This window comes from Lactuca saligna, chromosome 4, assembly GCF_052625555.1.
Source record: "Lactuca saligna cultivar CGN05327 chromosome 4, ASM5262555v1, whole genome shotgun sequence".
Lineage (NCBI taxonomy): Eukaryota > Viridiplantae > Streptophyta > Magnoliopsida > Asterales > Asteraceae > Lactuca > Lactuca saligna.
Window position 1 is genome coordinate 175,391,441 of NC_136420.1, and position 72,089 is coordinate 175,463,529.

At 35.5% G+C, this 72,089-nt stretch overlaps 3 protein-coding genes and 1 non-coding gene across 8 annotated transcripts; 2 read left to right on the plus strand and 2 right to left on the minus strand.

Moving 5' to 3' along the window:
- Positions 1 to 8,002: 8,002 nt before the first annotated feature.
- PQL3 (PsbQ-like 3) lies at positions 8,003 to 9,228 on the minus strand. 3 transcript variants are annotated; one of them, XM_078991676.1, is made up of 3 exons: positions 9,094 to 9,228; positions 8,697 to 8,807; positions 8,003 to 8,514 (listed from the first exon to the last, which is right to left on the minus strand). In XM_078991676.1, the coding sequence occupies exons 2-3, from the start codon at positions 8,746 to 8,748 to the stop codon at positions 8,012 to 8,014; spliced, it is 555 nt and encodes a 184-aa protein (XP_078847802.1). In that variant the 5' UTR covers positions 8,749 to 8,807; positions 9,094 to 9,228; the 3' UTR covers positions 8,003 to 8,011. The 3 variants fall into 3 exon arrangements, with proteins under 3 accessions (XP_078847802.1, XP_078847801.1, XP_078847803.1); XM_078991675.1 differs by having other exon boundaries at positions 9,059 to 9,202; XM_078991677.1 differs by lacking the exon at positions 9,094 to 9,228 and adding an exon at positions 8,937 to 9,002.
- Positions 9,229 to 26,103: 16,875 nt separating this feature from the next.
- LOC145043118 (protein SPIRAL1-like 2) lies at positions 26,104 to 27,226 on the plus strand. Its single transcript, XM_078991678.1, has 3 exons — positions 26,104 to 26,243; positions 26,617 to 26,897; positions 26,986 to 27,226. The coding sequence occupies exons 2-3, from the start codon at positions 26,622 to 26,624 to the stop codon at positions 27,070 to 27,072; spliced, it is 363 nt and encodes a 120-aa protein (XP_078847804.1). The 5' UTR covers positions 26,104 to 26,243; positions 26,617 to 26,621; the 3' UTR covers positions 27,073 to 27,226.
- Positions 27,227 to 29,844: 2,618 nt separating this feature from the next.
- On the plus strand, positions 29,845 to 29,947 carry LOC145044377 (U6 spliceosomal RNA). The gene has a single exon (XR_013681332.1). It is a non-coding gene; the product is annotated as a U6 spliceosomal RNA (small nuclear RNA).
- Positions 29,948 to 33,378: 3,431 nt separating this feature from the next.
- On the minus strand, positions 33,379 to 37,064 carry LOC145043119 (uncharacterized). Of its 3 annotated transcripts, none has more exons than XM_078991679.1 (12): positions 36,685 to 37,064; positions 36,164 to 36,313; positions 35,904 to 36,071; positions 35,657 to 35,809; positions 35,434 to 35,586; positions 35,185 to 35,349; positions 34,903 to 35,094; positions 34,644 to 34,824; positions 34,403 to 34,562; positions 34,215 to 34,317; positions 34,015 to 34,139; positions 33,379 to 33,761 (listed from the first exon to the last, which is right to left on the minus strand). In XM_078991679.1, the coding sequence occupies exons 1-11, from the start codon at positions 36,839 to 36,841 to the stop codon at positions 34,075 to 34,077; spliced, it is 1,647 nt and encodes a 548-aa protein (XP_078847805.1). In that variant the 5' UTR covers positions 36,842 to 37,064; the 3' UTR covers positions 33,379 to 33,761; positions 34,015 to 34,074. The 3 variants fall into 3 exon arrangements, with proteins under 3 accessions (XP_078847805.1, XP_078847806.1, XP_078847808.1); XM_078991680.1 differs by having other exon boundaries at positions 34,010 to 34,139; XM_078991682.1 differs by lacking the exon at positions 36,685 to 37,064 and adding an exon at positions 36,492 to 36,638.
- Between the last annotated feature and the right edge of the window lie 35,025 nt (positions 37,065 to 72,089).

Genomic DNA, 72,089 nt, shown 5'->3' on the forward strand with positions numbered 1-72,089 from the left:
AAGTTTGTCACTGTGTTTTTTTATGATTAAATTAAATGAGTGGTTGAGAATGATTCCCCATTCTCAACCTTTTTTATTTTCTCAATTGAACTCATATATATATATATATATATATATATATATATATATATATATATATATATATATATATATATATATATATATATATATATATATATATATATATTACCCAACTTCTTTTCTTCTTTCTTTTGTTAATTTTTAGTGTATAATTTTGATGTTAATCACAAAATATTTAACATAAAACAGAAATCGGAACAAAAACTCATAACCAAATAGAAAAAAAAAAAAAAAGAAAGAAAAAAAAAAGAAAGTCTGAATCCAAAAATTCGTGAACAAAGATTGTGAGGTCGGACAAAAAAACCATCTGAGACCATTTTTTATTAATTATTTAATTTGTTTAAGGAAATGGAAATTTTAAACGAATTATATATATATATATATATATATATATATATATATATATATATATATATATATATATATATATATATATATATATAATTTAGTAATTTTTAAATGTTTGGGATATTTCTGTAACAATAAGAATACCACATTGCTTATATAGTTAAAACAATAAAAAATATATTAATTTTTAAGGAAAAGCCAATCAATCATATGGACCATTTTTATAATACGGTCTATTGTTTATAGTTATTGCTTATAGTTATATTATAGGTATCATTATTTTATCTTTTCCTAAATGTGATGTTGATCCCATATGATGGGTGATATCATATAAAGAAAAGCACGGGGAAGGGATATAATTGAAAATTGAATTCTCTTTTTTTAATATTTATCATATTCTTATTTAATTTGTTAAATGTTATTTTGTAGTAATATTTAATTAATTCTTTTTCCACATGTCATTTTATGAGTTTTTATATTTTATTAAATTTCAGATAATATTTTAATTTAATAATTGCAATAAATATAGTAATAAATTGATATTAATTTCATTAATAAGTTTACTTTTTAATTTCAAAATTCCCAAAATTAAAGCTCATTAATTTATTTTATTTATTTAAATTATTTGTTTAAATTTATATGATAAAAAAACATTTCCATTATAATAATTCATTATTTTTCTTCATTTCTTATAAATTCACAGTTTTCAAATATTTTGATATTTGTATTTAACTTTTTTGTTAAATTAACTCATATAATATATGGGTCTCACAACTACTGTATTAATATAACAATCAGCTAAGCCAATCACATTCAAAACAAAAGACGAGGAGTCGATGTATTTGATTTCAGGAGAAACACAATCACAAATCAACCGTTAAAAAATCATTACACAAACAACAAACTACAAAACACAATCGTGATTGTCGATTGACGATTGAATAGCTCATATGCCCATAGATGCCTTCATTTGCGAAATCATAATACCAAATAACAAAACATAATCCAAAATGAGTATGTGGAAAACACGAATATACAATCACACTTGCTTTTATGGTAATTTCGCATTTCTGATTTTGTATATCTAGTTGGTTTTCTGATTTTTTATATCCTTTAATTTCTGATTCTGAAAAATAAAATATTTTGTTCATTTGTCTTTAAATCCTTTCAAATTGGAATGAAAGTTATGAGGAAAAGTTGTTCTTCCACTTATTTCCATTTCCTCTAATTAAAAAACTCAAGCACATCATTTTGTTACTTTCTCATTGCTTCTATCAATTTCCATTCTCCCCCATTGTTAAAATGAACTATGGCATAAATGGGAATAAAATACTTTGTATCTCTTGTCTCGGTTATTGCTAAATTATAAATCGATAGATCATTTCCCATATATAAGTGTTTGATTGTTTATTAGAATTAGAAAATTATGGGTAATTTGTGCAATCGATTTCTCTCATTTGTTCCATTTGTTGATGGGGTTGTTGAATACAAAAATAAATAAATAAATAAATAAATAAATGTGACATAATGAAGGATCATCATGTATGAATTAATTTTCTATGAATTTTAACATTCAAGATTCCCAAGTTCATATTACAGTCATTATTCATTTCAAATGCTTGAATATATAAGAAGGGAATTATAATCTTGCCAACTTGACCATCTTAAAGGACCTTTTCAGTTTCAACTTTCAAGGTTTATTAAATTCAAGGATTACTGTGTTAACTTTCATATAATTACTAATTGTAGTGAATGCTCTTTTATATCATGGATTTCTTTATTGATTTAAAATTTAATAATCTTTTTAATTGTTTGATTTGATATTATGATCCTATTTTGAGCAGTATTTGAATTTATATTAAGGTTTTACTTCTATCAAAACTTCATATCTAAATGTAAAACATTCAACTCTTTTTCACCCTTCTATGGACCGGTAAGAGTGGGAACCCCGTACAATACAAGGTGCTTAGGTAACACGTCAACCATTAGGTGGTGGTGTGGTGTCCACCACCATGCGACGTACCCTCAACGCATGCTTCCCTCTTTGTTTCTTCTAAACAACTTTTTAAATTAATTTTTTTAACAACCACTATAAATACCATACGATATATACTTCATTTCACACAATTAGTATATCTTCTACTACTCATTTCATACAAAACAGCACACTTTCTACTACCAAAATGAATCCAAACAACCCTTCCACTAATCTTCTCAAGATCCGACCGAAACAAATCACATGCAAGTGGTTCAAGAACACTGATTGCAAATGTTTTTCCTTTGGATCCATCGGTTTAACGACCAAAACTTGATGCCCTTATATTTTCACCCCCACTCTACCACCTACCCTAATCCCAAAAATTTCTCTACCAATAAATACCACAACACCTACCCAACAATTTTATTCTTGCAACACTTTAGCCCAACCTTATACCAAAATTTCCCCTCTTCCCGAATACGTTCCAGGAAGCCAACATATGATGGAGGTGGAAGTCAAATTTATTCAGAAAATGCAACTAGAACCATCCAAACCCTAAAAGACGAGGAAAGGGGAACGAAAAAGCATCGGTTAGTAGACAATAAAAGGTTTACCCCTTAGTATTAGACACCGAGAGAAGATAAAATATCAACAGAATCGTGGGTCGACATTTTAGAGGATCCCATAACTAGAAATGTGTAACCGATGATCATTTTTGGCAACACATTATGGAGCGGTTTCACAAAGACGAATATACGAGCAAGTTTCGCGAAATGAACAAAACAATCACAAAATTCAATGAGACATTCAAAAACTTGCTAAGTCAATGAAAAAGTGGGGAAAGCAATACAAACATCTTCGATGTGGTACTTGAAATTTTAAAAATCAACAACAATAGGAAGCCAATTGAAATTTGTCGATATTTGGGAGTTTTTATTTACTTCCTCAAAATGGCAAGAATATTTTGGCAAAGAAGAAGGTGGTTTGAAAAGAACTAAAAATTTCGAGACGAGTTACACAACTTCATCGGATGTTGTTAGGAGTTTGAGTTGAACGAAGAAGATGAATTTAAACATAATGAGAAAGTCCACCCGATGGGTTAAAATAAGGCACAAAAACATAGGGTCTTTGTCTAATGAGTAATGCATCGGGACCCGAAAGATGAGATTTTGTGCGCAAGGTGGTAAATAGTTTTGAAATATATAATTGTTTATAATTCCGAAAAGAGAAATTAGCCGAGAAAAAAAAGAGCGAGAACAAAAATTAAAAGTTTGCAATATGAAATTTTTAACGCGAGACATCGACCATATTTCTAGAGATGAGCTCGCAATGATTTTGAAAACAAGAGATAAATTCATAAAAAATTAAATTAGACTTATTTTGTATCTCAAATGCTTCCCCAACCTATCCCTTTCCCGCCAGCTGGTCGCTCACCACTTACCCTCTAATACACTTGCGTTGTTCTTTGAATTTGTGTCTAATCTACTTCAGTTAGGTTCATGCCTTTGTTCCAAAAGAAATCGACTACACCTCCACCTCTGCTTCCTCCCTTAGGAATCGATTCTTCAGGTGAAGTTGAAAAGATATTAAACATATTGAAGTTGAAATTTTTGTTGATGGTTATGATGCGGGATAAGCAATTACAAGAGAGAGGCTACCTTTTGAAGCTGAAGCTGCAATTGCAAATTTGGTTAAAGACCGGACAAAGTTGAGACTACATAGATTGAAGGAATGGGTGGATACAAATATCCAACATAAGGTGACTTCATTAAATAAATAGTAATGTACTTTACCAAGAATTCTGATTATAGCAACTTACTTTCGTTTTTAATCATAACAGAAATCGATTTTTAATTTCTTTATGATTACGACTAAAACCAAAATTATCACTAGATTGGAAATACGTTGCTATTATGAGTAAAAGTCAACCCATTGGATTAGATTTCATTTAGAAATACTTTGTCCCTCTTATGTCCATTAAATAACAAAAACACCACCCAATTTTTCAAAATAATAAAGGTATGTTGCTAAAATATGTATTTTTTTATTTATGATTTTGTCCATGGCATGCTCTTTTATCATTGTGTTTCTTTCTTAACTATATTGCTATAGTAAAATAGACAGTGCAAAAAAAAGACTTGTGGTTTACCACCATATAATCCACTAGTTATTAAATTATATTTTAACATATTTAATTACAAAAATAAGAGGTGGTTGTGGTGACATCTAACCATTAGAAAATAATTGATGTTTTGGTCTAGAAGGAATGCATGGATATTGTTTTAGGTGTTTATTTTTTGCAAATTTTGTTTGTATTAATATGAATTTTTTAAACAAAAAATTTCATTCCATTTTTATTTTATAAATTCATGTAGTATACGTGTTCTGTCACACCCCAAAACCAAGAACGGCGGAAACGTTCCGGGGTGGAGGACGTCATGTACAGTATCACAACAGTGTAAAGTAGTAAATAAGCAACAACATCATCCATTGCATTATAAGTAAAGTTTTAATACATGTGTGTTCTTTCATTGTAATAAGACACCAAAAATATACAATCCAAACAAAAGACGAGACTTGTCTGTGCTCCGTCTTCTCAAAACCTGGCCATCGTACCTTTCTACTGGTGACCTGAGAATACAAGTTATTTTGAAAGAGAGTATCAACTTTAAAGCTGGTGAATTAATAAGTAATTAAGTGTCATTATCTTGCTTTAAAAAGCTGTTATGAATGTCATGTAATACCTTTAAGTAAGATAGTTGATATAAGTATGAAAAACCCTAAGAAATCCCTTATTTCCTACTAGTATGAAATGTAGTCTTCTACCAAGACCCGAATGTTTTGTTATGACAATGTAGTCTTCTACTAAGACCCGAATATTTTGTTATGACAATGTAGTCTTCTACCAAGACCCGAATGTTTTGTTATGATAATGTAGTCTTCTACCAAGACCCGAATGTTTTGTTATGATAATGTAGTCTTCTACCAAGACCCGAATGTTTTGTAAGTAAAATGATAGTTGTTCGTTCTTTTTGACTACTACTAACAGTAATTAGTCTAACTCATCGTTTATGTGAATATATCACAAAATAAAGTAAATAGGAAAAATATAACCATGTAAGTGTTATCTCTGGATACCATGACTAACACGCCATTGCAGTAAGTGATATGTATAACCTAATGAACATCCGAAGATGGTCCAATTGTCCTCTATAGCAGCAGCAGGTTGGAGGAAGGGTTAGTCCCGTAGCCGACTCCTAATATAAGTGGTAATCTAATGATCATCTGAAGATTTTCATCTCATCCTCTATTGCAACAGCAGGATGGAGGAATGGTTAGTTCCGATATCAATCTATCTATTATAAGTGATAACCTTAGACATCCGTGGATGTTCATCACCCAGTGGTGCTAACAGTTGGGTTCCGGAATGGTTAGTCCCGTCTAGACATCCCGTCGAACGGGGATAGGTAGGAAAATTTACACAGAAGGTACGAATAAATCTTCCTCATAACTCTAGGTACAAGTATCCAGGTAAGTGATACAGGTTAATGTATATATGTAACAGTACTCATGTATGGTATTCATGTAAGCATATTCGGATAAATGTATCTATAAAAACGTACTTATGTATCATGTAATCCTAGATAAATGTACTCATGTATCATGTAATCCTAGATAAATATACTCATGTATCGTGTAATCCTAGATAAATGTACTCATTTATCGTGTAATGTACTGGTATAGACTCATGAATGAACTGATTCTTGTGTGATTCCTTGTAATAGGAATATTGTTTTGTATCTTCTAACTATCCCTATGATAATTAACTGAAAGGCAATTGTTTGTTCAAGAAGGTAAACGTAATGGTTTTGCAAGGTATCTAAGAGTTTTGAATAATAATTAAGAGTGACTTGATGTCATGTTAATAAATATTTCAAAACTAATACTTTTGTTATCAAGGTATTTTAAGATGGAAAACCATTTCATGCATCACATTTTGTAGTATGTGAAATCTACTGGATGAAAACACAGTTATAAAATACATATGAGTGATTTGATAACATGTTGTTTTCTACTTGTATTCCCCCCTCCATTAAAGCATTTAAAAACATTTAAAATATTCATTTAGGGGTATGAACTCACCTGTAGATGGTGGTTTGGATGAACTGAACGGTGTAGGATTGTTAGGCGTCAAGTAAGGACTTGTACACACACTACGATCCTAATGAGCATATAATCACACATATATGCACTCAATTAGTCTTAAATTACTAATTGATAATGTTAAGACATCCTAGAACATAATAAACACTTTATATAAGTGTTATAAGCCCTAAGGATTGCATCTAAGCTATTGTGGGACAAGGCACTTGGGTTTAGGGTTCCTAAGGACCCCATACTTGAGTTTACTCCCCATATACCCCCACACAAGGAGTTTACGGTCGTAAACTCTTGAGTTTACGGCCGTGAACTCCAAGGCTTAATGTCCTTTGTTGTTTTGAGGTGCTAAATGATTCCTAGAAGCATTCCAACCTGGTGGGTTAATTCTTGGAAGTGTTTAGGGCACTAATAACCTCCTTTGAGGAGTTTACGTCCCCAAGGCCAATTCCTTTGGAGTTTACTGCCGTAAACTCTCATGGAAGGGTTTTTTTGATGCTTTCAAGTCTCATACCCATGTAGGATAGGTTCTAGACTTTTACCCAAAGCAAATGAAGGCCTTAGGCACACTTTGGTACCTTAGTTTGATGTTCACAGCGCAAGAACCTTATTAGGGCTGTGAACTCACTTTGGGGAGTGTTTTTGATGTATTTAAGGTCCTTGATTTAAGTGGGAACAATTCTATGTAAATGTCCAAGGCTTTAGGTGACTTAAAAACACACTTTGGTCCAAGATTTTGGAGTTCACGGTCCAAGATCTTCTTGGGCCGTGAACACCCAAACATTTGTGTTTCTTTGATGTTTTCATGTCCCAAATACACTTATACATGAGTCTAAGGTAGTAGCATATCTCGGGGGAAGGGCTAGGCTTTGTTTCGGGAGTGTACCGCCCAAGAACACCTTGGGGAGTAAACTCCTAAATCTAGTTATTTAGCTATCTAATCCATGTTATGAATACATTATAAGCTATATAACACTACTAGAGAGAGGTACTCACGATTTGGGATAAAAACCCGAAGATCCGTGAGAGAGAAAATGGTTTTTCTCTAGTTGGAAATGTAAATAATGAATGAAATTGTTTCAGAATTCTATTTATAGTCCTGAGATTTTTGGCAGAAAATATTTTATTCCCGAAATGATCTCTAACATAATAGAGTGTTGGAATAACAGTGTTGCACAAAACCCTAGTGCATCCACTCTCCTGATATTTCCTGAAGTGTAAACCCCGAATTACTCAAACTTATACGGAAAAGTCTGAAAGTTTACTGTGACTGATATAACTTCTATTGAAGTGATATTTTTGTACAGAATGGAAATTTCAAGTTGTCACATATTCGGTCTATAGGGGTATCATTAACTTATCTGGTCTTCCACATGGAAAACTAATAGAATAATCCGACTCTAACATAATAATAAATATCCTTAAAATAATACGCTCTAATAGTAATTAAACTTTAGATAAAATATCATCAAGAGTGACAACAATATCCTTATACAATTTCCAGACACGTGGCACATCCTTATCCCTCGCTGCATAATCTAACCCTGTGACATCATTAAAAAGTTTGGAATAAAGATTCCGAAGTTGAGGTCTTTCCATTCCAGGCTTCCCTTGAATTATCGTATAAATGTCTTGTTTCAAATAAGAAGCACTCTTCCTCAATTCCTTTTGCGCCTCTTTCCACGATTCCAATTCCAACAGATCTTTCACTTGTACCAAACTCATCGCATGTTCTCTGATTCCATTCTCTGCTTCCTCCACTGTCTGGTCAGGAACAGTCATTCTAAACATGTCTAGAATCGAAGATTCAGCTGCATACGCTTGTTGGGATTGTAATGGAATTGAAGAAGAAAGGAATAGGAATAGTGATGTTGCGTTTCTTCTTGTGATGTGGGTGTGTTTACAATGCAATTTTGTTTCTTTCATGCGCTTTTTTTCATTGTGTTTTCCTGCACATGAACATGCGAACAGTCAAAATGGTATTTAATTCAATCGTATTAATAAGAAAATTTCACATTTCAATTTTATCGAATGGTTGTGTGAAGTTTTATCATGTTAAACAATTACTAACAGTTAAAAAGTTGTGATTTTAACAAAGCGTCTAAAATTGTGTAATGCGATTTATCTTTACCTGAAGGAGCAAGAACATTAAAAGTTGTCATGTGCCAAAGTAAAGCAACCATTCTTCTACAACATGGACATCTTGTTTAAAGACTTGAGAGTAAATACGTCGATTATTAATCTGCAAATAAGAATAACATTAGGGTTAATTTCATCCTTTTATACCATGACTCGTTAGGTATAATTTAATATTTTAGTATATTATAGATTTTAATAAGGAAAAAAAAAGTAATGCAACCATGTACATAACCTGTTTCGTACAACTTATAACACATTTTTATTTCAGATATCAAATTTCGATAAAGATAATCAACAAGAAATGAGCATATACAATTGTATATTAGCATCGGAATAGTACTATTAAGTATTAACCTCTCTTAATCATTGATAGGGACAGAAAACATTACGGAGCCACAGAGGAATCGGCAGTGAGGCTTGAATACTTTTGCTCTTCATGTTAATTCTCGCTCAAATTATCTTCGATTTTTCCAAATAACGTTCAATAATGAATGGCTGAAAATATGAGACACCAGCTTTTAGATATTTGCGATATTTTACAATTTTAGCCCTTCACTATCCATTATTTTCTCAGATAGCACCAAGGCCAAAAGCATGGTGCATAGCAGCTGCTTGACCTTATTATCGTTTTCTTCAATGGTGTGCCACTTGCCAAGTGTGTTGTAACCGGGTTTTCTAAACTTTTCATTTTTCAAATTTTGCGAGCTTGAAACTTTATCTCCATCACTTGAATTTAATTTAATTAGATTTTACAAAACAGTTATTTTTCACATTCTTTTGCCAAGTCAGATATTGTGCTGTTTTTTTCGGGTTTTATAGTCGAAACTGATTATTCCGGTATTTCCGATCCAATACTCGAACTAACCGGCCCGTATCCGGAACTGGAATCAAACCAATTGCATAATATCGGTCCGATAACATCCCTATGTTAAAGTATTGTTAATGTATGTGCTATATTTTTTTCATTTTAATATATAGGAGATAACTAATGTAAGATAAGATATGTGCAAAGTTCTTGAAGTTCTCTTAATAAAAACTCTTATGGAGAAAGATAACTCCAACATATATACACATAAGTGGTCATATCATACTCATATAAGGTACACTAACAACTAATTTTAATACTTGTTTAAGATATATAATTACAATCGCTTTAGGATGTATTACGGGTAGCCTTAATGCCATATCATATCGGTATAAGATACACTAACAACTAATTTTGATGTTTGTTTAAAATATATAATTACAATCGCTTTAAGATGTATTACGAGTAACCTCTTATGTGGCATTGAGGTGACATCATCTCGAGCTACAATCGCATCCAAATTATTGCATCATGATTTATGTCATTTTTAATTTTTTATATTCCTTAAATTATATAAACTAAAAATAATAATGTGGCATCAAAACATCCTATTTCGGTTTTGTTTGGGTCATGAGGAAACATATGCTTTCGTAAGAATCCATAATGAAGAAACATGATTCATATGTAACAGTGTAAGAAAACTTAACATTTACACTCTTCAAACATTTGATGTTCAAACATATCATACGCAAGAGTATGTTTTGAACTATAACATACTAACGTCACTATCGAATTTACGTAATCCCATAAGGTCCACAAAGTAGGAAGTGTAGTGGTATGATCATCGTCTAGTAATGAACAAGCATCCTATAAATGGCTAGACAGAGCACACAAGGAAAAGAAAGTAGGTTGCATCAGGATTGAATGAGGTGTATCAAGCCTTCATAGGTGTGAATGTCACACCCCCAAACCTAGGATAACGGAAACGTCTGGGGGTGGCGGACTTCATGTATACTATCACAACAATGAGTATAAAAGTGCTTAAAGTAAATACAACCAATCATAAATATAATCGGAAAAGAATTACATGGTTTCAAGTGTTACATATTTCAGTGATTGATTACAACATGATATAAAAATAGTTGTTCAACGTCGTAGCGTTCCATCATCAAAAGCTTGTGGTTACCTGGTTTCGTTGATTTCATGAGAATACAAGTAGTTTAGAAAAGGTGTCAATAATTAAGTTGGTGAGTTCATAAGCTTTTTAGATGAAGAGTTTGGAAACCAATCTTTGTAATGAGTTGGGTGTTACCAAGAAAAATCCAATATTTTCCTTACAAGGGTGATGTGTAGTCTTAAATACCAAGACCGTAATGTACAAGTAATATCCATACTTATTGATATAAAAAGTGATTTTAAATCGACATAAAACCCTTTTTGATTTGAGAAAATCCCCGTAAACTTTATGTGTTGTTAACTCTCTATGTGAGTCGCTATAACCATACTATGACTAATGAACCTGCCACGACGTTTCTCAGGCGTCAAAAAAGATAATGACACTTGTCACCCCAGACCTACCGGTCTAGCTGTTGCGTGCAGCTCGGGTGTGGGTTTGTCAGACCCAATATAGATCTATACACAACCATCACGTTCTCCCTACAAGAGACTCTAGTTATAACTACCAAGAATTTTAACCCGTACTCTAGGAGTACTGAGAAGAATGTCTCACAATTTACGTTAACAAGTTTACGTGTAGTGTGCGTGAGTGTAAAACCTTTTTCTATGGGAATAAAACCTTCCGAAATGTGTTTGTTGTGTTAGTGGAAACATAAACTATACCTATTATAGCTTATCAAAATGTTTTGTAATGGTAGAAATCCTCTTTATATATGATGTAAACCTTTATAATAAGGTAAAAGACATGTAATATAACCAACATGTAATTATATATGATAATACACACCTTGCTCAGCAAGTTACAAGGTGTAAATGAGTTATTAACAATTTGCTAGTTTTATCACTTTCGTTCCTGTTCTTGGAATAATTATAGAAAAAATCATACAGAGTCGAAACTAAATCCGTAAACTCTGAGAGTTTAAAAAATGTGTCTAATTTGTTCATAAATTTTATTATTACTTTTAGAAGTCTCTAACTGGTGTGAAAACGTTCATTTTCACAGAGTGGTCCGAATTCGTAGCTACAGTGATACGCAGTTTTGTAAAAATCACCAAAAATTGTAGAAAAATCGTGTCAATATGTGGAAGTAGTCATTTTAAAGGTATAAACCTGAAATATTTGCACCTAATACAGTTTTGAAAACTAAGATGTTTAAGATGTCCAAAATAGTTCGTGAATGAACATTAACTTTTCTGTTGAAAGTTGATGTTTGAGTTTTGTTAAGTATTTGGTGTTTTAACTTGTATTCTCCCCCTAAAACTTGAAGAAAACATGAAAATATGGGGGTATGAACTCACCTTGTATGGTTTCAGTGAATGGATGATGAAGAAGGGAAGTGTCCAACTCAAGAACACTTTAGATGATGCTTCAAGATTCGAAGATCTAACATAAATATAATGATATTTGTGTATGAGACTCATGATTTGAGTTAGGAAGCTTAAGGAAATCAAGTGTGGTGAGAGATTTACTTACCAAAGGTGTGTGAAGAGCTCAAGATCAGCCTTGAATCTCGAATTCTTGGTTAGAGGAAGTGAGAGAGAATGGGTTTTTACTTTTTGGTGAAAAGTGAGTGAAATGGGAGGAGAAATAAGGATCCTTCTAGCCTTTGATCAAGATTATGGCTAGAAATGAGTGTACAAAGGACAATGATTGACTAGGTATGGGTGAATAGTGACTGGGAATGGTCATGGAGTGGGTATAGGAGGTAACTTGTGTCCTTACCCAAAGGATAAGGCAACCCTCCACCTAAATATCTTACCTACTATATTTTTAATCTTAGATTATGATTACCCTAAAAATGTGATTAGATTATGGAAATACAGGGTCTTATATGTCAAAATATAAGTTTGGGTGAAAATCGCACGTTAAAATCATGAAAAACGAGCTTAAAACACAAAAGTAGTCGAAAACCGGGTAAAAGTTGCGAATCTGTGAAGTCAGGGCCGAAGGTTCGGTCTTTGATGTTGAGGACCGAAAGTGGGCTTCGCTTGTTATGAGAACAGAAAGGAGGGTTCGGTCGGGGCAATCTCGCAGGCGAAAAACAGCGGAAGGAACCGAAAGCAAAGCTCGGTCTAGGCGAGATTCAGTCCTATGCGAGGTTCGGTCCTATGCGAGGTTTGGTCCTATGCGATCTTCAGGTTCGGTCCTACTACTTTCTGTTCTTCATAGTTTCGCTTCTAATGGAAGTTTTGGTTCTCCTTGGTTTGGTTCTTAAGCTAGTCTCGGTTCTAATGAGAGGCTTCGGTCCTATAATGCTATTTTCGGTCCCAGAGGCTTCTTAGGAGTTTCGCTTCTTAGGGTTTCGGCCCTATAAGGCGGTTTTTCAAGTTTTCTTCCTGTTTTGAGTGATTTTTGTCCAAGTTAAGGGTCGGGTTGCCCCCAAATCATTATAAGAGTTGATCGAAATTATGAGAGAGATTTGGAAGAAATTTGGCAGAGATTTGGGAGAGATTTAAGATAAAGAGACATAGAGCGAGAGAGATCGAGAGAGACTTAGTTTGTGATCTTTGTGAGTCTTTAACTTCGAAATGCAAGGTTTGTAAACCTCGTTTAGCGTTGTCATGAGTGTTATATGCCCCCGAGGGGTACGGAATAACGTTATATCGAATAGTTTCATCACTTACCCCGATTAGGGTTTTAAAATTTCTAAACAAATGAACTTTCCAAGTGATAACTTCTTATTAACATAGTGAGTTGTACAACTTTAAGCATAAGGAAAACCCTAATATACAAGGGTTAAATGAGTTGACCGGTTTGAACCGTTGGCTTTATTTGACTTTAACTTGACCAGAAATTGACGATTGTCACAGTGACCTTGTTATTCCAAGGTAAAATCATTAACAACATACACACGGGCCTTAAGGGGTGTGATCCTTATTCAACCTAATTATGGTCTAGGATGATTCCATTGATCTAATCCATCTCTTCGATTCTAAAGATTTCTTAGTTTGGTGTTCATGTGTTCATGTCATTCATATCATAGAGATCTGATCTTTAGTTCTAGTATATTGACACATTGATTGCACCCTAGTCTATGAATCTAATCTAAGGGAGCAAGTAGAGTTCAAGTTTTTATGGAGATCATATTTGAAAAATAACTTGTTAGTATGGCCTTCGGACTATTCGTGTAATGTTTATTACATATGAGGTGCAATTATAGTGTGTACCATAATATTTGTCATGTGACATATCATGTCCCTATGATTAATTTATGTAGTATGATGGACATGACATTTATACATAACTGGGGGACCTATTGTGTGTGGTTCTAAATAATTTCCATAAGGTGTAATTGATAAATAAATACACAGATTTAAGAGGGTGTACGATTTAAGAGGGAATGGTGTTTCTTCATTTTTGCATTTGCAATCCTCTTTATAAACACCATTATAATGTGTGTAATTCAATCCATCAAAATCAATCATTTATGCATCACTATGTTAAGTGGAAGAATCATAATATAGAGATCGTCATCTTCAACATTAATGGTATTTCATCTTCTTCAAGTAAGTATTCTTCAACTAATCTAGGCTCCTTCACGTATATGTATCTATTAACCTCGGATTATGCGTTAATTACAAGATGTGGTATCAGAGCATAGTTTAATTTAGAATTATCAAGCCCTGAATTTCAGATTTTAAATTTATGATTCATGCCCTTACTGAAACCCATATACTCCCTGATTTGGGCTTATTTGTAGAAAAGATTTTAATGCCACAACATGTTATTAGGACATTGATGTTTGATCTTATCCCAAAAACATAAAAGTCCTCTTTTCTTTGTGCTCCCATTCATCATATTTTAATTCACTTCAATATTAAGAAGACAAGAATGTTTTGTTTTTTGAATAATAAGACTAATTGCAACCCTAATTTAAATATTGAATGGGTCGAGCCAAAGCAATGATTGCTTGAATTTTTCATTAGTTTGGAATAAAATATTTTTTTCAAGAGAGTAGTCAATATTCATTAGACCAAAAATTTCTTTGAAAAACTTATATTTTCTACGTATTTAATTATTTTAAATATTATCTCGCTATCTTAATAAAAGAATATGTTTATTCTTATTTTGTCATGTATCATCCTATTATACCTCCTAATTAATGTCATGTCACTTGTAAACATATTGATTCTTCATTTCAAATTTTAAATTTCTCACTCTATTTACATTACATTAATAACATTAGAATAAAACTAAAAATAAAATTAATATACATTATAAGGTCATGTATTTATTTAAGTAAACGATTATAATTTTATATAACTATATATATATATATATATATATATATATATATATATATATATATATATATATATATATATCTTAATTAATAATTTATATAAATTAATTTTCTTTAAAATAATTGATTAATAATTTTGAGTTTTTACTATGAAAGTTTAATCAATTTTGTAACCATGGCTCCCATGTGTTATAAACTAGTTTAATCAAAATAACTATAAAATCAAGAAGATAAGGTCTTTAGCACTCTTTTGACAGGACATATGAATGCAAGCTACCTGAATTTTAGTATATTTAATTTTCTATACTAAAATGTTTTGGTATTCCTATATATTAATTAGTGTAATACTCGTCTGGTGGACGTAGATGGGATGACCGATGTAATAAAAAAAGATTGATTTTACTTTCTTTTATATCATCATTCGGTAATTTGTTCACATGTTAGCATTGTACAATGACAAATATAACCAATTGAATAACATATAAATGAACAAAAGAATAGCAATATATTAAAAGACAATAAAATAAAAGAATAACAATCAATGAAAACACAATTAAATGAAATCAAGTTCAAAAGCTCAAAGTTATTGTTTAATTACATCCCAAATTCATTCATATATTGTTTGTATGAATGACATCTGAATGTATATTGTTCACTTGGAAAATTTTTTGCATGTACTATATTTAAGTTTAAAATTGTCAAAAAAAATAATTATTATGTACTTGAAAGTAGGATGGTATAATAGACACGTCACTAAATGTATATTTCTCCATATGCATTGTCTTCTAAAAAAATAAACAACTTTATTTGAATGATTTGACGATAATCGAGTTGATTTGTCATAGTAAATTGTTATAATAGGAACAGATGAAAGTATAATGGTTTGATTTAATCAACTTTCATTCACCAAATTTCCACTCAATTATTTTACACATCAATTACAACTTGAATATGGTTCTTAATCCGATTGGTTCAATTCAAATAGGCGATACGTGTCATTATGGTCTTTTACGTGTTTGGGTTTCAAGTCTGATACATATTACGACCCTTTGATCCTAATATGTGTTCTTTGTGATCTTATTACCTTGACTTATGATCTTATTGTGGTGTTTCCTTAAAAACCACACAAACTTACAAATGGAAAACACAAAGAAACTTTGCTCTTATAGGTAAAGAAATGGAAGAATGATGATTTTGGGTAAAAAATTGAAAGTATGCTGCTATTATGAATAAACAAACAAAAGTACATAGCGAGTATGGGTAAAGTAACAAAAGTCTATTGCCATATGGGTAAAGAAAAAAAAGAACATAAAAAAAATATGTTAATAGTAGCAAGTAACTACAAATAAAAAATCAACTTCTGATTTCCATACAGAACCCATTTGAATCAGCAACTTCATACTATAATAACACAAACAAATATTAAAACATTATTGGTTTTACTTTGCTACCGAGTCATAAAAAAAACTATGTTGCTACGAGATCACACATAAATAAAAAGGTTGTCTTGGTTTTTCTTTGTTATGAGGTCATACACAAAAATAAGTAAATAAACTTGCTTCTCCTATAAATGCAAAATACAATAAAATAGTAATGTATTTTCCTTTATTTGAGTATTTTAGCATCTTATTTTCATTCCTTCTATTAAAGCATTGTATTATTAATATGTTTTCTTACTAAGACATTATATTTTTTTAAACATCCAAATCTTAACATTGTACTTTCAATCTTTACCTTATTAGCTCATTATGCTTTGAAAAAACTATAATTTGTTAATTTATGTTGCATTTGGATGCCATTGTTATAATAAACAAATCAATTTTTTCTTTCAAATGTGTGTCATGAATCAAGATGTCAAAGGTATGTGGCCACGACAAACCTCAATGATGACATATATGTCAAACTCCTTGGTGTTCAGCTTAATGCCTTCATAGAAAGAGGTTCTTTGGGTGTCATTAAGATACAAGGTAACATATACTTGCACCCATTATAAAAAAATCAAAAAATTAATTAAAAAAATTGAAGTATGTTTCAATTGATTAAGGAATTAAATGATTTAGATAAAGTAATGCAAGACACAAGATCTAAAAATGATCTGATTGGCTCAATTGATTATCTGAAGAGTACAAACAGAAAGTACAAAATGAGATATAAATGTTCGAACTAATATTTTAACCTTATGTACTTATCCTATTTTATTCCTATTTTAGGGAAATTATTATTCATAAATCATATCTTTTGTTCAATACAATATTTAAAGGCTTGTTGACTTTTCCATAAAGTTATGACACCAAGACATCCTCACATCCAGTTTATGTCAATATTCACACTCTACCTAGTCAAATCATTGTCCTTTTCAACTTTTCCCAACACTCCATCAGATTTACCTTAATCAAATTCACCTAAGAAATCTATATTCTTCACATTCCAAAAATCTCAATTGCCTTCACCAAAAAAAAACTTCTTATCTCTCTCTCTGGAATCCAATTTCCCCAAGAAGTTCTGGAGAAATTTTTCCTCTATTTATCTTGGTGAGTATATTCATCCAACTTCTAAACATTCTACACATTATTGTACAAATCGTGATCATTTACAAAAATATTCATATACTTGTTCATTGTATCGTTAAAACCTCAAGTGTTGATCAAGTGTTCTTGACTTGAAATCCTTCATCCTCAACCTTCCAATCTACAAGAAATCACTCAAGTGAGTCATATCCCTATCTTTTCACATTTTCTTAAAGTTTTAAGGGGGGAGAATACAAGTTACAAGACCAAAACATATTCGAACACAAATAATAGCTTTCAATAGAAAAGTTATGGTCTATTCACGAACTATTTTGACCATCTTAAGCTTAATATTTTTCAAAATTGTTCGATATGCAAATAGTTCAGGTTTATGCCTTTCTAATGACTACTTGCATACATTCATACGATTTTTAAAGAATTTATGGCGATTTTTACAAAACTGTCTATCATTTCAAGAGTGATTTCGAACTAGTCATGAAGATGAACATTTTCACACTAGTTTGAGACCACTAAAAATCATAATAAAAATTATGAGCAAAGTAGACTCATTTTCTAAATTCTCAGAGTTTACGGATCCATTTTTCGGCTTACAATGATTTTTCTATAATTTTTCTAATAACAAAGATATAAATGTTAAAACTAGGAAAACTGTTTACAAGTTCATTTACACTTTGTAACATGTTGAGCAAAGTGTATAGCCATATAAAAAAATATATACATGTTGATTATATTTCATGATATTTTACTTCTATCAAAAAGAAATAATCATTCACATAAGGGATTTTTCACCATTACAAACTCATTAGATAAACTATAATAGGTATAGTTTATGGTACATTAATACTACGAACATACTAAGAAAAGTTTCATATCAACTACAAAAACGGTTTTCATTCAAACTACACGTAAACTCATTGAATCAAATTTGTGAGACATTGCTTCCTTGTACTCTTTAGAGTACTGGTTAAAGTCATGTATTATAATCATAGTCTCTTGTAGGGAGAGCATGATACTTATGTATAGACCTACATTGGCACTGACAATCACACACCTAAGTTGCTTACAACAGCTAGATCGGCAGGTCTGGGGTGACAAATTTCAAAACATTCAGATGCCCGAAGAATGCCGTAACAGGCTTACTATGTCAATTGCACGGTTATAATAACTCACATAGGGAAACAATGACACATATAGTTTACAGGGATTTAACAATCATATAAAAGGGGTTTTATTAATATCGTTATAAAACTACATTACATTGTTGTCAAGTACAGAACAACTGTCATTTTTGAAATCATCTTACGTTCCAAAAAAAAATTTATTTATGTAAAACCACATATACCATTATAAATATGAAGTAACACTTTTACATTCGATCTTGGGTTTTAAGACTGCATTTCATTTAATAAGAGAATATTGGATTTTCTGAAGGAATACACTAACGTTTTCAAGGAAAAAAGATCATAATTTCGAATACCAAAATGCTTATGAACTTGCCAACTTAAATGTTGATACACTTTCAAAACCACTTGTATTCTCAGGAAACCAGTAGACAGATACACGCACAAATGTCGAGAAGACGGGGTATAATAGCTTCAAGTCGTAGTTTTTGCGAATTTAGTTTTGAAATAAATCGTTTGTAATTTGTAGGTACTTTTCTTGTGAATTCTGTACCTGACTTGGTGTTATTTGACTCGGGTGCAAGTCAGTCTTTTGTATCTTTAGCCTTTAGTCAGCACATCAATATTAGTCGAGAGGCGTTGAGGCGACCTCTGAGAGTTTCCATAGCTGATGAGAGAGCAGTGTATGCCACTGAGGTGATTCGAGGATGTGTACTCGAGATCTTCGGCGTTGCGTTTCCTATTGATTTGGTCCCGATTGCGATGGGAGACGTCTGTGTTATCGTGGGCATTGATTGGTTGAGCAGATTCGGAGCGGTTATTGACTGCGAGCGATAGCTGGTGACCATATGAGACCCTAGTGGGGGAGTTCTTACGGTGTACGATGAGGGTACCTGTATTGGTTCAACATTTTGTTCGGCTGCTAGAGCGAGGCAGAGTCTACAGCAGGGCTGTAGTGGGTTTGTGGCTTACGTGATGGATACGAGAGTTGATTCAGAGAGACCGAGGTCAGTCGATGAAGTACCAATAGTGTGCAAGTTCCCGGATGTTTTCCCCGAGGAGTTACCAGGTGTGCCTCCCGAGAGGCAGGTAGAGTTCCATATTGATTTGATTCTGGGGGCAGCACCTATCGCCTTGTGCCTCCAGAGATGCAGGAGTTATCCTCGCAGCTTCAGGAGCTATTGGGGAAGGGGTTTATTCGGCCGAGCAGCTCGCAGTGGGGAGCTCCGATCCTTTTTTGTCAAGAAAAAGGATTGTTCACACCAGATGTGTATTGACTACCGGGAGTTGAACAAGTTGACGGTCAAGAACCTTTACCCCTTGCCGAGGATCGACGATTTGTTCGACCAGTTACAGGGAGTGTCTTGGTTCTCCAAGATCGATTTGAGGTCTGGATATCATCAGGTGATAGTGCGAGATGAGCATATTCAGAATACGACATTCAGGACTCGTTATGGGCATTATGAGTTCGTGATGATGCATTTTGGGCTCACCAATGCACCAGCCGCATTCACGGATCTCATGAACAGAGTGTGCATGACGATGTTGGATCGTTCGGTGATCGTGTTCATTGACGACATATTGGTGTACTCAAAATCCAGGGGGCAGCATGAGGATCATTTGAGGGAGATCCTTGAAGTTCTGAGATCGGAGAGGCTTTATGCCAAATTCTCCAAGTGCGATTTCTGGTTACGAGGTTCAGTTCCTAGGACACCTCGTTAACCAGAATGAGATATTGGTCGATCCGGCCAAGATTGAGGTAATGATGAGTTAAAAGGTGCCGAGATCCCCTACCGAGATCAGGAGTTCCTATGGTTGGAAGGTTACTATAATTGTTGTGCCTCTCACCAGGTTGACCCGGAAAGGTGTTGCTTTTGCATGGGGTCCGGAGCAGCAAACCTCGTTTGAGACTCTTCGCCAGAGATTATGCGAACCTCCGGTGTTAGCCCTTCCGGAGGGGATGGAGGATTTTGTGGTGTATTGTGACGCATCGATATCGGGATTGGGTGCGGTGCTGATGCAGAGAGGGCATGTGATCGCATATGCATCGAGGTAGCTGAAGCCTCATGAGATGAGGTATCCCACCCATGATCTAGAGTTGGGGGCTGTAGTGTTCACCCTCAAGATCTGGCGTCACTATTTATATGGGGTCTGGTGTACTATATACACGGACCACAAGAGTTTGAAGTACTTGATGGATCAGCCCAACCTGAATATGCGCCAGAGAAGGTGGTTGGATGTGGTAAAGGATTACGACTGCAAGATCCTGTACCACCCGGGGAAGGCTAATGTTGTAGCCGATGCCCTGAGCCGTAGGGAGGAGAGTGCCCCGATACGAGACATTTACATGAGATGGATAGTAATGACGCCAGTGTTGGACACCAGTCGAGAGGCTTGGGTTGAGTTCGGGAGACCAGAGAACCGAAAGAGAGAGCGGGTAGTCGGGCAGGTGACCGAGTTTTTCACTGACAGTTAAGGGCTCTTGACCTTTCAGGGTCGGATTTGGGTTCCGTTTGAGGGTGGGGCACGCACCATTCTGATGGATGAAGCGTATAGATCGCGCTTCTCGATCCATCCCGGGGCCACTAAGATGTATTTGGACCTGAAAAGAAAATATTGGTGGCCCTGTATGAAGAGGGATGTTGCATGGTTTGTAGAGAGGGGCTTAACCTGTCGCAGAGTCAAGGCTGAGCATCAGCGTCCGCATGGCAAGTTGCAGCCATTAGAGATTCTCGAGTGGAAGTGGGAACAGATTTCCATGGATTTTATCACCAAATTGTCGAGGACTGCGAGAGGCGTCGATGCAATTTGGGTGATCATTGATCGGTTGACGAAGAGCACTCACTTCCTTGCTATCAGTGAGAGCTCTTCTGCTGAGAAGCTGGCGGAGTTGTAAGTAAGGGAGGTGGTATCATGACATGGAGTTCCGGTCTCGATTTTTTCAAATCGAGATGCATGTTTCACTTCCAGATTTTGGAAGAAATTCCACAAGGAGCTGGGTACGAGGCTGCATTTTAGTACCGCATACCACCCACAGATGGACGGTCAGAGTGAGCCAACGATTCAGACGCTCGAGGATATGCTTCGGGCATGTGTGTTGGACTTCGGGGGAAGTTGGGACACGTATCTGCCTTTGGCTGAGTTTTCATATAACAACAACCATCATTCGAGCATTGGTATGCCTCCCTTCGAGTTATTATATAGGAGGAGGTGTCGGACCCCTATTTGTTGGGGAGAGGTCGGGCAACGTGTGATGGGAAACACAGAGATAGTGCTTCAGACGACTAAGCAGATTCAGCAGGTCAGGCAGAGATTGCTGACGACTCAGAGTTGTCAGAAGAGCTACACGGATAGGCGTTGCTCGGAGCTCGATTTTCAAGTTGGTGACTTCATTCTCCTGAAGGTATCTCCTTGGAAAGGAGTGATCCGATTTAGGAAGAGGGGCAAGTTAGGGCCCCGATATATTGGTCCATTCAGGGTGATCGCAAGAGTAGGCAGGGTAGCATACCGGTTGGAGCTACCTGCGGAGTTAGGTCAGATTCATGACACCTTCCACGTATCGCAGTTGAGGAAGTGTGTGGTCGATGATTCGGCGGTGGTACCGTTAGAGGATATCCAGGTGGATGCGAGCCTGAACTACGTTGAGAGACCGGTTGCAATTATGGATTGGAAGATCAAGGTTCTGAGGAACAAGGAAGTGCCCCTAGTGCATGTCCAGTGGCAACATCGGAGAGGGTTCGAGCTGACTTGGGATCCTGAGCGAGAGATGCGTGAGCAGAATCCAGAGTCGTTTGCAGAATGAGACTTCAAGGATGAAGTCTGATTCTAGTAGGGGAGAATTGTAACATCCGGATTTCCAGGTATAGTATTTATTCTTTTATTTTGAGTCTGGGGAGGGACTCGGCGAGTTGATGCTTAGACTCACCGAGTAGGACCGTGGGTTTTCATCCAGATTGGTGACCGAACTCGGCGAGTCCACGCTGTTAAGTGAAACCCTAATTTCTCGGGTTTGGGATCTATTTAAAGGCTCTTATACCCTTCAGTTGCGGCTACCAAACCCTTGAGAGAAACCCTAAGAGACCTAGAACGTTTGTAAAGGAGGAGAGGCCATTTTTGATCCTTGTGTTGGTGTTCTTGCAAGAAGAAGGTGACCAAGGCAAGAAGGAGCTGAAGAGGGTGCTATTTTGTAGATTTCAGAGCCCATGGACTTCATAATTGAGGTATAGATTTGATCCTTTTTCAGTTTTGGTGTTAACCTTTGGAGTTAGGGTTTTCTAGACCCTTTAGAGGCTTGATTTGATGAGCATTTGGTCCCTTCACGTGATGAGGCTTTGGATCTGGATCCAAAGAGGTCCAGAGACCTTAAGCCTTTGATCTTTATGATTGATATTAGGAGACATGAGCTTAGGATGTCATATTTGAGGTTATTTCTCCAAATAGAGCCTTTGGGCCTTTGCATGAGCATCAAGATCTGAACTTTATATAATTATCATGCTTGGGAAGGTCAGATATATGGATTAGAGGAACAGATCTGACCTCAGGAGATCATTTGAGTTTAAGCATGGCATGAACTCGCCGAGTCCAAGAACAGACTCGGCGAGTAGGATAGTTTTTCCCCATAAATCACACAGTTCGTGACTCGCTGAGTTGGGGAAGTGACTCGGTGAGTCATTGGGGATTTAGAGGACTTAAGTTCATGACTGAACTTGCCGAGTCACAATTATGCACTCGGCGAGTCTGGTCAAAGGGTTGACCGTTGATTTTCGTTGACTTTTAGGGTTTGGCCAACAATTGGACTTGTGGACTGTTTGAAGGGTAAAATGATCTTTTAGCCTTCTTAGAGGACATGTGAGGATCATGTCTAGCCTGGAGAGCCGTTATTAGTTGAGATGATCGTTTATGTGTTTAGGCAGAGGATAAATCAGTGTTTACGCGAGCGATATATTACCGAGACACCAGAGTTATGTGATAGAGTATCTTGTATGCTATCTATGTGATGTGTTGCACTGCATTATTTCTATGTGATTTATGATGTGAGTATATCAGAGTTAGGACCGAAAGGTCCACAGAGCTAGGACCAGGGGGTCCACAGAGTTAGGGCCCAAAGGCCCACCAGTGTTATAGCCTTGAGTGGCTAATATGTGTTATATGTGGTATTTTGGGGAACTCACTAAGCTTCGTGCTTACAGTGTTTTGTGTTATGTGTTTCAGGTACTAATGATGATCGTGAGAAGGCGTCGACATGATCAGTACACACCAAGCGGAGCTTTATTTATATGTTATGATCTTGGGATTTTTGACTTATGTTGAATATATGAAACAATGTGTTTTATAATATTGTGATTTAAATTGTTTTTAAAATGTGAAAATTTGTTTGAAATTTTACGGTGTTATAAAACGCTTCCGCCGCCTCGGTTTGAGGGTGTAACAAATGCTTTTCAAAATTGATTGTATTCTCAAAAACTTGAGTGTATGCAACTAAAATATTAAAAAAGAATAACACTTTATAACAAAAAATAATAGTTAGTTGAGCTATAATAATATTACCAATATAATACATCATTTTACATGTTTCAAAATAGACAAAATAGCAAGAATGGTCCCTGTGGTATGTCAAAACTAACGACTTTGGTCCAAAATGAGTTTGGCTCGCAAGGATGGTCCAATAGTTTCGTTTTGTTGCAAGTTTAGTCCAATTTCCTATGAATTTCTTTATAGTGACGGATTTGCCCTTATTATTTAACTTTCTATTTGTTTATAATTTCTTTTTATTTTTCTAATTAAAATCTAAACAAAAGAAAAAAGAAAATGTAATCCCACTTTCTTTATTCCCTACAAGACTAGTCCAGTCACCACTGCTACCGGAAAACCACCACCACCAACACTCCAGAAAAACAAGTTTTTTTTTTCATATTTGAAAACAAAATAACCATTTTTTTCACATCTGCAATCTAAAACATGAACAATCCAATTTTCTACAAACTAAATTTTTTCCATATCACTTAAATTGGAACAAGAACACTCATGAACAAGAAATCAGAAAATTTCCATAAAACAAAAATGAAAACCAAATCGATTATCGATTTCTGAAAACAAAATCGATGGAGAAGAGGGTGGATGTTATTGGTATCTTGATCTGGAAAGTCATCAGTAGAACGTTGGAGTTACTGGAGCCGGAGTCGCCACCTCTTACTGGAATAGGTTTCCAACGTGGGTTACTGTCTGGGATCTTTACAACCTCTGTCTTCATATGTATGGAGGTGACAACAGCCATTTAACAAACCCTAAATCATCACCAAGAAAAGCTCAAGATCTCCACCGCCATACTCCTCCGATTCTTCAGATCTATCTTGGACTCACACTCGAAACACAAAAACCCTCTTTGTCAGCTTCAGATCTTCGCCTCTATGATCCTTCGATTTGAAAACCCTTCGATCTGAAAAACCCTCCCATTTGAAAGCCTTCATCACATTGAGCTCGCCATTGCTACCAGAGAAGAACTGATAAAAAAGAAGAACCGAGATTCGAAAGATTTAGAGTTTATGGCTAATGAGACCTAAACATCTAAGGGGTGGCGCCGACGGTGGTCTGATGAACCACAAATCTGTAAACAAAGAACCAGAGTTAGAGTTTCTCCTGTTGAAAACTGAAGCGGGGGAGGAAGATAGATGAGCGGGTGGTGAATCCATAGAGACGGTGGCTACTGTGGCAGAGGGTAGTGGTCCGGCGAGAAGATTCCAAGTGATCTAATTTTTCCCAGCAACTTGTGTTCTTGTAAAATGAAAATGCGTTAGAAAGAGAAAGAGAAAGAAAGGAAGGAGGGATGATCTGTTTATTTTATATTTCTCTTTTTTATTTATGATTTTTGCAATAAAAAGAATTAAGAAAATAAAACTAAAAAGGGCAAATCCGTCATTATAAAAAAGTTCATAGGAAATTGGACTAAACTTGCAACAAAACGAAACTATTAGACCATCCTTGTGAGCCAAACCGATTTTGGATCAAAGTTGCTAGTTTTGACATACCATAGGGACCATTCTTGCAATTTTGTTTTCAAAATATTAAAATTGTTTTTTTAAGGGTGTTTCTAATATGACATCTCATTGATCATTTTTTAAAAACTCGAACATATAATTAATTATTTATAATTAATTTTTCGGAAAACAATGCAATTTCAACCAATAAAAATATTTCAAATTTGAATTAAAGTGTCTATGGTAAAATAAAATTTCTTTTTAACCAATCCATTTTTTTAAACATCTTTACAACTTTTAGTAAGAATTGTAATAATAATAATAATAATAATAATAATAATAATAATAATAATAATAGTCTATGAGATTTAAGAGTTGAATGTGTAAGAGACACAAAGTCCAAGGAGCAAAATGTAACATGCCAAAAGCTTTTTTTATTTTTCAAGGCAGTATTCCCCAATCTCAAAGCACCATCGCGCTAAACGATTGTACAGTTTTCATCAAAAGTTGTAAAATCATTTGTTTTTGAAGAATTCATATCCAATAAACACGAATAAGGGAACGAATCAGGTTCCGGTCTAAATTGAAGCTGGGTAGATTTGAGCGGCGGAAGGTCGCAATATATAACACCGACAACAGTTGTTCTCCACTATTTTTCGCTTCGATCCAGATCTGATCCTCATCGAACACCGGTGAGTAGTTTCTATCTATACATTTCACTGTTCCTGTTCGATTTTTGCTTTTTGCGATGACGTTTTCTCAGAATTGTAGCGAAATCCGGTTGTCATACGACTGTTAGTACTCAATTCGATATCTAGTTTCAAATTCATGGCGGATCTGTACTTCCGTGTGTGTTAGAGCAAATGTTCGCCATTATTCATTGATTTATTCGTTTTTTAAGACGTGCGGTGCTGATTTAATTAGGGAATTCGTCGTTTGATGCTGAAAATGTATCGGCGACTGAATCCGTAAATCGTTCTTCTTTTTAAAGAATAAAGATCAAATTTGTTGTTTGATATCTCGGAATTGAGTGTTGTCCTGATGATTTTCTGTTCTTGTTGTCAGAGATCATGGGCCGTGGTGTCAGTAGTGGCGGAGGACAGAGTTCACTCGACTACCTGTTCGGAAGCGGAGAGCCAAAGCCCACCACAGCCAGGACAGAACCGGTGGATGCAGCTCCGGTGAACCATGTTCATGTTGCCGCCGCCAACAATGAACCACCTCCTAAGCCTACAGCCACCGTGCCTCAGCCAGATATCACAAAACAGATTCCGGCAGGGATTCAGGGTAGCCAGAAAAACAACTATTTCCGAGCTGAAGGACAGAACACCGGAAACTTTCTTACGGTATATATGATTCAATCACTCATTCGTCATATTCCATACTCTTTTTTCACAATTCTTGTTCATCTTTTTTATGTTTTTCAAATGTTAGGATCGACCTTCAACCAAGGTTCATGCAGCACCTGGTGGTGGATCTTCTTTGGGATACCTGTTTGGTGATGGTAGCAATGGCAAATGACATACCAATTACCACCATTGATGCTTAGAAGATAAGAGGTAAGAAGTGTGGTTTGATGTCAATGTAGACTTAGTTATGGTTAAACCAAATCTTGCTTTCCATTTCTTGGTACTTGTTGACTTCAGATTTGTAATATATTTCACAATCATTCCAATCTTCTTCTCTCTTGTTCTTCGGTTTCATTTGCATTTTCAAATTTATGTGTGTTTAGTTTATTTAGTTCTGTTTGATTGATTATTATTTTTTTGCCTATGAGGACACATGTTTGCCATGAGCGTCAAGGACAAAAATTGCGCATCCATGGAGATTACCATGGAGTCCTTGATTCGAGGAAGAATGTGGCAACATGCTAATCTGAGGCCATTTTTTTTTTCTTTTCAATTCGAAACATGTCAAAAGATTTGATAACAAAGGAGAGGATTGTGCTTAGAATATTTCTACTCAACATTTTTTTTATCGCGTAGATTAATGCAGCAATTCAAGAATTTATATAAAAAACTAGAAGTAGACAAGTAGTGTCGATTCGTATCATAAGTGGAAGTCCCACCTAAAATAGACAAGAATCACATATAGTAGTTGAGTAGATTTAAAATAGCAAAAGAGATTTAAGCTAAAATGAGGTTATTTTCACACCACCTTCCCATTCAGCTAAGAAATGTTCACATGATTTCATCCTGTTTGATAGTTACTGAGGGGTTATTGTAAAAGATTTGTCGGAATAATAAATTCTGATTGTGACTGAATGTGTTGACTAAATGCAAAATATTCATTTTACCCAGAAGCTCTATATAGTGATCGTCAATAACAATAACAATAACAATAACAATAACAATAACAATAATAATAATAATAATAATAATAATAAGTGTATACAAAAACTCCATCATATTAGACATTAAATATATTATTTTAAAGATTAAAACACAAAAAGCTTTCTAGCTTGCTAGTAAACACCATTTTTACCCGTATAAACGTCAATGTAAACACTTTTCCTCTCAGATGCCTAAACTTTTACATATCAGACACTTTCAATTGATCGATTACGTAAAAACTGTCTGACCTATTAATTTTTTTTAATAAATATGATAAATTTAATGTATTTATAAATAAATTCAATATTAATAAAAATAAAGAAGTTTCATTAATTCAAAATGAAATAATAATAATTACATAATAATCATTAAAGCAAAAATAAACAACAAACCCCACGATCCAATTGAAATGGGATATGAAAATTTCCTTACGTGCATTATGTTTTATATGAAAATTTTCTTTTATGAACTCAACTCGTGCGTCAAAACTAGAATTAATTCTTCAATTTCAAGGTCGTTGTCAATGGTTTGAGGTCAAATAAGTATCCAATGAAGTGTAATTTGAGTTGGATTTTTTACGGTTTTAAAGAATGAGACTAAAGATGGTGTACCTGTTTTTTTTTTTTTTTTTTTTTTTTTTTTTTTTTTTTTTTTTTTAAATATAATGTTGGGGATGAATTAAACCCACTTTTTTATTTTTAATATAATGTTGAGGGATGAATTAATTTGGAAAGCTTGTGCTTAGAGATTGGAGCCTGTATGTTTATCTAAAGGTATGTGCTCAAACTTGTAACGTGAACTTTAAGGTTGAAAGTCGTCTCTTCATATATGCATGTTCAATTGTTCATTAATATTACAAGGCTTATCTATGTGAGTGTGATTTTTTGACATTTCAAGAAACTAAAACGTAGCTTCGAATGCACTCATGAATCCGAAGGGACAAATGGTTTGTAATATTGGCAAATGAACTCTATGTATATACTATCCTTAGGTAGTCAAAATCAGTTGATGGTTTAATGCATAAAATGCAGATTCTCCGGTGTTTGCAATGTGTAATATTGTAATAGGAAAATTCAATTTTTTAAACATTTTTTTTTATACATGAGTTTACATCATTTAAGTTAGTCCATTATCACACTAAATAAGTTCATGAATATCACTGTGATTTTAGTGTCATGAAAACCTTGGGCTAAAACAGTTGGATTGCTTCTAATATGGCAACATGAGAAACAATTCCATCACGCTTCTTGAGCTCCATAATCCTTCTAAAATGTCTTATATCTAGTTTTAATATGTTTTTTTTATTGATAAACTGGTTTGAATGGTTTTAGCAATAGTTAATATGTTGGTTATAACTGATTTTGGAAAATCACGAAATTGTTATAAGATTGTTTTTAACTAATTGTATAAAACATAAATCAAAATGTCAAATAAACTTTAAAAAAATGCTCCAAAACTACTTTTAACAATTAATAAATATCCAAATAAGTAGTTTAAGTTTATTATCAATTAAAATTGTAAATTTACCCTCATATAATGGGCCGTAGGATGGCTTAGCTTGAGGCTTGAGCTGTCCAAAGCGTATGGTTTAGGGATAATGACTTGGGAGGGTAATAAGGTTTCCAGTTTGTCCGTATTAGGTCACTAAGGTTTTTTTTGTGCGTATTAGACAAATATGGTTGTTATTACCGTTTAGAAATAGTCCATTTACCGGTTTTAATGGGTAAAAAGGATTATTTCTAAACGGTAATAACAACCATACTGGTCTAATACGCACAAAAAAACCTTAGTGACCTAATACGGACAAACTGGAAACCTTATTACCCTCCTAAGTCATTGACCCTAATTTTAAAGACATTGAGAATATATGACCATCAACAGTAAACTACTTCGTTTAGAACTCGCGTCGTCCCATATAACCTGCTACTCCTCTATATGGCGAAGCTTTTCATCTATAGTCGTCCCTTTGGGGACATCCGATAAAATTGGAACGATACAGAGAAGATTAGCATGGCCCCTGCGCAAGGATGACACACACAAATCAAGAAATGGTCCAAATTTTTTTTTAACCCTAATTCCCTTTTCAAATGCTAATAGAGTTTAATTGCAATTCTTACGTTTCAGTAGTTCATCTACTGAAGTCATAATCTGACAACATGTGGATTCTATGGTCAGATTGATCTTCTTGTTGATGTCTTCAACCATTTGTGGCAAGTAAGAGTGATCTTTCTTTCTATAAAGTCTCCTTTAAGTTTTTTACTTTTCCTGTCATTAAGTTTCATGCTTTATAAACTTCTTTTTATGTGTTGTATATAGTCTGTATGTGTTTGTTTATGTGCTGATTTTGATTACTTTTGCAACTTCAATTTCTTAGTTCATGTTGTGGTTTTGCTTTTTATAAAATAATTGATAATAGGCATCATCTGCAACTCCCTGTTGGTTTTACATTTCCATTCGTTATCAAATGTAGACATTGTTGGGAGGTATCAAAGTGATATTTTGTTTTTGTCGATATGGATGTGTTCATGTAAACATTTAAATAACAAAAAAGAAGTTATTGATAAAATGTTGCATATTTATGTAATGAAGATCATCAATCATATGAGTTTCTGGACTTAGAAGTTCTGGAAGGGTTGTGAGATAAGTTTAAATGGAAGAAACTATTTTCAGTCAAACAAATCAATCACATTGATTAGTAAGCATGTTTTCTAAATAATTAGGGTTAATGACTTAGGAGGATAATAAGGTTTTCAGTTTGTCCGTATTAGGTCACTAAGGTTTTTTTGTGCGTATTAGACCAATATGGTTGCTATTACCGTTTAGAAATAGTCCTTTTTACCCATTAAAACCGGTAAAAGGACTATTTCTAAACAGTAATAACAACCATATTGGTCTAATACGCACAAAAAAAACCTTAGTAACCTAATACGAACAAGCTGGAAACCTTATTACCCTTCCAAATCATTATCCCTATGGTTTACTCTTTACCATTCCATTCCACACTAAGGAATTTCTTGGAGATCATGGTGGTTGATATATTCTCCTCACAATGGTCACATAATTTGATAATGGTTGAGTTGAACTAAGTGGAATAGTTGTTTCTTAATTTATGTCAACTGAAAGAACATGAATTGCAAGCACATATCTAATAACTTCAATTTGACGTTATAACTTATAACTAATAAAATAAAGAATTAAAGTGTAGAAATTTTGATCTTAGACCATTGATATACCATGGACGAATACTTTGTGGTCTAGCTGGCTACGGACAACGATCGTGCACACCAGGCCGGCTGTTCGTGGTTCATCGTTGTTTTGGTGTATCATGGTGGCGAGGACAAGATGCAACAACCAATAGGATTTTGTTTCATATTTGACCAGGCATGTTGTTTCATATATATATATATATATATATATATATATATATATATATATATATATATATATATATATATATATATATATATATATATACAAACAAATTTTATCTATAAAAATCACACTATACACCCATATTTCTTACACAATTAATTTGTTTTTAGTATTATCAATTATTTTGGAGAGAAATTTGATCAATATGTCCACATTCAAGAAACCAAGACGGAGATGCTAAGTCGGGTGAAACAAAAAATGATAGAAGCGCAAATGTCATTCCAAGAGACGCAAACCAATATGGAAACTTTAAAGATGAAAGCGGACGATCTCGACGGCGAAGATTTCAAGATTTTTTTCGTGATGAAAGAGTGCATTCGAGCCCGATATAAGAATAGGAGGTAGTTTTTTAGTTATGTTTGGTATTTTTAGGTGTTTTATTTTTATTGTTATTTTATTTTTTTATTTTAATTAATGTATTTTTTAATGTAATGTGGTATTTTAATTTAATGAAAAACTAATAATAAAAGTTATATGTTTTTAATGTATTTTTGAATTAAATTTAATTAAAAAACGATATGTACCCTATGGTTACTAGTAGGGAGTGTGGTGAAGATGTGATACACACCACTATAATGACTAGTAATGGATATAACGAATGGTCTTACATCTTAGGCCATCCGGTATGATTGCAATGGAGGAGTTCGTGGTCTAAGTGGCCACGAACTACGACCGTGCACACCATCCCGATGGCTCGTGGTTGGTCGTGGTCGTGGGCCTTCGTGCTCCGGACAATGAATTGAAATGGCTAATGTGATTGGCTGTTGAGTAATGGCCATATTTTAGGGTTAAAATATTTTTTTACCTTTCAAAAACCATTAAACCTCTTCTATAAATACCATACTTATTCTCTAATTTTACTCACACAATTCTTTTCACTTCTTCTTACAATTAAACATTTCTTTTGCTTAATAAATTCAAAACCAATGGCTTCTAAAAGAATGAATTGGTCAGAAAATGAATAAAAGAACTTAGCATTAGCATCAGAAGCTGTTTCAGAAGACTCATAAATGCCTCCTAATTTTTGGGTAAAAGTTAGAAACGTTTTCCATGATTTAATGGTTTGTCAAAGTCATAGTATTGATGAAATATATTCGAAGTTTCGTGACATTAGGGTTAAATGCCTTTAATTCAATCGGATTTATAACTTTTATATAAACAACGTAAACGAAAGCGACCCGTTTGTTGTGATCATGCACCAATATAAAGACACGAAACATACTGTTTAAACACGTCAAAGTTTGACAAAAATTGAGAGTCTCCAAAATTTAATCATTGAAAATAAGGTTTAAAAACTAGTTTAAGTTGTTTGTGGTTGTATTTTTATGTTTTTTTTATTAGTATCTTTTTTTATTTTATGTTGTGTTTTAAATTAACGTAATTTTTGTTTCATTGAATAAAAAACTAATTTAAAAAAAATATATGTTTTATTGTGTTTTTGAATTAAATTTAAATAAAAAAATATTTTTTTATTGTGTTTTAATGTATTTTTGAATTAAATTTAAATAAAAAAAAATGAGATTTAGTGGTGTGTTTAATGGTAGATATACAATAGTTAGTGGTATAGATTGTGGTGATGATGTGACACCCACCATTATAATGATTAATGGTAGATATAATGGATAGCTTTATCATCATTCTATACAGTTGAAAATGAAATCACAATGAATATTGGATGTCATTTTTCTGTCTTGGAACTTAGGCATTCTTTAATGCACTCTTAATTCACCGAATATTGCAACGATTCTCGAATCACTTTGAATTAACCTACAAATCAACCATATGTGTTATCTATTTTTCACATTTTGATTATAATATTTTGGTGTGAATGAATCTTCAAAGCTCGTACACTCATTTACAACACTTTGGACTCAAAAGTATTCCATCATTATGCATCATATATATCTATGTGACAATTCTAAAGGAAATCAACAATATAAACTTTAGAGATGCTTAACTTTAGAGATGCTTAACTTTGATACACTGATGTAATTAGTTTAGTAAAATAAGCACACATGCATTTTACAATTTAACATAAAAAAGCTCAAGACATTGAAAAATCTTTACACAAATCAAAATCAATATCCATAATGAAGTCGCAAAATGGCATAAGACTCGCACCATGTTTCATTGGAATCCAATTTTATAACCCTTAAGTTACATTAAGAATAAAGAAAAAAAATCGACTCACGTTCATAACATTTTTGGTAAAAGGTACGACAGCTAAATAAAAGAATTAAGGCTTAATACTAATAGGTGATGTTGTGACAAGAGAGTAAAAGACTAAACTGCCCTTCCTACTACATCATGTTGTTGATGTTATGATATGCTACCTTACTCCATTTGTAACAATGATGGAATGAAATTAGCAACTCCACTTTGGTGTTTGTTTATTTACTGATCATCAATCACAATCACTCTTTACCAATTAACTCCAGCAATCACCTACAAATGAGAAGCTTTTTGATCAAACTCATGTTTATAATTTAATCAAGTAGAAGAAATTAAGCAATTTTAACTCATTGCTTAATAAATGCATAATATGGTTACAAAAATAAAAAAATCAACACCATTCAACTCAAAAAATGATAAGCTTTGGAAACATTTTTATAGCTTTTGAGTTCAAGTTACATAAAAAATTAATATCATCTAAAAACTAGCAATAGTAATTGTTGTCAAAAGACCAAACTAACCTTACCTTATATAAACAAGACTTGATGAATTTGTGGATGAGAAGAAATGAAGAATCATTCATACTTCATACTTGTTGTGTTGGAGCCAACACACCATGTTCTTCACCAGTCAAAGCTTCAGATTCACCCTCTACACAAAAAATAAATAAATAAATAAAAATCAACCATCATTATATAATTATAAAATTATAAAATTGTAAAGTACCATGAGCATGGTTTGGATTTGGAATTGAATTGGCAGTGTCTTCAGCTGCTGTTGATGGATTCAATTTGTTAACTTCTAAAGACGATTTTACCCCTCCTGAAACCTGCATATCAGTTTGCACAAAACAAGATCATATCTCTTATCTCATACAAAATAAAGAACTTGATTATTAGAATTACAAAAATAACCTCATGAGGTGGAGAAGCATTAGAAGCTGCTGGTGTCTTCATATCAGAAGCAGCAGAAGTAGCACCTGGTGTATGATGTTGTTCAGGATCAGGACTCTTTGTGGTATCCATCATAACATGCTCAAATCCCTTTTTTCCACTCTCAACTGCAACTCTTTTCCTAATATTCAAAAAAAAAAAAAAAAAAATGAAATTTGATTATTAAGTTATCAGATATATGTTTCTTAAATAGATTTTCAACCTTCTTAAATCATCAGCAGCTGTTTTCTTGATATTATTTGAAAATAAAACTCCACGCAGAGGCTTCCCATCTATAACTGTCTCAATTGTGTAACAATTTGTAATGTTTTTTGTTACTTTTGCTTGAAATGTTCTCTTCCCATGTGGATTATGATACTCATTCACATACACATTCTGTCTATCTACAAATCAAAAAAAGTCAACAGGTCAACACCTAATCAGAAAAAGTCAAAATAACAAAATTAGAAAAAAACTCATACTTGGTGGAAATTGGACATGACTTGGCATTGCCATTGGTTTATCAGTCTCCAAGGTAAGCATTGGTGGAGTATCAGTATCACAAACTGGAGTCAAAGTCAACCCTTGTTGTTCTTGACTTTTCAATCTCAACTGTTTTCTCAAAGACAACTTCTCCAGTTTTCTTTCATCTCTTTCGTTTTCAGTTACAATCCCTAAAATCAAAATCAGTTATAGCATAAATATATAAAATCAATAACTGATTCATTGTGAAATTCACTTCAAGGATTTTGATTAAATTAAACCTGTGAATAAGTAGAACATGTCATCAAGTGCTTCAAGCTTCTTATTGCATCCACCTATGAACATAAGAACACCTCCATGTTGTGGATGTAAAGTGCTTCCAGCCATTGAAAATCTTGCAGAAGGTCCTTCTCCTATTGTCATAACTTTAGTCCATGTAAAAGTTTCTGCACAAATGTTACAAATATCAAGATATCATAAAAAAAAAATAATAAAAACTTTATACTTGTGTTACATTACAATTTACATACCAAGATCAAACATGTATAAGTCATTATACAGATCTTCAGCATCAGTAAAACCTCCAAACACAAACAAATTCTTGCCTAATGCAATGGTTGTATGCCCAGCTCTAGGTGGCAAAAGCTCACCATTGGTCACCAGTTTTGTCCAAGTAAGTGTATCTATGAACAAGAATGGAGAAATTAGGTCATGGCATTAAGAAATTGGTAGAAAAAAAGTCAAAATTGAAACCTGCATCAAGCATATGGACATCAGACATGTAGTAGTTTTGAGTATCTTCTCCACCAATCACAATGATTTTGTTTTTCCATGAGACACAAGTATGGCTATTACGTTTGGCTGGTGGAATTCCAGTGGTTGCCACTCGCTTCCATAGCATTGTCTCTGAAGACAAGGGATAGAATTGTCATTTTACAATTTACACTACAAGATTGAATTGAAATGGAAAGAGAAACACTAGTCACCTACACCTACTCACCTGTGTTCAATATGTATAAATCATCGAAATATTCTTCAACAGGAGTGTCGAAAGACTTCCCACATCCACCAAAAATGAAGAGTCTTTTGCCAATGAGTGCAGCACTGTGGCCTTCTCGTGCTTCTGGGCCTTCCCCTTTTACATATGGTGTCATCCATGTGTTTGTGGCTGATGATATTAATATTTAGTATCATATGATCAGATTATGTTTGAGATTTGATTCATGTAAATGTAGGAAAAAGAAAGTATAGACAACTCACAGGTGTCTAGAATGTGCAAATCCTTAAGAGGAATGTTCCCATCTGTGCCACCGAATACAAACAGCTTATCTCCTACAGTGGTGCAGCTGTGGCTATCTCTGGGAACAGGTAGTGTGCCTTGCATTTCAGGTTCACTCCAAGTCCTTGTAGCTTAACATAAGAAGAAGAAGAAGAAGAAGAAGAATCAAAACAAGCCCTTTGGCATTTACTAAAAGTAAATTCATTTTCACTTCGAGAAACAAAAGCTCTTTGTCGTTTCAAAGCAGCAGATTCGCTCAATTGATAACTTAAATTGCAATAACAAATCGTCAGTATCTTAAATTCGTACAAGAATATTGCGCGTATGAGGTTGTCTATATAATCTGAAATACGCCCGCTCTCCACCACGAACAGGGAACCAAAACCCTAAAGTAAGGACGTTTCATTTCTAACAGATATGCATAACAGAAAAACATTCATAACCTGTAAATTTCACTTAAATCGATAATATCAAGAAGAGAAGTTTCGAAAAGAAACCCTACTGGTGTCATAGACGTGAACTTTGTTAGTCTGAGCGTTGTCTTCGCCGTAACCACCGACGATGTAGAGCAGCTGACCACCACGAACCGCGTTGCACGTGTGGCCCCATCTCTTCCCTGGCCCTCCTCTTTGTGTCTCCAATTTCTCCCACCTCATCATCTTCTTTGTAATCAATCGAAGCAAAAATGTGCTAAAGTTTGAGTGAATTAGGGCTAACTGCAAGGGTATTCAATATTGAATTGGGATTATTGATTTTGAAGATGCTGTGATTTGGGTTTAAGGCTGTGGTATTTGTTGGGATATGTGAGATCGTTTTCATGCAGGGGAGTTACATACAAGTGTCTTCTTCCTTTTGATTTGAAAATAAATCGAAGTAAATTTTTTGTGCGTGTTATTAAGTTATAAACAGAAAGAGAATTATGTTGTCCATTTGAAGTAGTATTTTTAGTACCTAGATAACCTAGGAGTACACCCTTGAAGGCAATCACCTAATCCACAATTTTATACAATGTTAATGTTAATAATGTAATATGTTAGAATTGTTAGATCTTCGCCAAATAAACCTAACAGGAATATATTACGTAACTTCATAGAAGATATTACAAGAGTAATATCGTCTATGAAATTAAGTAATATATTACCCATGAAACAATCTCTTTCAAGATAATATTACAAGAGATAACAACAAAGTGTGTTTAATTATACATCATCTATACATTAACATCTCCTTGTAGCTTTTTAAGGCCAGTGGTTAGATGTTGAAAATGGATTGTAACATTTCGTGAAGATATAGACATACCAAGCTGGAGGGAACATGAACAACTCAAATTTAAGCCAAAACAACCTACTTATAGACAGAGCAAATGTTTATCTCAATGTGGTGTGTATTACATCGGATTGGTATACATGTACACAACATTGGCATTGTCGTTATACATAAGTATGGCTCTATGGGTGAGGAATGAAGCTCTCGAAGGAAGTTTGTGAAGCAAACAAATTTTCGAAGTTGTATTGGTGACCCCAAGGTATTCAACCTCTAGAATAAACACCATATCGTTTGGAATACCAAGGTAAGAGATTACTAAACATAGAAAAACACAATTACTCAGATATGGAATGTGGGTACATGGGTATGCTCTCCAATTGACATCCAAATATGCAACAAGCCCAGAGTAAAGGATCCGTGTATATGTAAGTCATGAGCAAGAGTACTACGACAATACTAAATGTGCTTCAAAGTGCCAAGTAGGCATCATGAGGATCATGCACAAAAAGGAAATTTATATGGATCTATAATTGATACATTGTACAAGGTTGAATTATTACAATGTAATTCATCATAAAATCTAAAAATTTATTAGTAACAAAGTCTCCTATTTTATTTACTTTCTCACTTCGCTTGGAAAAATTAAGACAAGGTTTGAGAGTCAATAATAATAATAATAATAATAATAATAATAATAAAACAACTAGTTGGATAATCACATTGATTGTGATGAGCCTTCGCTTTCTATGTGTAATCCATACCATTCATCTTGTATTTCAACAATCCATATGTCCCTGATTTTTCTCCATAGCAAATTTAAAATTTTGATAACCCTAATCATGCATTTGTTTCAACAAAAAATAGAAAATGTTACTTGGGACATATCCATGTATACGTGTTGATTGCGGTTATGTGCTTGATTTTCAATTGCAAGTTCTATGGTTTTAATACGATTCTTTATTTCTCTTTTCCAATATTAAACTATTTGTGGAACGATTTTGAATAAGTTATTTTATTTTGAATGATTTCATCGCTTCAAAGACTTCATTTATGGAACACCCCCTTTTATTAAATTGCGTTAAAATCATTTTTCAATTTTCAATCATCATTTTGCAGAAAATAAAATCTCATCGTATTTTTAAATCCAAACTTTAATAACTTCAAAGTTTGATAATATGAGTTTGAATCAATACAACATCATCATACAAGTTTAAAATAAACAGCAATACCATTGTTAACCTTCTAAATTTGAAGCCCTCCTCTATAATTTTCAATCATTGATATCACACGAATACATGCCAAAATACATAATTTAGGCATTTAAATTCCTAATGAGTAATATCAGGATTCATCATCTTTTATATCAAAATGATTGGCATAATCCATGACTAATGATAAAACTCGAAAATTATTCTCAAAAGCATTTTAATAAAAATGAGACATAAGTATTTTTCAAAGGAAAACTGATAAATTCTTTGTAAATCATAAGTATTTAATACTTAAATCTTGAGTATGTACTTCATTAAAACATCAATTCACCTTTAAAAATCTTTAGTCATACGACATCACTTAATCATTTAAAGGTCTCTAAAGATCATTATATAAATCATAATAGAAATAGACACAACGCAATATGATTCTATCTCACCCCAAGTCATCTTATGTCAAACATCACAAGTCATAAAGTGAGAAGTGTCTCATATAGTTATTATAGGAGAATGTACAAGAAAATAAGGAACATATCCCAAACATTGCCCATAAAGAAGTATAACATCCATAACTCAGGGTTAGGTATTTTCACATTAAAAAAAAGAACAAACTTTTCAATTAATTTTTAAAAATAATTATTTTGAATAATCAAATGCCTTAAATATGGAATTATAGTAATGCACGGGTATAATTATACTTACATTTAATGAAAAGGTTTATTTGGTACATATAAAGTAATTAAGTAATTGAAGATGTTAAATGTCATAAAAGGAAACTAATATGTAAAAGAATTTTATTAAAATAGACAAAATGAAAAGTTGAGGGGGGCAAACTGTAAATTCTAGAAGTATCGCATAAAAAGGAAAGTGAAAAGGGGTAAATTATGTACAAGAGAAGAAAGATGAGTTACAGTAAACGAAAATTTGGAATTTATATGAAATCTTAAAGATCCATACCAACCTTGTCGGATCATACATGTATAACTTTTAATGTATTTAAGGGTTGTAAGGGTTGGTGAGCAGTTATATTTTTTTCATATGAAGTGTGTTACAATCTGGAAATTTTGGGTCGAGCAAAGTTTAAAGAGTTTTGTGTATAAGTGTACCCACAACATATATATGTTGTAATATATATATATATATATATATATATATATATATATATATATATATATATATATATATATATATATAATCATATCTGTAACAAAAATTTGAAAGTCAATAAGATAGACCAAAATTTTCAAAAATTCCAATTGCATTTAAAAGTGTTTTAAGCCTAGAACCGAAATCATGCTCAAGACCGAGAACCCTCCCTAGGCTGAGAACCCCCTCCCCCCCCCCCCCCCCCCCCCCCCCCCCCAATTAACCAAAAACCCTTGTGAAGGAATACCACTTTGACCGAAAACTCTTTGTTTTAGGAATTCTTGGCCTCTCTTGGACTGAAATCCCATCATGTTCTCGGTGGCACCTTTGGACCGAATACACATGTTCTCGGTAGGCATAGGAAATTTCGGCTGGAAATAAAGATAAGGTGTTGACCTTATGACTTGATGTTTTCCTCCTTTCCAATGCAAAATTATACCCAACATATATCCATGCTAACAACCAACAATTAACCAAGCAAACATTCCATCAATTTCTTTTATATACCTTCGGCCGAGAAGGCTTTCTCCCACCATCATAATCTTCTTTCATCTTCATCACCTTCTTCTCTCAGGAACAAGGGAAAAAATCCTCCAAAAACTCATTTTCTTTAAATGGTCCTTAGAGTTTGGTAAGCATTTTTCATGATAACCTAGTGTTTCTATATATTTTTATGTTAGTTTCATCATATTTACACACATTATTATGTGTTAAACCCTTAGGATAATACTATTTCCAAGAAGTTCATCAACCTCATTCAAGAGTTTAGGCTTGGAAATTTTCACATCATCTCTTAAAACAACCCACAAATACACTCAAGGTGAGTTCATACCCCCACTTTTTTGAGATTTTCATGTTGGGGGGGGGGGGGGGGGGATACAAGTAAAAATTGGTTTATTACACAAATACTTGCATGTTTGATCTTTATGTTGAAGTATAAGGCATTATTTTCACAAGATATGATTATCACTAGCTTTTATACAATTATTTGTGATATATTTGTTTTGAAATGCAAAACTAACAAGAACAAAACATATTCTATGTTATAAAAATCATAATAAAAACTTATGGTTACATGGTTTTGGAAAGTTTTTACTAAAAGATAGTCTTTCCAACAAAAAGGGATACATGGTAGTTATATTACTATTTTGGTGGGTTACAACCCAAAAATATGATGTTTTGGTCATATATTTTGACACCAAGATAATAACTTTGTATTTATATAAAATATTATATAAATAGTTTCAACAAACAAACAAGATAACTATAATTGGTATAGTTAGGGAGTCATAAAACTACACTATCATTTCATAAGAATCAAATAATTATTTAAATGCATAATTATTTCATTTACAAGAAAAAGGAGCTTTTTAGTAAACATAAATCGACTGATACAATATTGTGAAATAGTTAGCTTCACCATACCTACCGGAGTACACGTTAAAGTCCTAAATTGTAACCAGAGTCTCTTATAAGGAGAGTGTGACACTTGTGTATAGATCTATACGGGATTAACAACCCCGCACCTAAACTGTTAACTATAATTAGACAGATAGGCAGGGGGTGACAAATGTCGTAACATTTCTGACGCCCGAAGCACGTCGTTCAGGGCACTAGTCATATTAGTATGGTTATGATAACTCACATAGAGTATCGACAACACATTTGATTTACAGGGTAACATTCATTCCAAGTAGTTTTATATTAAGATAAAACTTCATTACATCATTTTACAGTACAATATTACTTACATTTCTAGTATTGGGACTTAAGACTTGCAACTCATTTTTAAGAAAATATTGGATTTTTTGGAAGTATACATTGTCATTTTCATGAAATAGTTATAAACCCTTTTTATACAAAATGCTTATGAACTCACCAACATAATTGTTGACACTTTTCAAAATCACTTGTATTCTCAGGAAATCAGTAAACAGGTAACCACAAGAGTTTTTGGTGGATGGGACGTCGTCGCATCATGTAATTCATTTCTGTCACATGCATTATGTTCCAGAAAATCCTATATTTAGTGCTTTATAACTGAAAAGTAGTTTTAATCCCATAAAACCATTCCATTTAAGTGTTATTATACTTATAACCAAGTATGACATAATTTTAACACACCATAAAATTATAAGAATAAGGTTTTCGGTTTTAGTTGAGAAAAATGATTGATGCAGTAGTATTTCTTAAAAATACACTACTAGTGTAATAACCACCCTATTATTAAGCTGGTTAATTTGGGTTAAAATGTGATAAAGTTGTAACCATGCTGATAGAATAGAATAATCATGACGACCTTCTGGCATCGAAACTGAATATGTGACATTTGTCACTTGTAGACCGATAGGTCCCACTGTAGCTAGCACCAAGTGTGGGATTATTAGTCCCGTATAGATCTATACACACAATGTCCGCTCTCCCTCCAGGAGACTCTGGTTACAAGAGTGTAACATAACAAGTATATTGTTATGTCCTGAAAACGTACCATCACATTTTGGTTTAAGTAAAGATCGAATTATATCCTTTTCTTGACAAGGTACTTTAAACCTGGATTACTTATCTAGTAAAATAGATTTCCTATTTGTTCATAAATTATACATATTAAAATTTATACGTTCTATCTGATTAGGATGATCTCTCATGGGTGAACACCTTTGCTCAACATGATACAAAGGTAATGATACCGACTGAAGTAACTTTTTATATTCATATATGTATAATATATATAATTAAGAAGGAAACGACCTTCACTAACTATATGTATATAGTTAGTGAATATAACTACAAAGGTGTTTAGGAAACAACCTTAGGAAGTAGGTAACACTTACCACGAAGTGTTAGAACTAGAAATTAAAGGTTGAAATATGATCATGGCCAAGAGTGAAGGGTTCACGACCTTAGAAGGGATCACACCCCAAGAACACTTGAGTATTCACGGCCAAAACATGATGGGTTCACGGCCATGATGAAGGTTCACGGTCCTATGAATGGTTCAGGGCCCAAAGTTGTTAAGATCACTTGAAGATCTTGTTAAAAAGATGATGAATCAAGATGGAAGACATGGAACTTCTCATTAACAACAAGAAAGGTATGAGTTACTTACTTTAGCGAAGAAAAGAGAGCTTTTGGTTGATTTAGGTTGATGATAGTTGAGAGAAAACTTGATGTTCACAGCTAGAAGATGAAGAAATGATGAGAAAATGAGCCAACTCTTATATATAGCATGATTTCACAGTCTGAATAGTTCATGGTCCGAAGAGTTCATAGCCGTGAACGCTCGTTTATGGTCGTGAACCTCATTGCGATCGTGAAACTCATTCACGGTCCAAGGGTTTATGGTTCGAGTGAAGTCCTCGGTTCGGATGGGTTGCGAAGGTTTTAGATTTCAACATGTTTCACTTTTTAAACAACATCACCTTTGGTACAAGGTTTATAACCTTAAAACCAATTGATCTAGCCATATAAGTTAATAAAAGAAACGAGTTTGACCTTTACACAATATGTTTGACTTTTACAAGAATAAAATTTTCGGGTTATCACACCATCATCATCTTCTTTCATCTTCATCACCTTCTTCTCTCAAGAACAAGGGTAAGAATTCTCCAAGAACTCATTTTCTTCAAGTGGTCCTTAGATTTTGGTAAGCATTTTCGTGATAACCTAGTACTTCCATTCAAATTTATGTTAGTTTCATCTTATTTACACACATTATTATGTGTTAAACCCTTAGGATAATACAATTTCCAAGAAGTTCATTAACCTCATTCAAGAGTTTAGGCTCGGAAATCTTCACATCATCTCTTAAAACAACCCACAAATCCACTCAAGGTGATTTCATACCCCACTTTTTCGAGATTTTCATATTGGGGGGGGGGGGGGTGTAGAGGATTTTGGATTGCATCTTTGGGCCTTTTGATTAGTGTTCACTATAGTCACGGTACTAGGCCTGTCCAGTCGTGTTTTGTTTATTAGGGTTAGAGTATAAATGGTGCATGCATGCATCATGTTGATAAAATTTTGATAATTTCTTTCATTGTATTGTAACCCTAACGCGACCTCTACAGTAGCAGTTCTTCATAGAGCTCTTCTGAGGTTGTGGATTATTAATCATTCAACATCAGTCTTGAATCATCATTTGTTCTTATTTAATTTACTGTATTAGTTTGCTTGTTAAGAATCTAATCAATCTCAAAGTAATTTTAGTTTCATAAATTGGTATCAGAGCAGGAGGCTGTGTAATTCATACACATATCTTCTGTTAGAAGAATATCTTTAGGGTTTCCACTTTTATCGAATCTATTGGAGCAGTCATCTCTTTATTGATGTTGTTCCTAGATCTTGATATTACCCTAATATCGCTTTACAAGTCTGCTTCTTGACAGGAAAACAAGTAAAGTCATCATCTCACATGATGATTCTCAAACCAATCCAATAAACATCTCCAACAACATTGGATCTACTACAAGGATTCCGACCTTGTACACTCACGAGTATGAAGTCTGGGCTCTTCATTTTGAAGATTATGTTCTTGGTTCAGAAGAAAATGGGTACTTGATCTAGTAGGCTATAACATTGGGTCCATTCGTTCACTCTGGAACCAACGATTCCATTAAGACATAGAAAGAATACACTCATCTATTGATCGATGCGAAGGACGTCCCTCAAGATGAGAAGGACAAACTGACTAGCAACATAAAAGCTATGAGAATGATCAGGTTTGCTTTACAATTTGATACCTTTCGTCCATTGAGCTCGTTTACTACTACAAAGGAGATTTAGGACATGCTTAAGGAGTTGTATTCAACCGATGAAGATCTTGAGCATTCTATTCAAACTCTTCTACATTCAGAGTTTGGTGACTTCAAGCAAAAGTCAGATGAAAGTCTCATTAAAACATTCAATCATTATAACCATCTTCTCAGTAAGATGATTAAGCATGGAATCGGTAGAGAAGTGATCGAGCAAAAGGTCACTTTTATTAATGGCCTAAGACCCGAATGGATGGCGGTGGTGTCGATTGTTAAAGCTCATGAAAAGTTTAAAACCTACTCATTGTCAAAGCTAGTAGGAATTCTTAAGTCGCATGAAAGTGTTGTGACGAAGGAAACGAAGGTTGTCTCTGGAATGGGATCCTTAGCTCTTATTCTAAAGGCAAAACTATTGTTGAAGAAGAAGCAGAATCAGATCTTTCTGAGTGTGATCTGACTAATGAAGAATACGCCTTGATGGTGTTGAACCCAAGCGATTTGCTAGAAAGAAGTTCCCTACCACCAAAAATAGAAACTGGCAGGGAAGCTACAGTTCTGAAAAAGTGAAAGAGGAAATCAAAAGCACCCCACAGAAAGAAGAAGAGCACAAGGAGAGAAAACTTGTAGGTGACTCGGGCTATGACTGCAATTATTGTCATGACAAAAACCATCTAGCAAAGGAATGCATGCTAAGGAGACTCAATGAGAAGAAAGAAGTTGAAGATGATGAAGCTTACTACATGCGTAAACTTGAAGAGATCAAGAAGAAAAAGTCTATCGATAAATCTATGTTTGTGTTACTTGTGCAGGAAAATGTTGAAGAAATCGAGTTAGGTGGAGTAGAAGTGTGGTCTACTAACTCTGAAGATGAGGAAGTTCGCAAACCCACTCATGGAAGGGCCTTTGTTGCAAAGGAAGAAGGTTCAGAGTTTGCTGGAAAGTGTCTAATGGTGACAGTTGGTGTGTCACAAATGAAAGGTTATACTACATATAGGGAGCATGATGAGGTGAAAGAGAAGGAAGATAGATGTTTCGCAGCGAAACCAGTTGGAGAACTGATCAACGAATATGATCAGTTGATCAAGAAGGTAAATTCCATACTCGAATCACTCAAAATACCTGCTTCTAACTATGAAAAGGAATTAAATGATTTAAAATTCAAATTCTCTAGTTTAAGTAGTAGCCTCAAACAAACTCGCCTCACAAACTCTAACCTAACTGATCAAATTAGCAAGGTGTCTTCCAAGAGTAAGGAGCAAAGATTGTGGATAGAGAAGAAGGAATTAGAGTTGGTTAGGGCAAGAGACGAACTGATTTATTTGCAATGCGATAATTCGAAAATTTTGAAACAAAGGAACATTTTTTTTAATTGCTAAACGTCTTTACAATAATATTACACAGTTGCATTTAGATTGTGAGATTGGCACAAAGCTTTACAAAATGATTTTGTCTTTCTTTGAATTAAAGGAAGACAAAATAGATGTTGAATGCTATAACCATGAATCAATTGTCTCACCTGAGGAAACCTCTAATGCCTACAGGATTGGTCTGCACAAAATTGAGTCATTTATTAAGTCCAAAGACCACAAGGACATGCTCAGAAACTTATTAGATGAAAATGACAAATTGAAAATAAAGATTGAAACTGTAAAAAAATTTGATTCATCGAGTTCCAAGTTGAGTTTAGATAACAAGATAAATGTAGAAAATACTTCTGAATTTGATGAGGATAGTGACATGAGTGAAATATCTGTAGAGGATGAGGTTGATTGTTTAGAATTTGTTAAGACCGAACCTGAACCAACGAAAGTCCTTATACATGAAAACGTTGTTGAGTTCGCTCATTTATCTAAAGACAAGATCAAAGGCATGAAAGAGAAGGTGGTGGTATACCAAAGGGTACAAACGTACCAAATCAAGTGTACACTACCACAGGAGTCACCATGAGCCAAACAACTAAACTAACAGCCTTGGTCGACGAAGACAATGCTGATGCCTGTGACAATCATTTATGGTCTGCGCCAATTGACAATGCAAATGAAACAGTTGGATTATCAAAACGAACCTCATGGAGGGTGAAAGGTTTTTACGTTGCAGAACCAATAAATAAACCATCAAGTTTTGAGAAAAGAAGTACAAGTGGTACTAAGAAGGTTGAAAGCAAAAACCAAAATACAAACGAATCTCATGCAAAAAGAAGCGAAACTCATGCAAGGAAACCGAAACCTAATGTGAGTATTCACAAATCATCCAAACAACTTGCAGAGCAAAAACAACAGCGTAATAGGAGATATCAGAAAAATCTCAACGAAAGGAAACAGTTTTGGCAATCCCAAAACGCCAGCTATGTGAATAAAGAAAACGCTTCCAGATAGAGAATGAATGTACATTCTCAAGTGAACCTCAAACAATGTTCACAGTGTAATTCTTGTACTTCACAACAACGAAAGGGGAGTCTCGCTCAAAGGTCATCATCACCAAGAAAGTTTACCAAGACACACAATTCACCTCTCTCTCCATCAAATAAAACTCCAATCAAGGATGTTAAAGGGAAGGAAAAGCTCGTCTCGGATTTTGAAGCTCCATCAAAGAAGACGACTACTAACCTTAGGAAGGATAAGAAGACATTCGTTTAGAATCAACTTAAATAAAAACAAACTGATTTAAACAAAATGAATAATAAAATCAAAGTTTTCACCATAAAAAGGAAAAACGAAACCACTTTAGAAAAACAAATGTATTTGGTTGATCCTGCTATAACTTTTCCTTGTTCTATAAAAGGCTCACGAGGACCCAAGCAACGTTGGGTTCCTAAATCTGCTTGATTTTTGCAGGTAATTCGTGATGAGCAGTCTGACAACGAATGGTAGATTGATAGTCGCTGCTCGCGTCACATGATAGGGAGGAAGGAAGAGCTAAGGGAGTTTCGGTATCGCACCCCTAAACCAGAACAACGAAATTGTTCGAGGGCGGATGACTTCATGTAGTATCGTAACAATTGAATACATAGTAAAGAAAGTAATACAACAATCATATATATAATTTAAATGTTTACATTGTTGAAAGGTACTTGTTTCAAAAACAAATTACAATATGATGTCAAAATGAAATTAAACTAACGTTGCAACGTCCCTTCTTAATCCCTGAGAAATACAAGTGGTTTTGAAAGAGTAGGTCAACATTTAAGCTGGTGAGTTCATAAGTATTTAGTGACAATGTTTAAATGAAATAGAATGAAAATGGTTTGTACATGTTTAAAAGTTCATAGAAAATCCCATATCTTCTAATATAGTAAATGGTAGTTTGATTGTTCCAAAATTGTAATACAATAGTGCTTTTCATGCTTAAAATAGTAGGTTTATGTATAAATTGTTTAAGGCATTCGAAAAACCCCGTAAATCAATGTGTTTTTTAATACTCCATGTGAGTCTTATAACCATACTATTTGACCAGGATGCCTATAACAACGTTCTTCAGGCGTTGGAAAGTTATGACGTTTGTCACCCCAGGCCTGGCGGCCTAGCTGTAGCTAACAGCTTAGGTGTGAGATTGTCATTCCCGTATAGATCTATACATAAGTATCATGCTCCCCTACAAGGGATTATGGTATATAATACAAGACTTAAAATGCATACTCGAAAGTACGTGAAATGTCTCACAAAACTTAGTATAAGACAAATTTATGTATGAAAATGTTCATTTATTCTTGTGTATGAAAATATCTCTTTGATATAGTGTTTCTATTATGTAAATGTTCATGATTTTCTCGTAAACTATACCTATTATAGGTTTACAAAGTGTGTGTTTCGTTCATATAGTATACCCTAGTGTAATGCTCACTTGTTATGTAAGTATAACATTTCAAGTGACATAAATGATCACATATACTTAAAGTATAAATAAAGTGTTTGATTCGTGTGTATATATATATGTATATATATATATATATATATATATATATATATATGTATATATATATATCTATATATCTATCTATCTATCTATCTATCTATATATATATATATATATATATATATATATATATATATATATATATATATAAACATGTTTTATTTCCAAAAGACAAGATCTTATCGAGAATTTATATTGCATACGAAAGTTCTCATGTAGTAGTTATGAATCACATATGATTATTAGATAAAAAGTTTATATAGTGAACCTGTAGGTTGCACACGATAATAACCGTGTGTTTACTTGCATTCCCCCCCCCCCCCCCCCCCTAAAAGTGTATAAAAATCATTTATATTTAAAAGCATAGTTTATAGGGGTATGAACTCACTTAATAGATCATAGAAGGTGAGACAAAAACCGAGCATAACTTTGACTTGAGAAAGCGGATTTTCTTGGGATTCTCAGGAATCTCGGGAGCGTAAACTTCCTTCAGGGCTTGGGTATGGAAATCGGGGCTTCGGGATACCACGTGCACGCAAAACGAAGTAAAAACGCAAGAAAAAGGAGAGAAAATGAGCATTTTACCCGGAACCCTCGCATCCCTTTTATAGGGGCTGTGAACCGCCTCAGTATGTTGGGTGTACGCGTACGTCATGCATGACCGCATCCTCGGCTGCCGGAGCTCGGATGGGACGGGACATAGCGACGTAGAGGGGTGACGTGGACGTTCTGAGGCCTAACACTCGAGTACGCTGGGCGTAACTCGGATTGGCGCGGTGACTCCTCCTTCGGATAATACCAAATTTTTATTTTAATTATTTAGTAAACTTCGTAAATTCATATCTTCTTCATACGAACTCCGTTTTTGACGGTCTTTATAGTCACGCGTAGGTGAGACTACGCTCTACAACTTTCATTTAGACTCCTTCAGCATATTTTGAAATTATTTTTATTATTTATTTTTAAAAGATTGGGGTAGGAAAAGTTCGTTAGAAATCCATAACTTCTTTATCCGATGTCTGTTTTTTCCAGACTTTTTACCGTTGAAATACCATTGTCGAGACCTAAAATTCTCATTTAGGTCATTCCGGCCAAAAGTCGCTCGTTCTCTATTTCGAGTTTTTAGCTGTATATCGTTATATCGAACTTGGAAAAATCATAACTTCCTCATACGAGGTCAGATTTGGACGTTCTTTTTATGTACGCTCACGGTTTAATGATATCTAACATATTAGGTAACCAAATAGAGACTTTTGTACATTTTATTTTCAAAGTTAATTTCATTATTTTCAAAAGTGGTTACAATACTTGACTTTTTTAGGTCATTACATAGAGTCGAAATATTGGGTTGTCACATCATCCCCCCGTTAGAGGGAATTTTGTCCCGAAATTTAATTTAAGAACAACACTTGTGGATTAGGGAAAAAGATGTGGTTACTTGTGTTTCATCTGATCTTCGCGTTCCCAGGTGTATTCAGGTCCTCGCTTTGCATTCAGCGGACCTTCACGATGGGTATGCGACTTTGTTCTTTTCTTTTAATTTCCCTATCCATGATTTCAACTGGTTCTTCTATAAAGTGTAGACTCTCATTGATTTCGATTTCGTCTAGAGGGACGAAGAGGGTCTCATCGGACAAACATTTCTTCAAGTTTGACACATGAAAGGTAGGGTGTACGTTATTGAGTTCCTGTGGTAGACGAAGTTTGTAGGCCACCGGGCCGATCCTTGCAAGGATCTCGAATGGTCCAATATACCTTGGGTTTAGTTTCCCGCATCTTCCAAAACGTAGTAGCCCTTTCCAGGGTGAGGCCTTTAATAGCACTCGTTCCCCGACCTGAAATTCCAAGGGCTTCCGTCTTTTGTCCGGATAACTTTTTTATCTATCTCTTGAAGCCCTTAATCGTTCCCGAATCTGTACAATCTTCTCGGTTGTCTCTCTTATGATTTCCGGGCCAGTGAGAGTGTTGTCAGTTACTTGTCCCTTGGCTAGTTGTGTGTCACCTACTTCAGTCCAGCATAGTGGTGATCTGCACTTCTATCCGTAGAAGGCTTCAAATGGAGCAACTTTAATGCTGGAGTGATAGCTATTGTTGTATGAAAATTCGACTAGTGGTAAATGGGTATCCCACGCTTTACCAAAATCGATTACACAAGCTCTTAGCATATCTTCCAAGGTTTGTGTGGTCCTCTCACTTTGACCGTTGGTTTGTGGGTGGTAAGCATTACTCATGTCGAGCCTCGTTCCTAGAGATTTTTGTAACGATTGCCAAAATCGCAAGGGGAACCTACTATCTCTGTCGGAGATAATGGATATTGTTACACCATGTAGTCGTACAATCTCTCGGATGAAGGTTCGAGCTAGCTTCTCCATCTTGTCGGTTTCTTTTATTGGCAGAAAGTGTGCGGATTTTGTTAATCTATCTACGATTACCCAGATGGTGTCTAGCCCACCTGTTTTTTTGGGTAATTTGGTTATGAAGTCCATGGTTATCCGTTCCCACTTTACTCGGGTATTTCGGGTTGTTGCAGCAATCCCGATGGCTTTTGGTACTCTACCTTGACTTTGGCGTAAGTCAGACACTTGCTCACATAAATAGCGATCTCTGATTTCATGTTCGGTCACCAATATAGTTTCTTGAGGTCCAGATACATCTTGTCCGAACCTGGATGCACATAGTATCGAGTCTTATGAACCTCGTTCATGACCACATCTCTGAATCCACCAAACTTCGGTGTCCAGATCCGATCCATGAAGTAAAGAGCTCCGTCACCCTTGACTTCAAGATTCTTGTCCATTCCTCTTAAGGCTTCACCTGCTACATTCTCTGTTTTCAAGGCTTCCCTCTGAGCTTCCTTGATTTGTGTGGATAGATGTGAATGGATCGTCATGGTTAAGGATTTCACTCGGTGACCTAAGTATTCTTTCCAACTAAGGGCATCAGCTACTACATTCTCTTTTCCTGGTGATAGAGAATCTCGCATTCATAGTCATTCAGTAGTTCAACCCATCGTCTCTGCCTCATGTTGAGTTCTTTTTGGTTAAGGATGTGTTGAAGGCTCTTGTGATCGGTGAAGATCGTGCATTTCGTGCCATAAAGATAGTGTCTCCAGATCTTTTGCGCGAAAACGACTGCTCCTAGTTCAAGATCGTGGGTAGTGTAGTTGACTTCGTGCATCTTGATTTGTCTTGAGGCGTAAGCGATGACCTTAACTCGTTGCATTAGTACGCATCAAAGACCTTGATTAGATGCATCACAGTAGACCACAAAGTCTTCTGTTCCTTCTGGCAAGGATAATATAGGTGCGATGCATAGTGCTTGCTTCAGTGTTTGGAATGCAATGTCTTGTCTTTCTTCCCAATTTAAAGTAACACCCTTTTTGGGCCAGGGTGGTAAGTGGTTTCGCAATCTTTGAGAAATTCTGTATAAACCTACGGTAATGGCCAGCAAGGCCCAAGAATTGTCGAATTTCCGTTGGGGTTCTTGGAGCTGACCGGTTCTCGATTGCTTTGATTTTGGAAGGGTCCACATGTATTCCGTCTTTGCCAACCACGTAACCTAGGGAATCTACATTCCGAATCCAAAATTCGCACTTGGAGAATTTTGCGTATAGCTTCTCTTTTCTTAGTGTTTCCAAGACTTGTCGGAGGTGTTGACTATGATCCTCTTTATTCTTTGAATAAATAAGTATATCTTCTATGAACACGATCACAATTTTGTCCAAGAATGAATGACGCACTTGGTTCATTAAGTCCATGAACATCGCCGGTGCGTTTGTTAATCCAAAGGGCATCACTACAAACTCGTAGTGACCATAACGAGTTCGAAAAGTTGTTTTGGGAACATCTCCTTCCAACACTCGTAGTTGCTGATACCCGGATCTTAAATCGATCTTTAAGAAATAACTCGCTCCTTGGAGTTGGTCGAACAAGTCGTCAATGCATGGTAGCGGGTATCAGTTCTTGATAGTAAGCTTGTTAAGTTCCCAATAATCAATGCACATGTGGAAAGATCCATCCTTCTTCTTTACGAACAAGATTGGTGCTCCCTAAGGTGAGAAGCTTGGCCTGATGAATCCTTTGTTGAGCAGTTCATTTAATTGGCTGGATAGTTGTTGCATCTCAGCTGGCGCCAGGCGATACAACGACTTAGCTACTGGGATAGCTCCGGGAATTAAATCGATTCTGAAATCGACTTGTCGTTCTGGTGGGACTCCTGGGAGATCTAGAGGGAAGATATCGGGAAAATCGCAGAACTGTGGAATGTCTTTGATGTTCTTCGTTTCTTTTTCATTATCTATCACGTGCGCTAAGAAGGCATAGTACTTCTTACGTAGGTATTTCTGGGATTTGATGCAAGAGATGATTTGTAAGTTGGTACCGGGTTTGTCACCATAAATGACAAGAGTTTCGCTGCTTGGCAGGTTTAGGCGAACGACCCTTTCATGACAAAGAATATCGGCATTGTGTAGGCTTAACCAATCCATACCGATGATGACATCAAAGCTCTTTATAGTGATCGACATTATATCGATTTGAAATGAATTTTCGTTTAGAGTTAGTGTGCAGCCTATGTACATATCATTCGTGCTTTCTGTTCTACCATTTTCCATTTCTACTGTGAATATCTTATTGAGTGATTTAGGGTTCTGTTTTAGTATGTGCTTGAATTTATGACTCACGAAACTCCTCTCCGCACCACAATCAAAGAGTATGCATACATAAGAGTTATTGAGGAGAAACGTACCCGTAACCACCATGGGATCAGCTATTGCTTCGTTCTGCCCTATTGCCAGCACTCTTCCTATGCCGCCAGTGTTCCTTGCCTTAAGGTAGTATCTCTTGTAATGCCTAGCCTCACCGCATACATAACATGACTGGCCTACACCGACTCCTTTGACTTGGGTGATCGGTTGTGCTGGTGCTCTACAGAAACGAGCAATGTGCCCCTTCTTGTTGCAGTTATTGTAGTGCATCTCCCGACAATTTCCGTTGTAATGAAAATTGCATTTGCTGCATTTCGGTAGGTTTCCAGCATATGGATTTGTTGGTGTAGTGGTAATTGGAGTAGCAGTGGGGGCAGTAGTGGCATGAACTACCACAATCTATTGTTTCTTGGAAGGTTCCTGTGAAGGTTGACTCTTCCTTTTGTTCCAGAACCTCTTCTTTTTCTTGTTGTTGTTGGTATTGTTTTTGTTATTGTTGCTTCCTTTGGGTTATTACAATGCGGTAGTTGTGAAGTGTTGGTAGATCCCATGGTCTACGAGAGCTATTGCCAACTGTTTGGCGCTATCGAAAGTGATTGGTTTGGAAGCTAGAACACTTCCTCGAATATGGGGTGACAGTCCCCAAATGTATCTTTCGATCTTCTTGCTCTCTAGAGAAACTATCCTTGGGCAAAGGATTTCCAAATCACTAATCCTTTTGGTATAGGTTGTGTTGTCTGAGCCTACCATGGTAAGGCCCCAAAGTTCCTATTCGAGCTTTTGTAATTCGTCTCGTGGACAGTACTCTTGCAGTAATATTTGTTTTAGGTTCTCCTAGCCCATAGAGTTAGCCACTACTAGCGTTAGTGACTTGACATGTCCATTCCACCATGTCAGAGCTCTCTCAGAGAAAGTACAGGGAGCGAACTTCACTTTGTTCCCTTCCAGACAAGAACAAATCTTGAAAACTGCTTCAGTTTTTTCTATCCACTGTGATAGAGCCATTATCCCTCCGGCCCCATTAAAAGTAATGGGTTTTATATTCATGAAATCCTTGTATGTACAATCCCCTGAGCGACCTTGATGTTGGCCATTCGTAGAACTATTTACTCCCCCACCAGAACCATTGTTACTCATTTGAGCCATTTCCGCTGTTACTACAGCCGTTACAGCAGCTATCAATGCAGCATTTTCCGTCGTGGGAGGGGGTAGTGGTGGAGGTGGTGCATTGTTGACACGACGCGTAGATCTACGGGGCAGCATTGTGCTGATAAAGAAATAAAATGAAGAACATAAGTTTTTAGTGTGTTAATAAATTTGTCATTTTTATCAATTTATAAATTCTACTGACCTACCCATGGTTTAGAGTTTGACTCATAATAAAAGTTTGCATAGTGTTAGATAAATTTATGAATCTGAATGGTAGTCAAAGAATTTACACACAACGGAATTTCTTCATATATATTAAACACATGCCGAGTTACATTTGGAGTTAGGAAATTTCGACCCTTCTAAGAATCTCTGATACAGAAGTTAAAGAAAGGGAAGACTTTTAGCCGAGTTCCTATTCTATAACAAAATTTTGGGATTTAGCAAGCACTACTTGCGACGTAGGTTGCGCGTGGAGCTTGACTCCGTGTCTGATTGCTTTGTTTCCATAAGACCCCTATTAAAGGTGGCTTGCTGTTCCCTCATCTCAGAGAGGGCTGCAATCATTTGTTCTTGGAATGCGTCAGCGCGGAGTTGGGTGTCATCCTGCAACCTATCCAGTCGACAGATGTCAAAAGTGTGAACTTGTACTTCCACGTCGACTTCACGAAGTTGGTTTGCTTGGACCCCAGATTGATAGGCCTGGTTGGCTAGTTTGCCCACCATGATCGGGAGTGCTCGAACGGATGAACCTCCATCTCTGATGTCATAGAAGTCCCGACACATACCGTAGGGAGGACGTATCTCTTGTTGTTGGCTCCAATGGTGAAGGTAACTTCCCCAAACGGGAGTTGGTCCCTGAAAGTTCCTCTTAACAGCGGAAGGTTGAGTGGCTGGAGGGTCGATTACTTCTAGTTCTGAGTCTGTTCCAGAGTCATCCCCTTCCTCCAACTCGATAGGTTCTTCATCCTCTTCAGGATCCTCCTCTACCCATCCTCCATTGACCTGATTCGGGTAGTAGGGGTCCCATGGTGGGTGGAATCCAAACATTTGACTATACGAGAATAGGGTTATAAGAATTGAACAAAATTTAAAAACATGTAACTCTAAATATGTCGATTTAACTATTGCATGCACCAAATACTCCTATAGTATTTAAATTTGTATGTTTAATACTAGTGTTTATTTTGGTAAGTTTTGACTTGTTGCTCACTAGGACCATTCCTCGACATACGTTAGTCCAATCTCGGATAAATATAGGTGATCAGGCTATATTCGTCCCAAATCCGATTACATATTTCGAGGCCTAATCGTAGTGCCCAACTTGTCTTAATACTTCTTGTATAGTTCTAACCATGAAAATATATTGTTGTATGCATGTATTTGTACTTTTACGACCCAAAATAATCTAAATTAAATGAAACGAGGTTTTAGGTGTAAAAATGTTTTGTCAGAGACCTTGAGTCCTTATGCATTTATAGTTTGTATATCTTATGTGGTTCGATATACTTAGTTCACTATAAACAATGCTCTGATACCAATCTGTCGCACCCCCAAACCAGAACGGCGGAATCGTTCGAGGGTGGATAACTTCATGTAGTATCGCAACAATTGAATACATAGTAAAGAAACTAATACAACCATCATATATATAATTTAAATGTTTACATTGTTGAAAGGTACTTGTTTCAGAAACAAATTACAATATGATGTCAAAATGAAATTAAACTAATGCTGCAACGTCCCTTTTTCAAAAGCTGTAGTTTACCTGTATTACTGAATCCCTGAGAAATACAAGTGGTTTTGAAAGAGTAGGTCAACATTTAAGCTGGTGAGTTCATAAGTATTTAGTGACAATGTTTATATGAAATAGAATGAAATTGGTTTGTACATGTTTAAAAGTTCCTAGAAAATCCCATATTTTCTACTATAGTAAATGGTAGCTTGATTGTTCCAAAATTGTAATACAATAGTGCTTTTCATGCTTAAAATAGTAGGTTTATGTATAAATTGTTTAAGGCATTCGAAAAACCCCGTAAATCAATGTGTTTTTAATACTCCATGTGAGTCTTATAACCATACTATTTGACCAGGATGCCTATAACAACGTTCTTCAGGCGTTGGAAAGTTATGACGTTTGTCACCCAGGCCTGGCGGCCTAGCTGTAGCTAACAGCTTAGGTGTGAGATTGTCATTCCCGTATAGATCTATACATAAGTATCATGCTCCCCTACAAGGGATTATGGTATATAATACAAGACTTAAAATGCATACTCGAAAGTACGTGAAATGTCTCACAAAACTTAGTATAAGACAAATTTATGTATGAAAATGTTCATTTATTCTTGTGTATGAAAATATCTCTTTGATATAGTGTTTCTATTATGTAAATGTTCATGATTTTCTCGTAAACTATACCTATTATAGTTTCGTTCATATTGTAAACCCTAGTGTAATGCTCACTTGTTATGTAAGTATAACATTTCAAGTGACATAAATGATCACATATACTTAAAGTATAAATAAAGTGTTTGATTCGTATATATATATATATATATATATATATATATATATATATATATATATATGTTTTATTTCCAAAAGACAAGATGTTATAGAGAATATATATTGCATACGAAAGTTCTCATGTAGTAGTTATGAATCACATATGATTACTAGATAAAAAGTTTATATAGTGAACCTTTATGTTACACACGATAAGAACCGTGTGTTTACTTGCATTCCCCCTTTAAAAGTGTATAAAAAGCATTTATCAAACATTTAAAAGCATTGTTTATGGGGTATGAACTCACTTGATAGATCGAAAAAGGTGAGACAAAAACCGAGCAGAACTTTGACTTGAGAAAGCGGATTTTCTCGGGATTCTTGGGAATCTCGGGAGTGTAAACTTCCTTTGGGGCTTGGGTATGGAAATCGGGGTTCTGGGATATCACTTGCACGCGAAACGAAGTAAAAATGCAAGAAAAAGGAGAGAAAATGAGCAATCCGAAACCCTTGCATCCCTTTTATATGGGCTGGGAACCACCTCGGTATGCTGGGCGTACGCGTACGTCATGTATGACCGCATCCTCGGTTTCTGGAGCTCGGATGGGACGGGACATAGCGACGTAGAGGGGCGATGTGGACGTTCCGAGGCCTAGCACTCGAGTACGCTGGGCGTAACTCGGATTGGCCCGGTGACTCCTCCTTCAGATAATACCAAATTTTTATTTAAATTTATATTTTAATTATTTAATAAACTTCATAAATTCATATCTTCTTCATACGAACTCCGTTTTTGACATTCTTTATATCCACACGTAGGTGAGACTATGCTTTACAACTTTAGTTTAGACTCCGTCGGCAAATTTTGAAATTATTTTTTATTATTTATTTTTAAATGGTCGGGATAGGAAAAGTTCGTTAGAAATCCATAACTTCTTTATGCGATGTCTGTTTTTGCCAGACTTTTTAACGTTGAAATACCATTGTCGAGACCTTCGATTCTCATTTAGGTCATTCTGGCCAAAAGTTGCTCGCTCTCTGTTTCGAGTTTTTAGCTGTCTACCACTATACCGAACTTGGAAAAATCATAACTTCCTTATACAAAGTCAGATTTGGACGTTCTTTTTATGTATGCCACGGTTTAATGATATCTAACATAGTAGGTAACCAAATAGAGACTTTTGTACATTTTATTTTCAAAGTTAATTTCATTATTTTCAAAAGTGGTTACAATACTTGACTTTTTTAGGTCATTACATAGAGTCGAAATATCAGGTTGTCTCATTCGGGCTCTCAAAGATGGTGTATGTGTCAAGTACGGTAACAACTCTTATGGTACAATAAAAGGCTATGGGATGATCACAAATGGAGATTTCTCGATCTGAAAAGTGGCTTATGTGGAAGGATTACAACACAATCTAATTAGTGATTCACAATTGGTTGTGGGGACTAGACTGGAAGTTTCGTTCGATGACAAAGGATCAGAGATCATAGAGAAGAAAACAAAAGCTGTTTTACTAAAATCATAGCGAAAAGGGGAAATGTATCCCTTGAACTTGAATCCTGTAAGAGGAAAGCCTGTTATTTTCCTGTTAACCAAAGCTCATTCGGATGATTGCTGGTTATGGCACAGAAGACTCTCACATCTCAACTTTAAAGATATCAACAAGCTTGTACTTGGTGATCATGTGCGAGGTTGTCCCCTCTTCAAGTTTGATAAGGATCATTTATGTGCTGCATGCGAAACGGGGAAGCAAAGCCGAAAGAGTCATCCAAATCTTGTAAATACGAAAATCATTGAACCTGTTGAATTACTTTACATAGATCTTTGTGGACCTTCGGCAATTGAGAGTGTCGGTGGTAGTAAGTATATCCTTGTTATTGTCAATGACTTTTCATGATTTACCTGGGTATTTTTTCTTAAACAGAAATCAAAGGCGACTCTTAAACTCAAGCTCTTTATCAAGAAAGTGGAAGTTCAGCTGCGAAAGCTGGTTTGCAACATCAAAAGCGACAATGGGTTGGAATTCAGGAACCATGAATTTGAAGAATTTCTAGTTGAAAAGGGAATCACACACAACTTCTCTGCTCCTTGTACTCCATAACAAAATGGGGTAGTTGAAAGGTGAAACTGTTCGCTATGTGAGGCAGCCATGACTATGCTTAGCTACGCCTCTCTTCCTATGTATTTCTGGGCCGATGTTATTGCTGCTGCTTGCTATACCTAGAACCGGTCCTTCCTCAATAAGCGATTTTTTATCACTCCATATGAAATTCTCAACAACCGCAAACCTAACGTCAAGTTTTTCCATGTCTTCGGTTGCAGGTGTTTCATCTTCAACTCCAAAGAGAACCGAAACAAGTTCAATGTGAAAGCTGAAGATGGGATCTTCTTGGGGTATTTTCTAATCTCCAAATCATATAGGGTTCCTAACAAAAGAACAAAGAAGATAGAAGAAACCTATTATGTCACGTTTGATGATAATTATAGGAAGAAAGTTCAATCAAGCGAAGGGTCAACGGATGAAAACTTTCCTCAGTCAGGTTAAGTCATGGTACCGATATCCAATCTGTTTGAAGAATATATGTTGCTCTTTGATGAACCCGAAAATGCTATCAATTCTGAAGCAAAAGAAGTTGATAATAAAGTTGATAACCTAGAAGATATAATCAATGATGCTGCACAAAGAATGGAAAGTGAACCACCAGTATCGAGTCCAACAGACAGCACACCATTGCAGTGGAAGCATTTGACAACGACAAATAATCCAGATACATCTTTCGAGGGGGAGAACCCATCTCCAACAATGAACCGTGAAAGTCCAACCGAGGGGGAGAATTCTGAGCCAGATGTTGAAAAACTCTCATCATTCGAGGGGGAGAATCACAATACAAATGATGAATCAGATGATCAATCAGAATTTGAAGAAGAAGTCAATGCTGAACTGGATCCTACCTACGATCCAAACTACCCTCCACTCTCTAAATGGACAAGAGACCATCCAAAAACACAAGTGATTGGTGAATCATCTAAGGGAGTCCTTACACGCTCTCAAATTAAAGCGAACCAAACCGCTTTATTTTCACAAGTGGAATATTACATGTTTAATTCATTTGTCTCTAAAATAGAACCAAAAACTATCAACACCTCACTTGATCATTCTGATTGGGTACAGGCTATGCAAGACGAACTCAATGAGTTTGAGAGAAACCGGGTTTGGAGACTAATTCCTACACCAAAGGATGCATCTGTGGTTTGTTTAAAGTGAGTGTTTCGCAATAAAATGGATATAGAAGGAAAAGTCATAAGGAACGAAGCGAGACTTGTGGTAAAGGGATACTTTCAGGAGGAAGGTATTGATTATGAGGAAACCTTTGCTCCAGTGGCAAGGTTAGAATCGGTGCAAATATTTCTAGCATACACTACACATAATAATTTTGAAGTCTTTCAAATGGACGTCAAGTGTGGATTTCTGAATGGGGAATAGGAAGAAACTGTCTATGTTGAACAATCTCGGGTTTTCGTGAATGAGAAGTATCCTGATCGTTGCTACATTCTGGACAAGGCAGTTTATGGTCTAAAGCAAGCCCCTAGAGCCTGGTATGAAACTTTAACTCGCTCTCTAAAAATGTCTAAATTTAAATAAGGTATGGTTGACCCAACCTTCCTTCACAAGAAATAAGGTGACCACTTGATGATCGTCCAAATTTATGTCGATGACAACATCTTCGGTTCCACAAATCCCAACCCAACAGTTGAATTCCAAAAGTTGATTGATACTAAATTTGAGATGAGTTCAATGGGTCCAATTAACTTTTTCCTTGGCTTGAATATAAGACAAGGACCAGAAGACATTTTTATCAATCAAGAGGTTACATGAAGACCTTACTGGTGAAGTTTGGTATGATGGGAGATTCAAAAGTAAAGGTTCCAATGGCATTCAGAACAAAGCTAACACCATCTCTGGAGAAACCGGTTGCTGATATGACCCTCTATCGTCAAATGATAGGGTCACAAATGTATCTAACAGCTAGTAGACCGTATATCAAGTTTTCTATTTGTTACTGTGCCAGCTTTCAGGCTAATCCACGTGAACGTCATATGATGGCAGTTAAGAATATCTTTAGGTATTTGAAGCGAACTTCTTCTCTCGGTCTATGGTATTTAGCAAAATCAGGCTTTTTTTGCTCAAACATTCTCCGATGCCGATCTTGGAGGATGTGGATTGGATCAAAAGAGCACAATTGGTGGGTGTCAATTTCTTGATGCCAAACTCGTCAGCTGGCAGTCCAAGAAGCAAACATGTGTATCTCTTTCCATAGCCAAAGCTGAATATATTGCTGCAACATCTTGCACTTCTCAGGTCATCTGGATACAAAGCCAACTTAGAGATTATGGCATGAATATGAAGAAGATTCCCCTTTATTGTGACTCAGAAAGCGCAATCTGTATTTGCGACAATCCAGTGTTGCATTCCAAGATGAAAAACAGCGCATTGCAATATCATTTCATCAAAGATCACGTAGAAGATGGAAACGTTGAAATTCACTTCGTTCGATCTACTGATCAGTTGGCTTACATTTTCACGAAAGCCTTGCCTGAAGCATCATTTAATAAAATACTCCAAGGATTGGGAATGATGGAAGCCAAACCTGTTCCAAATCTTGTTTTGCCTCATTAAACTTTGACAAGCGAAATAGAGCGAACACTCGGTCTATTTCAGTTCCGTTTTTTTCGAGAACCGAAACAAACCGAACACTCGGTCTATTTTGCTTCACTCATCCAAAGGCTAAATTTTGGGTTGTATACTCTGTACCCATTTGTACTTTAAGTGTTCTTACCTTTCTAACTTCTTTTCCATTTTTCTTTGTCTTCATAAATAAAAAAAGATTTTTATTTCTGTTTTTATTTCTTTTATAGTAAATTCAAAAATACAAAAGTATTTTTCCTTTTTGTTATTCCCTTTTTTCATAAAATTCAAAAACACAAAAATATATTTTTAGTTTTTATTTGTTTATTTTTTTTGTTTCTACCAAAATCATCTTTTGGCAAGGATAATGGATGCATTCACATGAAGTTGGGACATTTATAAATCTCTTTCTCTTTGTACTAGCTAAGTGTCCCTATAAGCATGCTACTGCATGTTGTCCAAAGCCTTAATTGACTTTTCAAGTGAAGCCTTAATGAATCGATATACATAAATCGTTTCTTCCCAATCAGGCTGCTAAATACACTTTAGTCATGAGCTACCTTACTCTTCTCATGGTAAGATAAGAGTTTTCTGCTCTGTCAATTTCATACAGCAAAGGTACCTTGGGTTCTTTAACCATCTCCACTCTTTTCTCCATTACTTTCGGTCCATATATATGTAACCCTTGAGACTCTCAGCGTTTACCACTGAGGTTTATGGTTACACAACATCTGTGTTAATGATCTTAGCTTCATTTCCGCACATTCTGAGTGAGACCCAAAATCCAACGCCATGAATGAATTGATGGTGAACAATCAAACATTTTAGTATTTCACCCATGATTTGACAAACCACTAAGGTGGTCTATACCTTGAATCTCTTTTATTTTTGCGAGATCTTCATGAAATGCTCTAAAACCAAGAAATCTCTTCCAAAAAGATCTAGTTTCGTTTTCGTTTTGAGATTTCTATTATTTATCTCCCAGTTACTGAAAATGCACAAACCTACTTGATGTTTTTGGCCACATCGGCCACACAAGTACTTCAATCATCTTTCGGTCTTATATCAACTTCTGTAGTTCGGTTGAAGCGAAAGCCACCCTTTAAAGCTAATATTGAAAATATGCCTTTGAATGCTTCTTAATAAGTATTTGATCGTACTTCAACGGGAAACCACACAAGCACTTCTTAGTGTCTCTTGACTCTAAAGGAAGAGATTCATGCCCAGGATCCACAATTTTGTGTCTTAAAGACAATACTAAACTCCCACATACATACTTTGCTGTATTTCTTTTCTTTGGAACTCTCTTGCACGGAAATCTATGATTTTCCAAAATTCTTGTTCGTTGTACTTATGGCAGATTTATTCTCATAAATATTTTGTTCTCTTCTAAATGTTAATTAACAACGATAAGGTGCATGTTGTTCTGGGATATGAAACATTGGAAGCAAGTTAATGCTGACACAAAACGTCTTGAGGATAAGAATTCAAATCATAAAGGCACATGAAATTTGAAACGTCCCTATCATCACACCGACTGACAACGTTTTGGGATGAACAGTTGTCACTTGCACTTTTTCAGGCGCCGTTTCTGAATTTGTCACAGAATCATCATTAGGATTTTCTCTCTCCTAGGAAATCGTATAAAGGTTTTTCGCACAACTCCATACTTACCACTTACAAAAACCTTTCCTACTTTCAAATGGTGATTCTTCTCCTGTTGTTCATACTGTTCATCGTCTTCAAGAACCTGCAACAATGGCTGATTCTTCATCCGCTCCAGATCAAACAACTCAATCTTTTCTCACGATCAAACCAAATCAAAATCTGACCCTGGATCCCCTTCAAATACGACTCTTATGTGCTACCAATCTTGGAATGTCTCAAGTATTCCCCACTGGTCACTGCCCTTACCAAAGCAGATCTCGTTCTAGTGATGCTACTGTCCAAAAGCTTATTCATCTGCAACATTCTTCAAGGAGGAGGAGAAGATTGTGTTTGAGATCTTCGATAAGAAAATATCAATTACAAAGGATAAGTTTTGCTCTCTTCTAGGGCTTACCTATGTTGATTCCATGGTTAACCCAAAATCTATCTCCAATGCTCAGATATTCGAGATGTTCTACAATATAGGGTATACTGATCTTCTCTCTTCTATTACAAAGTTCAAGAAGTCTTCTCTTCCACCTCAATGGAACGGACTGTACACCCTCCTCTTCAAAGCTTTTTCTGAGAGGGTTGATGGGTATGATTGTGCCAGCAAACTATTTATGACAATCATGTATGGCCTTTACCATGGGATTGATCTTGACTATAGATCTATGTTGTGGGTTCAGTTTGTACAGAGTCTACTTTCTTCTTCTTGGCATAACGAGATTTCATGTGGTTGTTTCTAGACTATCGTGGTGCAAATATCTATTGAGAAGCTCAATGTTCCTATAATGATGGATTCACTGATGGCTTCCATTGCCACTTTTCACACAACTAAGATTATAATTCCAGATAATTCCAAATTTTCCTTCATCGGATTGATTCCCGAGTCAATGTCTTGATGTGTTTCAAGTGCAAGTAAAATTATGAAGTCATACAAAAATCAGCAAGTTTCAAGACCAAGGATTATTACTCCTAAGATGAATAAGATGCTGGATGAAGTTGATGTTCAAAAGAAAGGAGGTCGGAAGGGCGAAAAAGTCAGGCAGGGGAAGGAAGGCTCCTCTTCTCAAGCTCTCATCGTTAAAAAGCGAAAGGGTACTGGTGCTGATCCCTCAGCTCCCAAGAAATGTAAGTTTAAACAGATGGCAGCGCTACCACCATCATCAAGCGAAAACGATTATGTTCCCCCTGATGAGGAATCGGTTCAGAAAAATGAAAGTGATGACTCTCAGTTTGATTCGGTGGTCTGTGGTCATTCACAACCACTTTCTCCGCACCAAGAGGTAAATCCTGATCCTAAACTTTCATCTCTACATCCTTCTCCATTTGGGGCAAAGATATCAGATTTTCCTACACCTCCCATTTCTCCACAACATCCAGTTTCCCTTCAAACTCATGGGTCTGAAGATGTACTTGGTGGAGAAGGTTTTGATTATGATACTTTTCACTATTGTCCTTTCTCTCTTCAAGGAGATAGTGACGACGATGGCCGTATTACCCAGAAGGATTTGAAGGCACTCAATGTGAAACTGGATTCCATCCTTCCTTGCTTCCTCTACTATATCTACCAGCACTGCTTACTCTCAGGATGCTGTAAAGGGTATTCTTAACACCCTTGTTACGAAACATGCAGTCACTCTTGATAAAGCCAATCAAGCAGTTGCAGATTCTTCTCAATCTTGCCTTCAAACGACCATAAAAGTTGATATCAATCTCAATGCCTCGTTATGCAAGGAATGAGAGTCTCTAGAAAAGTGGCTGTAGACAACACTGCTAAAGTGAATGATGCTATTATTAATCTCAATGCTTCATTATGCAAGGAACGAGAGTCTCTGAAAAGCTTCATGCTGATATTTCTACTAGCAATTCTAAGTTTCAGACATCTATTTCCTCAACTCTTTGCAAATTCCAAGAAGATCTGGCAGTTGAGAGAAAAATCATGAACGAACTTGCACGTCAAACCACTCAAGTGAAAACTCAGTCAGTTAAGCTCAAGCATGCACAGAAGGAAATTGATTATATTAAGTCTGAGCGAACCAGCATTAAAAGTTGTGTTAGTGATGTCAATTATTTGCTATCCAACCTCATCGAAGCCCATGATCCTGTTCTGACCATCACCATCCCAAGGCATCTTGCTGATAAACTTCGCCCTAAAATTGCTTTGTTGAACCGAATTAAGGGTGTTCCAGAGGTCATTGTCCTTCCAGAACAAGGGGGAGATCAGACAAATCAAACAGGGAGAAACCAAAGGTTGATAAAGGCAAGAAAATAATGGGTGATTCTGAGGAAGATGATGAAAATGAGAAGGAACAATTAAAAAGGAAAGCTCATGATCATGAACTTAATGAAAATGCTCGTATAGCGAGGGAGGCTGAAGAGAATGAGTGAAGGGAAACAGATGCTCACGATGCATTGGAATGCAAAAATTTGTTGTTTCCTCTGTGGACGTTGGAGAGAATGTTGTATGAAGCTGTTGAACTATCAAGTGTTCACTGGTTGGAACCAGTTGCTTTGTTTGACATGGAAAACACAAAGGACTCCCAATTTGACATGCTAATTACAAGAAGAGCTTTCGTGTTTCATTGTTTTGATAAAATAGCAGATGTTCCTTCTCCGGATGCCAAGGTTGACAGAGCTCTTATTGATTTTTACCTTACCTTCGCAAAACCTCAATATTCAACTTGGAGTGCTCAGAAGATCATAACAGTCAAAGTCATCGGACCCTTTCTATTTGACGGTTTCGTGAACATCAAGTTTAAGGCGACAAGGGGATCAAATAATTCTTTACACAAATTTTCTCTTGCTGATTTGCCAAATATTAATCCTCATGACTGGATTGTGTTACTCAACCTTCTGCTGACTGAAGAACGGAAATATGAACCAATCGTTGCTCATCTGAAAAGAATGTTGGGGTCATACATTTATGAAGTAGCGAAACCATGGTTTTGAAAACCGGACCGGACCGGCCGGTCCGGCCGATTCAACCGGGAACCGACCATGGTTTCGGTTTTTTAAGGCCTGAAAACCGCTTGTAAAGCAAACCGGAAAAAACCAGCGGTTCAACTAAAAACTGGCTTGGTCAAACCGGAAAAACCAGTGGTTTTTAATAAAATAAAAAAAAGTGTACTATAGAAAAATCCTAAAGGACCCACGATTTTATATAAAAGGACCACGGTTAGCTTTTTTAATTTCCTTGGTAACCCATTCTTTTTATAGAACTCCTAATCCCTCTTGCTTTTGTGTTTTGGCTGATGTGGGATTTGAGATGGTTGTCAAAAACACAAAGCAATCACTAATAATCCATGAATACTGCTCTTCCACGTTAACATATAACTTATTATTTTATTTTATTTTTTTAGAAGGATGTATAAACTTATTAGAACATAAATCGTGATGTTTTATTAGAACATATATTAGAACATAAAACTTAAATGTGTTGTTTTGTTTTAAATAGTGTATATATATATATATATATATATATATATATATATATATATATATATATATATATATATATATATATGTATGACGTCATCCGGTTCATCCGGTTTTTGGGACCGGTTCGACCAGTCGAACCAATTGAACCATCGAACCGGTAAGACAGACGGTTCGATGTCCGATCCAGTTTTCAAAACATTGAGCGAAACTTGATGTTGAGATTTTCAGGGTCATGAAGAGAAACCCTACTGTTAATCCAATCGGAAAAGCCAATGATATGAGCGAAATGATATTGGGAAAGATTGATATGGCTCACCTAACTGTGATGTTTCAGCAGAGGACTGATGTTGCTGGAACCTTTCAAAAGTGTCTTTTTGCTCTGCCTGACAAGCACTTGTTTTCTATGTCTTGTCTAGAGCATGTTTTGGAGATCATCCCCAAGTGACACCTAAATGATGATGCTGCTAATAGACATTTTAATGATATGATTCGCTGGGACATCTTGTTTCGTAGGACATTGCTTGCAGTGATTCCTAAACTTTTCAAGACTGTTAAAAAGACACCACAGTGAAGTTCTCTCTCCCAAATGACATAAAGGGGGGGGGGGATTTTAGAGGATTTTGGATTGCGTCTTTGGGCCTTTTGATTGGTGTTCATTATAGTCACAGTAATGGGCATGTCCAACCATGTTTTATTTATTATGGTTAGAGTATAAATGGTGCATGCAAGCATCATGTTGATAAACTTTTGATAATTTCTTTCATCGTATGGTAACCCTAACGCAACCTCTACAATAACAGTTCTTCATAGAGCTCTTCTGAGGCTGTGGATTATTAATCATTCGACAACAATCTTGAATCATCTTTTGTTCTTATTTAATTTACTGTCTTAGTTTGCTTGTTAAGAATCTAATCAATCTCAAAGTAATTTTAGTATCATCAGGGGGGAATACAAGTCAAATTGGTTTATTACACAAGTACTTACTTGTTTCATCTTTATGTTGAAGTATAAGGCATTATTTGCACAAGATATGATTATCACTAGCTTTTATACAATTATTTGTGATATATTTGTTTTGAAATGCAAAACTAACAAGAACAAAACATATTCTATTTTATAAAAATCATATTCAAAATTATGGTTTGTAAAACTACATGGTTTTACAATCTTTTTACTAAAAGATAGTCTTTCCAATAAAAGGGGTTACATTGTAGTTATTGTAATATTTTGGTGGGTTACAACCCAAAAATATGATGTTTTGGTCATATATTTTGACACCAAGATAATAACTTTGTATTTATATAAAAGATTATATAAATAGTTTTAACAAACACAACAAGATAAACTATAATTGGTATAGTTTGGGAGTCACAAAACTACACTATCATATCATAAGAATCAGATAGTTATTTAAGGCATAATTATTTCATTTACAAGAAAAAGGAGTTTTTTAGTACACGTAAATCGACTAATATAATATTGTGAGACAGTTAGCTTCACCTTACCTACCAGAGTACACGTTAAAGTCCTGAATTATAACTAGAGTCTCTTGTAGGGAGAGCGTGACACTTGTGTATAGATCTATACGGGATTGACAACCCCGCACCTAAATTGTTAGCTACAGTTAGACCAGTAGGTCTGGGGTGACAAATGTCGTAACAGTTCCGACGCCCGAAGCACGTCGTTCAGGCCACTAGTCGTATTAGTATGGTTATAATAACTCACATAGAGTATCGACAACACATTTGATTTACGTGGTAACATATATTCCAAGTAGTTTTATATAATGATAAAACTTCATTACATCATTTTACAGTACAAGATTACTTACATTTATAGTCTTGGGACTTAAGACTTACAACTCATGTTTAAGAAAATATTGGATTTTCTGGAAGTACACACTATCATTTTCATGAAACAGTTATAAACCATTTTCATACAAAATGCTTATGAACTCACCAACTTAATTGTTGATACTTTTCAAAATCACTTGTATTCTCTGGAAATCAGTAAACAGGTAACCACAAGAGTTTTTGGTGGATGGGACATCATTGCATCTTGTTATTCATTTTTGTCACCTTTCATTCGACATTATGTAATCAATGCTTGAGTCCAATGTAAACATATTAAATATTCAATGCAATGGTTGTAATGTTTTGATTCATTTATATTCAATTATTATGATACTGTACAATGACGACATTAGCCCTCGGACGTTTCCGCCGTTCCGGTTCGGGGGTGTGACATGGTGCCGCATAACAGATAGGAAAATAAGTTAGACATGATCTATTTCTAATTTATTATCCAATCAGACCACATTTTGAGTGTTAGGCTTTCTATGCATCGAATAAACATTAAACCACATTTTAAGTGTTGGGTTTTCTATGCATCAACTACACTTTAAACTAGATAGCGGAAAAATCAATCTATGGTATACCTAAGTGTACATGTGACCTAGGATCTAAGTTTCATACTAATTACAGATACTCTATGAAAACCACAAATACAAAAAAGGACCATATACCTTTCTTGCAGCCAATGAACTTCTAGCTTGCGCCCTTCTATGTGCCAATCACATCTAGTTTCGGAATACCATAATTTTATCTAGTAGATATTTTAGGCTTCAAAGGAATAAAGTGTAGACCTTATTTAACATTGATATGATTGGTTAAGTGATTTAAGCTCTCGAATTGTGTTTTAGAGCCAAATAATAGAATATAAAAGCAATATTGGGACTCTTCGGTTAAGTTCAGTATTCATTAAGTCAAATGTAATTCGATAGAATTATGAGGCTTATTAATACCTTCACATGCATATAAAGATCACAAAAAACAAAGTTACAATGACATTTGAAGTTGGAATTGATCTGGAGGAAAACCCATCACCACGGGGTGGTGAGTAGGCCACAACAACATAGTGATCACCACATGGTGGTCATTGTGTAGCCTAATCCCATGATTTATAGAGAATTTTCTCAGTCTGCATCACATATGGATCTCCTTGGGAGCAACCCTAGCCTTCATCTTCATCATTTGATCTCTTTATCTCTCCTTGAACCTATTTTGGGTGCTTTTGGTGGTGATTTGATTAATCTTGAAGGATCAAGATAGTTGTTTTGGTTGCAAGGAAGGTTGTTTCATGTTTGGATTCATTCCTCCATTCACACGGCAAGCTCCTTCATGCAACATACCACAGTTTCCACATCAGCTATGACCCTACTAGCCCCAAAAACAAGTATTCTAAGTCTGGGACTTGTTAGCTTATACAACTACAATTTGGACCTGTGGAGCTTTGCTCTTTCTCTAACGCTCCAACTCAATCTCCTGTTTTTGGACCGAATCAATCATCTTGCAAGTCGTCATGCTAATAAACCACCTGATGTTAATCCTCAGTATGTCATGATACTTCATCATCCCCATCTATTTATCATCAACGTATTGCAGAACCACCAGTGCTCTTTCCTAAACATGGTGGTGATCTTCACCATAGTCTCTGCAGTCTACGTGAGAGATTCAAACTCACGAGCCAATTGATGTACCTCAATCTCCGATACATACTCTACCTTAAAAACCAACCTTGCTTTGTTTCGAACCACATTACCTTCTTTGTCAGTTTTATTTTTAAAAATCCATTTTAAGCCTTTAACCGAGACATCATCAGGTTTAGGAACTAATCACCAAACCTTGTTTCTTTCGAATTCAGCAAGTTCAGATTGCATGGAAATAATCAAATCAGGATCTTCCAAAGCAGCCTTAACTATTTTCGGTTCGAATCTTAATATAAAAACATTAAAAATGCAATATTCTTGATGTACATTTAATATCTCATTATTTTCATGAAATTGTGCTCTTGTCGACACTCCAACTTGAGGATCACCTAAAACTTGTTCTTTAGGATGATTTCATGTCCATCTGTCCAGTGATGGATATGTAGGATCGAAATCCAAAGGTAAATCGTCGAACATTCCACCCGTTTCAGTACCTTCACCTGCATTAGACACATTATCAAACACATCATGAAAAATATCAGTTTGTGCATTTGAAATAGTAGGTATAAATCCATTTTGCTCCCCCTCGATAAATGGATTAAGATTGTGATGCTCCCCATCGACATCAACATTCGAATGTCCATGCTCCCCCTTGTCATTAGCATTCGAATGTCAATGCTCCTCCTCAACTTGATCACTTTGCAATTTCGGTTGTCTTTCGACATGTATTAAAGAGTTGGAGGTAGACTGTAAATCAACATTTTCCCGAGCTACTGTCGAATCATCAGAATGTTTTGATACTTCGGGAAGCTGATTATCATCAGCATGAACCTTTGCATCTATTGCCCTGTGAGGATCACCAAAAATTAAGTCATAATCAAAATCAAAAGAATTAGTAATTGATGACTCATCATTTGTTTCTTTAATAATAGGCTTTTGCTTAAAAGTCTTATCTACATTTTGACAAAATGATCATGGAAAGTTAGATTGATCTAGGTAGGAATCAGAGGTAGAAGGTGTGATAAAGGCTGTGGGTAAGTCGTAGCATTCCCTAGCAGCTTAGTAGCGGAGTTGGAGTGAGGCCCTTACCTCTTAGTGATCTTGGTAGGAATCAAGAATGGGTAGTAGATGAGAATAATATGGATCTTGCCTGCATAGTCCTAGAGATGTGAGACCTTGGCAAAGGCTGCTCCAGGATGTAGTTAGGTGAGACCCGTGGGCGAGGCCCGTTTGAGAGTAGCAGTATAGGTGAGACCTGAGAGTAGGGTTGCTTAGTAGTATAGTCGGGTGGGACCCGTGGGTGAGGCCTGTGAGTTTTAGTAGTACATGTGGGATCTGGTAAGGACCTTAGGGCCCAGTTAAGGGATCGACGATCCCAGGACTTATAGCGCCAGAATGGTAGAGTAGAGGGGGTGGTATTAGGTAGCCTAAGTTTCCTCGGAAGTCGATGGGAGCGACTAGAAGTTTGTGTTGGGTGCTAGCGACCGGTGGGAGCCGGTAATCCAGATATTGATAAGATCAGTAGGGACCAGGGTGGTCTCGGTTCATCCGGAAGGCAGAAAGGGGACAACATAAATTTTTAGTCAGAGGCAGTGATGGTAAGCAGCCTATGGTGGAATACAATTATTTGATCAAGGGGTGCTCAACACTAAGTCATAATAGTGAAAAGTGTCCAGTGGAGACTAGCGATAACGGCCCGTACTGGAAGAAGCGAGAGTAATGGATTTGGTGAGGGATAGGACCTTCACAGTTACAAGGGAAGTAGCTGGTTATAGAACGTTGCCTTGGGGAGGCCAGAAAATGCACAAGGAAAAAGAGGCGAACCCCCTAGGGTGTCCAACATAAGTACTCGGAGAGTACCAGAAGGTTTGTTAGTCGAGTAAGTGGTCTTTCCAGAATGGTCAGGCTTAGGGTTAACCCGATAATATTATCCGCAAGGATTAATGTTAGTCAGAATGATCGGGCGGAAGGCCAGCGAAGGTAGTCAGCGGGTGTT

What these genes read in the sequence shown, in the direction of transcription:
- LOC145043119 (XM_078991679.1), bottom strand. Translation starts at nt 36,841, where the DNA reads ATGATGAGGTGGGAGAAATTGGAGACACAAAGAGGAGGGCCAGGGAAG. An exon ending in CATGTTCTACTTATTCACAG is followed by an intron (nt 35,095 to 35,184) that starts GTTTAATTTAAT and finishes TTTTGATTTTAG; the next exon opens with GGATTGTAACTGAAAACGAA. An exon ending in TCATGTCCAATTTCCACCAA is followed by an intron (nt 34,825 to 34,902) that starts GTATGAGTTTTT and finishes TTTGATTTGTAG; the next exon opens with ATAGACAGAATGTGTATGTG.
- PQL3 (XM_078991676.1), bottom strand. Translation starts at nt 8,748, where the DNA reads ATGGTTGCTTTACTTTGGCACATGACAACTTTTAATGTTCTTGCTCCT. An exon ending in TAATGTTCTTGCTCCTTCAG is followed by an intron (nt 8,515 to 8,696) that starts GTAAAGATAAAT and finishes GTTCATGTGCAG; the next exon opens with GAAAACACAATGAAAAAAAG.
- LOC145043118 (XM_078991678.1), top strand. Translation starts at nt 26,622, where the DNA reads ATGGGCCGTGGTGTCAGTAGTGGCGGAGGACAGAGTTCACTCGACTAC. An exon ending in ACACCGGAAACTTTCTTACG is followed by an intron (nt 26,898 to 26,985) that starts GTATATATGATT and finishes TTCAAATGTTAG; the next exon opens with GATCGACCTTCAACCAAGGT.